The 72,089-nt window shown below is 32.4% G+C and overlaps 3 protein-coding genes across 3 annotated transcripts; all 3 read left to right on the forward strand.

Annotated features, from left to right (window-relative positions):
- Positions 1-30,282: 30,282 nt before the first annotated feature.
- LOC143083316 (ficolin-2-like) lies at positions 30,283-34,153 on the forward strand. Its single transcript, XM_076259578.1, has 4 exons — positions 30,283-30,405; positions 31,281-31,377; positions 32,474-32,638; positions 33,858-34,153. Exons 1-4 carry the CDS (start codon positions 30,379-30,381, stop codon positions 34,109-34,111), a joined length of 543 nt encoding a protein of 180 aa, XP_076115693.1. The 5' UTR covers positions 30,283-30,378; the 3' UTR covers positions 34,112-34,153.
- Positions 34,154-41,806: 7,653 nt separating this feature from the next.
- LOC143083317 (ficolin-1-like) lies at positions 41,807-52,002 on the forward strand. Its single transcript, XM_076259579.1, has 6 exons — positions 41,807-41,960; positions 42,783-42,854; positions 46,988-47,115; positions 47,720-47,816; positions 51,004-51,168; positions 51,701-52,002. The coding sequence occupies exons 1-6, from the start codon at positions 41,885-41,887 to the stop codon at positions 51,952-51,954; spliced, it is 792 nt and encodes a 263-aa protein (XP_076115694.1). The 5' UTR covers positions 41,807-41,884; the 3' UTR covers positions 51,955-52,002.
- Positions 52,003-64,822: 12,820 nt separating this feature from the next.
- LOC143083314 (fucolectin-like) lies at positions 64,823-70,070 on the forward strand. The gene is made up of 3 exons (XM_076259577.1): positions 64,823-65,065; positions 67,087-67,305; positions 69,759-70,070. Exons 1-3 carry the CDS (start codon positions 64,921-64,923, stop codon positions 69,962-69,964), a joined length of 570 nt encoding a protein of 189 aa, XP_076115692.1. The 5' UTR covers positions 64,823-64,920; the 3' UTR covers positions 69,965-70,070.
- The last annotated feature ends 2,019 nt before the right edge of the window (positions 70,071-72,089 follow it).

Genomic DNA, 72,089 nt, shown 5'->3' on the forward strand with positions numbered 1-72,089 from the left:
GAAATTAAACATTTTCGAGGCAAAGTTCACTCAATTCGTCATTTTGACATGAATTTTTACTTATTTCTCCGTTAATGTAGAACGGTTGTAGAAAATATTGCATATCACAATAGAAAATAGTTGTATATGATTGTATAAATATTCTTCGATATCATAAAAAAAATAAGAAAATAAGGAGAAACCTAGCTTTCTTCTGTATATTTATGTTCCGTCATTGTGCCGGATGTTAGATACCATCGAGTCCGAACAAATTTTGCCGGTGTGGTTTAGACACAGTGTATATACTTTATATCAGTATTTTTTAAATAGTCCATTTAAAATAAAGTGTTATTTCGTTAACAAATGTATCATAAGAATTATCTGTACAAACTCCTATTAGAATATTTTGTTCAACAAGGGCCTCGTTTTCTATTAATTAAAAGCGTTGTAAATTTCTGACTACTGTCTCTATCAATGATTTAACATTGGTAAATAGAAAAAAATAATTCTCAAGAGTTAATTTTCATCACATTAGTAACATTTTTCGTTAGACATTTATTTAAAATTGTACAAATGTAGCACTCACAGTCTTACTTTTTATCTAATCCGTAATTATTTTAATTGCCGATAGTGAATTGGTGTATTTAACGTTGTGGAGTAATCTAGGTTAATTGTGTCCACCATATTGTATATAAAACATGACAAAATGAATTTGCAGAATTTACATCACTGTTTCTATATGTGTTAGTATAGCTAGATTAAATATAAATCTACCAAGGAAAACATCACTATTGTGTATTTTGTAATATGCTCGTTAATGTTGAAATAGAATTATTAATTCGTTCAATTTTACAACGCCCTTTTCTTTACATCTTTTGACTTGTTAAGGGACGAAGTTTTCATTATGACGCAGTACGCATCCATGATGTATTGCAACTTACAACCTTAACAGACTATGCATGGCTATTTAAAGAAACCATTAAATGTGTTATAAAAGTGTTTTACTAGTTTCTTTGCAAATTTTTATCAAGAGAAGACTTTTGTAAACATAGAAAAACATGAAAAACTTTATTTTAATGAAAGAAAATTACTCCATTTTCAGTGAAATTGTATTTTCAACTTCCTAATCATTGTTTTTGATAATGACATAACCATTAATTCTACGACAAAAGTAAGTGTTTGTAAGTGAAATATAATCGTTTGTATACCATGGGCTAGTTTTCTAAAATATGGAAAATTGAATAAAAACGTGAGTTTTAAATTTTTACAAACACATTGAAACTACTTAAAATTTGTATGAAACATAGATTTAACTTCCGTATTTTTGTTCTGATATTGACATCAATCTATGTTTGTTCGACTAAATGAAGTATTTTTAATATTGTTTTATGAATATTATCGTTTAAATTTAATCGGTTGATACATACATTTGATCTATGGTATTACATGTTTTCTGATATAAGAATGCACTTGTATATGTTAACTTACCTATATTAGGAACACCTATTAAACAAGAAACATAAAACAGTCCTAGGACCAACTTCGTTTTTCAAGTTAACTAGATTATGGTCCTAGGCATGGTCAGTGCAGTCCTAAATCATGTCACATGTTAACTTGTTGTACAGGTGCGGACTGCATCCATCTGTAAGTTACATATTTGTCCTTACAAACAACGAAATAATGTTGGGTCGTCAAAGTGCCCAACGGAATTTCTTTAAATGGCTGTTTATATTATGTGACTACTAACAGGAGCTTTGGTGGGAATCATGATGCTCGGTCTAGTTTTCTATGTTATGATTTTGTATACTTTTTGTTGTTTGTCTTTTCTTTCGACTTATGAGCTCGTTAAGAAATTGATTGTTCCTATAAGAGAGAGAAGAAAATTGTTACCAGGTAGTAATATCGACATTCAATATCGTTATTTTTAAGAAAGTATAAAGGCCGACTCAGTGGGTACCAAATGTTTTTAAATTAATAAAAACAGTTTTTAAATAAAGAAAATAAGAAAAACATGTTTTTGTGAATATTTGATTTCCTGACAATTCTATTGAAAATATTTACTTCGTGGTGTATGTATATGCGTGGGTCACCTTTATCCGAGAAATGAACGAAAATTGGTATCCCACGGCTAATAATGAATCCACAGTATGCACCTTTCAATATCTTTATTTATCACGCCTTAATATTTACATTTACATACTGTGTACGTTGAAGACTCTTCCGCTTACAAATCAGTATGAGGTACTAGTACTAGTGGCAAATTGTCTGTTCGGTACATTCTATACATGCACATTTTTTCCTACCTAGTGACATGATATACAGCTAGCTCCGATAACTTTATATTTTTTTCATATTGTATTGTTCGTTCATTTTTGTCGTTTCTGTTGTGAAATAAAAATAATAAGATGTGGTTTGATTGCTAATTTGACAACTATCCATCGAATATAAAATTGAGAATGGAAATGGGGTATGTGTCAAAGAGACAACAACCAGACCATATAACAGACAACAGTATATGCATCGACGCAGATGTAAGGAATAATTGGCAACCACATGGACTTCAATAATGACATAAACGCACAGAGTATTGTCGATTTTAAAAAGCCTCAACATTAAGAATATATATATATATCAATTTGCAATTGTGAAAACTGACGGTCTAATTTATCATGTTTATAAAAACACAATTTACGAAAACAAACATTACAGACAATATCCCAATTACATGTACATCCACTGAACACGACCTGGGACAGGAACATACATATTATTGTGGAGTCGACATGTTGAAAGGCCTCATCTTTATTCTAACTAAAGACATTGGTGCAACGCCACAATGTATATTTTTTTCTGTTTGGGTTAAGAATGTCGTGGGTTTGAACCCCGCCGTGGTATAATCAAAGACTTTGAATTTAGGTGTAAGTGCAAAGACTTTCGGCTCTGGTTAGGAATAATGTGTCAAGGTAGGGTGACATGTCTATCTGTGGACTGTTACCTTGTGAAACTGAACTTTCAAAATCAGGCTGCGCGTGGCAGTCTTGTATGAAGCAGGCTAAATTTTCTCATTACATTGTCATGTTTTTATCCTGAATATACACTTAATTTGCCACTATACATCTAGCAGCCGTCAAGTACCATTAGTTGTTTTGATTTGTGTATTTTTTTTTATTGTTGTTTATAATAAAAAGTGAATTATATCTTGTTATTTTAATATTAATAAACCGGACAAAATGAGCTGCTACCCATGCAAAGCATGATACGTTGAAAGTGATATAATTGGGTTTTAATCTTTGTTTATTAGAAAACAACTATTCAAATCAAATGTGCTAAGGATGTACTTCTCTGAGAAGCCAAAAATTTCTAGAATTAAACTTTTCTCTTTACCTAATTTTTGGGTTGATATAACTGTAAATAAATAATTGATAAAGAAAAAATAATATGGTGATTCACTTGTTTATGCTACGACCCTTTGAAAATACACAATTTTGATGATTTTCCCAGTTTTCATCAATCTTTGACCTATTTTAGGGCTATTCATATCGAGAAAAATTCACGGTTCCACAATTAAACTTTTTTTTCATACTTTCAATAAAGATGAAGTGGACTAATCTGAATAAATTTAACTTAAAAAAAACTATAGGTAGGTGTTAATATAAGAAAGTTTTATCATATGTTGATGCTTTTTTGTGTCAAATTTACCATGCTGTCAATTTTGTAAATTTGTGAGTTTTCTCAGTTTTAAAACCAATATACATATTATTTCATTTTTGTTTGTATGATAAATGATTAAAAAAATACATATCTAAGAAATTTTCTCAAAATTTTGGTTAAAAAGACTGACTTGATTGGTCATAAAATTTGAAAACTGGATTACTAAAAACCTATTAATTGTTAATACACAATGTTTTCACAGATTTATGTTTGATTATAATATTTTTAAAATTCATTGATATTTTCCACTTGTATCACATTGTATCACATGTTTTGGAAATGAGATGTCAACGAGACTGAAACATCAGCAGAATACATCCTTAAGCTGAGGAACATATCATTAAATGTGTTTAAGGAAGTTCGCTTGTCATGTTTTGGGATTTTTGTCAGATTTTCGGAATCCTCTGGTTTTATCCATTTGAATGCCTTAAAAAAAATGCCCATTTAACCCAATTTTTCTTTTTATAAATCTTTTACATGTACAATTATGAGCCATCTATAAAAGACTTATAAAACTTTAATCATTTGTTAATAGTTTTTGAGAACTTAAACTTGTCAATGATAAAGCTATGAAAAGTCAAGAGAGTATATTTTCCCGTCAAAATTTCAATGGCTAATATCTTGAAAACAAGCACATTGACCTTTTTTTTCTCCTTTGATTCCTTTATTCATCCTCTATCAATATAAACTAGAGTTTTGAAAATTAGATTATTTTGAAACTGGGAAGCGAACTCCCGTAAAAGATTTTAAACGCTACAGGTCTCTTAAATAACGCACAAGGATGTTTTCTCTGTCATCTTGCTCTGATTAGCAATAAACATTTGTGATTCGTCTAAGGTAAACCAATCATACAAATGGACTTCTAGTTACCGGATCAATTACGGGAATGGTAGATAATATATTACATTTAAAAACCAAAACTAAATATGTAGTGCCAAATCCATAAGTATAGTTATGAACGAACAAGGGACGAACCTTGCATAATATTTTATTGAAGCAGTTTTCATTTGATTGTCTAGAAAAATAAAAGTCATACGACCCATGTCAGTTGACTTTAAGATATTTTTTAATTGAAATGATAGACTGCTCTACATTATAATGTTAGTCGAGCTTTTACACCTGTTTTAACTAACAAATATTATCAAAAAGTGGCGGAACCTAGTCAGCAGGGACGTTAATAGTCAATCGTTATTTCTTTTTTTGGAAGAAAGAGTAACGCCAAAATGAACATTGTCCTTGAAGTCTATATACATTGTTAATCTATATCTTTATACAAACCGGTCGAATATATTACTTAATTTACGATATGATAATATATATAGCAGTGAAAGCATCAACTTATTTATATCAGGTAATCAATTTTAAGATTTTATTTTGTTTTAGGGGAACGTCTTCGTGATTTTGACATTATGATCGGTTCATCAGATAATGAAATGCAGATATGTGCCCAGTATGTTGGACCGGCACAACTTGGCGATCATTTTCTATTTACATGTGCATGTCGAATGTGCAAGTTATGTAAAACTGAGATTGACAGGAACAGACTACTTGCATGTTGCAGAGGTCAAAGTTTAATCAGTTTATAGATTGGAAAACTAATCTATTTTAGCTTTACATTTGTTATTCAGTTCAATATTCAAGCGAGCATTGATTAGTTAAATGGTCTACAATATAAACCAGTTAAATTAATTTACAATTTGGTTTTTGGACATTTTCCTAGAAAATTTATTTGCGAAGTAGATATTTTATATATCTTACGTGTTAGAATGAAGCTTATTGTGTCTCTTTCTGATATAGTTTGTCGATAGGGTGTTAAGAATTATTCATTTAAGTTTCAATATAGCAAAATATGCTTAATACATTGCTTTTGAAATAAGTACACTTTTATTTCCTTATTAAAGTAAGTGATTATCCATTTATAACTGCAGAGTGCATGATTTTGAATGTTTGTTTCATTTTGACAACACATTGTTAAGATAATTAAAAGGGTTTTCACCCCACCACACTTTTGTCAGTACAAACTTCAACTTTTTATTATTTGCAAAACTATGTATTATTCTTGATAATAACATGAATACTGATGTTTTGTCCCAGGCGGATAACCCTGGCCTCACAACTTTTTGGAACTTTTGATCCCCGGCGATCTTCAACTTTGTAGTTGTTATGGCTTTTAAACTTTTTGCATCTGAGCATAGTTTTGTGTGAACGTAGCGCGCGTCTAACGTATACAAATATTTTTTAAACTGCTACCTTTTGATGGCTATTATTCGTTTGTTTCTCTGTCCTATATTTTCTCCCATTTATCTGTTTATTTATTGTAACCCTGTCGTGTAATGTTGTCATCTTAATGTTATGATTAACACTGCCATTAAAGCGGGAGGTTTGGCATGCAACAAAACCAGATTCAACCCTCCATTTTTACAAAAAATGCCCTGTACCAAGTCAGGAAAATGGCCATTGTTACATTATAGTTCGTGGTGTTGTGTCTCTGTTGTGTCGTAGTTCTCTTATATTTGATACGTTTCCCTCAGTTTTAGTTTGTAACCCGGATTTGTTTTTTCTCTATAGATTTATCAATTTTAAACAGCGGTATACTACTGTTGCCTTTATTTATGTCAGTTTTTTTTTTTTTTTTTTTAAATATGCGGCATTAATAAATCATCTAGTATTAATACTGTCCATTACTTTTGGCGGTGTCTTTCATTCTTTACATTTAATAGAATATGAGAACAGGCAGACTAGAGAAGAAAAAAACTTCTATTTTTAAAATCAAATAGCATTTGCCAGAGCATAGATAGATTGTGGTTTGGTTTTTTTGGATGAAGGGAGATTCATAAGACCATGAATAAAAAAAGGCTGTATTTAGATAAAGACTAAACACAATGTATTGCAAAATGTTAAATTAGTATTTCACGACTTGCATAGAACACTGCATTTTGTATTACAGCTGGTATAACAGACAATTTGCCTGTGTGAAATTTTCGCCATGTTTATATGAATGTATTTTATCCAGAAATAAACTCCAATGCAAATTTTTAAAATGTCATTTTAATGTTTGGTACAAGAAACACAGCCACAATTTATCTGAACTGTATAGACCTTACCATACATAAAAAAGAAACGACGCAAATATTACTCTAAAACACAGTCTGCCGGATTAAACAAAGCAAAACAATGACATCTCAACTTAAAAGCCTCTGAAATAACAAATGGCAAAGAATTGAAACGAAATTAAACAACAAATACATTCTGAATTACATATTTAACCCCGTCCCCGAACTTTAATCCGATAGATTTTCAATTCGAATTCGAATAGTTTAGTCATCCAACTGTTTTGATTTGAAACGCATCTCTGGAATTAGACAACTTGAATACAGAATGAGTATTCTTATCACCACTTTGTCGGTATAACTGCTGGTTGATGTTTTGTCATCTAGAGTATATCCTACCCAAACGGCCGGTATTCATCGCTTCAGTGTTGGCATAAAATGTTGTTTATGTATAATTTTCTGTATCTGTAGTACAATTCTTTACAATTTTAATCACTAAGTTTAGATATTCAAGGGAAAGACAGCTTAAGGCAGTTCTTGAACTTATTTAGGCTTTGAAAACGTTAATCATATCACTTGAGACATTGCAACATTTATTCTTCATGAGCCCTGAGTCTCATGTTCACAAATCGAGCGTTCTGTTTTATGTATTATTAGTCTTGGATATTTTGTTTAAAAACAATCGATGGTTAAAACCGAATATATTATAACATGTATAAAGTGATGATTTTATGTTCACTTTGTAAGTCGTGAATTTTCTTTATATTTCAAAGCGTATTGCTGTCTGTGAAATCATCAAAAGAACATAACCTGGTACATATATAGTAGTAACCTATATACGTTCACGCCAAAAAGGGAGGAAATCGTATTGAACAACTGGCGAATGAAGATATGACAGTGAGAAACCACTGGGTTTGTCACATATCATGGTACAAGTCGCCAAATCATCGTTCATTTCATAAAAAGAAAATAAATTTACTCGTTTTTAATCTGAATAATTTTTTATCTTTAATTTACAATATAGAGTATTGTCTAGAACAGACATAATTAATAGTATAGCTTATCGTTTGTTTCTGTATAAAAAAAAATCATGCGACCAAATACCGTTAAATGCTCGAGGTTATGATTGAAAACATCACCAGAAACGTTACTTATGTAGCCAGTCGATTAGGTCAGTTTTTCTACAGATTGGCCTTGTGTATACATTTGTGACGAAGCCCCTTTGACACCAGACCAAGACCATGAAGATCCCACTACGATCTATAGAAACATGAGATCGCGGTAAAATCATGGTATGGTGGGATTGAATATTCAACATGTTTAATAGCTCTTAATTTCTACGTTCTTACCCCGACCTTGCTATGATCTTACTATGATTTAGCTACGATAGAAACAAGTTCTAGGAACGATCTTGTTACGCTCTTGCTATGTCTTATACGAATATATCAATATTTATATTTACGCTTCGAAGACATTCCCGATCACGTAAGGATCCCATATGAGTCTATCATGATTGAACCACGACTTCCCTACATTGTCACTGTACTCTAGAATATGACTCAATCAACTAAATTCTCAGCCCGAACGCATCATCACCAAAGATGAAGTATTTCATGCTCAGTCGTCATTAGGTATAGAATCTGACGCTGGAATCTAATAGTTTTATCTTTCAAACACTCCTTCAATTCTCCGCGTTGTAAAATAAATATGTCAATAAAGAAAAACAAAATAGTATATAGACAAAGCACATAAGCAAAAATGATTGAAATAGTTATCAAAGGTACCAGGATTACAATTTAGTACGCCAGACGCGCGTTTCGTCTACATAAGACTCATCAGTGACGCTCATATCAAAATAGTTATAAATCAAACAAATACAAAGTTGAAGAGCATTGAGGATCCAAAATTCCAAAAAGTTGTGCCAAATACGGCTAAGGTAATCTATGCCTGGGATAAGAAAATCCTTAGTTTTTCGAAAAATTCAAAGTTTTGTTAACAGGAAATTTATAAAAATGACTACATAATTGATATTCATGTCAACACCGAAGTGATGACTACTGGGCTGGTGATACCCTCGGGGACGAAACGTCCACCAGCAGAGGCATCGACCCAGTGGTGTAAATAGTTATCAAAGGTACCAGGATTACAATTTAGTACGCCAGACGCGCGTTTCGTCTACATAAGACTCATCAGTGACGCTCATATCAAAATAGTTATAAATCAAACAAATACAAAGTTGAAGAGCATTGAGGATCCAAAATTCCAAAAAGTTGTGCCAAATACGGCTAAGGTAATCTATGCCTGGGATAAGAAAATCCTTAGTTTTTCGAAAAATTCAAAGTTTTGTTAACAGGAAATTTATAAAAATGACTACATAATTGATATTCATGTCAACACCGAAGTGATGACTACTGGGCTGGTGATACCCTCGGGGACGAAACGTCCACCAGCAGAGGCATCGACCCAGTGGTGTAAATAGTTATCAAAGGTACCAGGATTACAATTTAGTACGCCAGACGCGCGTTTCGTCTACATAAGACTCATCAGTGACGCTCATATCAAAATAGTTATAAATCAAACAAATACAAAGTTGAAGAGCATTGAGGATCCAAAATTCCAAAAAGTTGTGCCAAATACGGCTAAGGTAATCTATGCCTGGGATAAGAAAATCCTTAGTTTTTCGAAAAATTCAAAGTTTTGTTAACAGGAAATTTATAAAAATGACTACATAATTGATATTCATGTCAACACCGAAGTGATGACTACTGGGCTGGTGATACCCTCGGGGACGAAACGTCCACCAGCAGAGGCATCGACCCAGTGGTGTAAATAGTTATCAAAGGTACCAGGATTACAATTTAGTACGCCAGACGCGCGTTTCGTCTACATAAGACTCATCAGTGACGCTCATATCAAAATAGTTATAAATCAAACAAATACAAAGTTGAAGAGCATTGAGGATCCAAAATTCCAAAAAGTTGTGCCAAATACGGCTAAGGTAATCTATGCCTGGGATAAGAAAATCCTTAGTTTTTCGAAAAATTCAAAGTTTTGTTAACAGGAAATTTATAAAAATGACTACATAATTGATATTCATGTCAACACCGAAGTGATGACTACTGGGCTGGTGATACCCTCGGGGACGAAACGTCCACCAGCAGAGGCATCGACCCAGTGGTGTAAATAGTTATCAAAGGTACCAGGATTACAATTTAGTACGCCAGACGCGCGTTTCGTCTACATAAGACTCATCAGTGACGCTCATATCAAAATAGTTATAAATCAAACAAATACAAAGTTGAAGAGCATTGAGGATCCAAAATTCCAAAAAGTTGTGCCAAATACGGCTAAGGTAATCTATGCCTGGGATAAGAAAATCCTTAGTTTTTCGAAAAATTCAAAGTTTTGTTAACAGGAAATTTATAAAAATGACTACATAATTGATATTCATGTCAACACCGAAGTGATGACTACTGGGCTGGTGATACCCTCGGGGACGAAACGTCCACCAGCAGAGGCATCGACCCAGTGGTGTAAATAGTTATCAAAGGTACCAGGATTACAATTTAGTACGCCAGACGCGCGTTTCGTCTACATAAGACTCATCAGTGACGCTCATATCAAAATAGTTATAAATCAAACAAATACAAAGTTGAAGAGCATTGAGGATCCAAAATTCCAAAAAGTTGTGCCAAATACGGCTAAGGTAATCTATGCCTGGGATAAGAAAATCCTTAGTTTTTCGAAAAATTCAAAGTTTTGTTAACAGGAAATTTATAAAAATGACTACATAATTGATATTCATGTCAACACCGAAGTGATGACTACTGGGCTGGTGATACCCTCGGGGACGAAACGTCCACCAGCAGAGGCATCGACCCAGTGGTGTAAATAGTTATCAAAGGTACCAGGATTACAATTTAGTACGCCAGACGCGCGTTTCGTCTACATAAGACTCATCAGTGACGCTCATATCAAAATAGTTATAAATCAAACAAATACAAAGTTGAAGAGCATTGAGGATCCAAAATTCCAAAAAGTTGTGCCAAATACGGCTAAGGTAATCTATGCCTGGGATAAGAAAATCCTTAGTTTTTCGAAAAATTCAAAGTTTTGTTAACAGGAAATTTATAAAAATGACTACATAATTGATATTCATGTCAACACCGAAGTGATGACTACTGGGCTGGTGATACCCTCGGGGACGAAACGTCCACCAGCAGAGGCATCGACCCAGTGGTGTAAATAGTTATCAAAGGTACCAGGATTACAATTTAGTACGCCAGACGCGCGTTTCGTCTACATAAGACTCATCAGTGACGCTCATATCAAAATAGTTATAAATCAAACAAATACAAAGTTGAAGAGCATTGAGGATCCAAAATTCCAAAAAGTTGTGCCAAATACGGCTAAGGTAATCTATGCCTGGGATAAGAAAATCCTTAGTTTTTCGAAAAATTCAAAGTTTTGTTAACAGGAAATTTATAAAAATGACTACATAATTGATATTCATGTCAACACCGAAGTGATGACTACTGGGCTGGTGATACCCTCGGGGACGAAACGTCCACCAGCAGAGGCATCGACCCAGTGGTGTAAATAGTTATCAAAGGTACCAGGATTACAATTTAGTACGCCAGACGCGCGTTTCGTCTACATAAGACTCATCAGTGACGCTCATATCAAAATAGTTATAAATCAAACAAATACAAAGTTGAAGAGCATTGAGGATCCAAAATTCCAAAAAGTTGTGCCAAATACGGCTAAGGTAATCTATGCCTGGGATAAGAAAATCCTTAGTTTTTCGAAAAATTCAAAGTTTTGTTAACAGGAAATTTATAAAAATGACTACATAATTGATATTCATGTCAACACCGAAGTGATGACTACTGGGCTGGTGATACCCTCGGGGACGAAACGTCCACCAGCAGAGGCATCGACCCAGTGGTGTAAATAGTTATCAAAGGTACCAGGATTACAATTTAGTACGCCAGACGCGCGTTTCGTCTACATAAGACTCATCAGTGACGCTCATATCAAAATAGTTATAAATCAAACAAATACAAAGTTGAAGAGCATTGAGGATCCAAAATTCCAAAAAGTTGTGCCAAATACGGCTAAGGTAATCTATGCCTGGGATAAGAAAATCCTTAGTTTTTCGAAAAATTCAAAGTTTTGTTAACAGGAAATTTATAAAAATGACTACATAATTGATATTCATGTCAACACCGAAGTGATGACTACTGGGCTGGTGATACCCTCGGGGACGAAACGTCCACCAGCAGAGGCATCGACCCAGTGGTGTAAATAGTTATCAAAGGTACCAGGATTACAATTTAGTACGCCAGACGCGCGTTTCGTCTACATAAGACTCATCAGTGACGCTCATATCAAAATAGTTATAAATCAAACAAATACAAAGTTGAAGAGCATTGAGGATCCAAAATTCCAAAAAGTTGTGCCAAATACGGCTAAGGTAATCTATGCCTGGGATAAGAAAATCCTTAGTTTTTCGAAAAATTCAAAGTTTTGTTAACAGGAAATTTATAAAAATGACTACATAATTGATATTCATGTCAACACCGAAGTGATGACTACTGGGCTGGTGATACCCTCGGGGACGAAACGTCCACCAGCAGAGGCATCGACCCAGTGGTGTAAATAGTTATCAAAGGTACCAGGATTACAATTTAGTACGCCAGACGCGCGTTTCGTCTACATAAGACTCATCAGTGACGCTCATATCAAAATAGTTATAAATCAAACAAATACAAAGTTGAAGAGCATTGAGGATCCAAAATTCCAAAAAGTTGTGCCAAATACGGCTAAGGTAATCTATGCCTGGGATAAGAAAATCCTTAGTTTTTCGAAAAATTCAAAGTTTTGTTAACAGGAAATTTATAAAAATGACTACATAATTGATATTCATGTCAACACCGAAGTGATGACTACTGGGCTGGTGATACCCTCGGGGACGAAACGTCCACCAGCAGAGGCATCGACCCAGTGGTGTAAATAGTTATCAAAGGTACCAGGATTACAATTTAGTACGCCAGACGCGCGTTTCGTCTACATAAGACTCATCAGTGACGCTCATATCAAAATAGTTATAAATCAAACAAATACAAAGTTGAAGAGCATTGAGGATCCAAAATTCCAAAAAGTTGTGCCAAATACGGCTAAGGTAATCTATGCCTGGGATAAGAAAATCCTTAGTTTTTCGAAAAATTCAAAGTTTTGTTAACAGGAAATTTATAAAAATGACTACATAATTGATATTCATGTCAACACCGAAGTGATGACTACTGGGCTGGTGATACCCTCGGGGACGAAACGTCCACCAGCAGAGGCATCGACCCAGTGGTGTAAATAGTTATCAAAGGTACCAGGATTACAATTTAGTACGCCAGACGCGCGTTTCGTCTACATAAGACTCATCAGTGACGCTCATATCAAAATAGTTATAAATCAAACAAATACAAAGTTGAAGAGCATTGAGGATCCAAAATTCCAAAAAGTTGTGCCAAATACGGCTAAGGTAATCTATGCCTGGGATAAGAAAATCCTTAGTTTTTCGAAAAATTCAAAGTTTTGTTAACAGGAAATTTATAAAAATGACTACATAATTGATATTCATGTCAACACCGAAGTGATGACTACTGGGCTGGTGATACCCTCGGGGACGAAACGTCCACCAGCAGAGGCATCGACCCAGTGGTGTAAATAGTTATCAAAGGTACCAGGATTACAATTTAGTACGCCAGACGCGCGTTTCGTCTACATAAGACTCATCAGTGACGCTCATATCAAAATAGTTATAAATCAAACAAATACAAAGTTGAAGAGCATTGAGGATCCAAAATTCCAAAAAGTTGTGCCAAATACGGCTAAGGTAATCTATGCCTGGGATAAGAAAATCCTTAGTTTTTCGAAAAATTCAAAGTTTTGTTAACAGGAAATTTATAAAAATGACTACATAATTGATATTCATGTCAACACCGAAGTGATGACTACTGGGCTGGTGATACCCTCGGGGACGAAACGTCCACCAGCAGAGGCATCGACCCAGTGGTGTAAATAGTTATCAAAGGTACCAGGATTACAATTTAGTACGCCAGACGCGCGTTTCGTCTACATAAGACTCATCAGTGACGCTCATATCAAAATAGTTATAAATCAAACAAATACAAAGTTGAAGAGCATTGAGGATCCAAAATTCCAAAAAGTTGTGCCAAATACGGCTAAGGTAATCTATGCCTGGGATAAGAAAATCCTTAGTTTTTCGAAAAATTCAAAGTTTTGTTAACAGGAAATTTATAAAAATGACTACATAATTGATATTCATGTCAACACCGAAGTGATGACTACTGGGCTGGTGATACCCTCGGGGACGAAACGTCCACCAGCAGAGGCATCGACCCAGTGGTGTAAATAGTTATCAAAGGTACCAGGATTACAATTTAGTACGCCAGACGCGCGTTTCGTCTACATAAGACTCATCAGTGACGCTCATATCAAAATAGTTATAAATCAAACAAATACAAAGTTGAAGAGCATTGAGGATCCAAAATTCCAAAAAGTTGTGCCAAATACGGCTAAGGTAATCTATGCCTGGGATAAGAAAATCCTTAGTTTTTCGAAAAATTCAAAGTTTTGTTAACAGGAAATTTATAAAAATGACTACATAATTGATATTCATGTCAACACCGAAGTGATGACTACTGGGCTGGTGATACCCTCGGGGACGAAACGTCCACCAGCAGAGGCATCGACCCAGTGGTGTAAATAGTTATCAAAGGTACCAGGATTACAATTTAGTACGCCAGACAATACAAAAATTTACCATAGTACAATAACACAATGACGGAATGTATAAGTACCTATCCACGCCAAAGGGATGTTACCACAAATGGACTAAACATTTAAGGGAATAATTTCAAAAGAACAATATAAAGCGCAATTAGGATGATAAACAACGTCATTACCTAGAATCTATACTTCAACACCATCAAGTAATATTTATGAAGTTGTTACAAGAAATTTATCAACAAGGTCTTGGTCTCCTCCAATATTGTGTTTAAAATGACGGGACCGTCTTTGGTATAGCCTTGTTTCATCAACTCTCTGTTCATACACTGGTGACGTTCGGGTATCCAATACATTGAAAGGTAAGTCCTAATATTTGTTGTTCAATGTAATGTTCATTTAATATATCATCCATGTCAAATGATAGGTTAACGAATGTTGAATAAGGAAATGCTCATATATATTAACAAGACACACATAGTAGTGCGATTTACATACACGATATTATATAAGCTTTGTCTGCAGGAACAACAACATATTTATCGTGAAGACATGATAGTAATTTCACAGATTCGTTGTCTGTGAAAACTGATTTTGGTCGATCATTCACACATTTGTTTCGACTTATTTCGAATTCGGAAATGTTCATGTTGAATTATGTTTAAATCGCAAGTAATAATATGACCAGAGTGGCGGTAAATATAAGACATGTGGGAACAGTCACATGTCAGAGTTTTTTTTTTTTTTTTGTATTGTTCTAAATCCAGGACCTACAATGCTTGATTATAGTTGAATTCTCTAGGTGCAATGGTTTAAGTGTAACTGTGGGATACAATAGAAACAGACTAATTTTGAAATAAAATCTTAGATGTAACCTCCTTGTTATGAATAAACTCATCATAGATGCCAGTGAAGAACGGTGTTGATGTTGATTGCATCAATTCTTTTATTAGAAAAGTGAACTGTTAATAGTTATCAAATATCCCAGGTATAATTTGCCGGTTTCGTCTACATAAGACTCACCATTGACGCTCAAATTATATATAAATATACTAAATAAATAAATGATTTGGAAAATATGTTGAAGGTATAAAAAGTCATGAGAATTCCGAACGGAATTAGGTTCTATCCGGGCACTCTGGTTCTAAACCTTGGTTCCATCTGTGTTTTTTGGTTCTGAACCTTGGTTCTATCCGGGTTGTTTGGTTCGAAACCATGGTAACTGGTTCAACATCCGGGTTGTTTGGTTAGCAACCCAACTTCTTGGTTCCATCTGGTTTCTATTCTTGATCATTCTAATGTTCCCGTTAAACTTGGAGAAGATAATCGCAAGTATCCGAATATAAAGTAGGTCAAAGACGCTAAAATTCTTTTATAACATTAAACGTTTCAGCATCGACGGTAAAGGAAGCTGCAAGGTATTTATTTTCTAATTTTAATTGTGTTGATTAGGAAACTAGATAAAAATAAAGCATCTTATAGGTTTTTAAGAATAAACCGAAATATACAGTATATCGAACATCCTTTTATTTAATTCAGTCGTTCTGTTTTCATTTATTTTCCTTTACTCATCCCTTATTTCCGTTAATATTTCTAGAAGTTTTAACACCACCCAACTACGATATGTTGTTCAATTGGCCAACGATATGTGCATCTAGCCACTTGACCAGTTGACGACTTGCATATATATATTTGATTGCACATTTATGTTCAAGTTCGACTGAATTTTATTTAATTGGCTTTGTAATAATGTTAGATTTTATAGAAATACATGTGAAGTACATGTAACAAATTGTTTTGTTCAAAACAGAATATTAAAATACAAATGCAAAAGAAACACTTTAAGTGATGATCAATTTAAGTTTGTAAGCTTTAATTAGTTGAAAAATAAGCTAAAAAATATTACAAAAATGAATATGTACAATAAATTTGTCAAATTTGATACTCCGTGTGAAGGGCATGCATATAACCATTCGGCCAAAAATAAAGAAATCAAAATTAAGAATGAATATATTTTATAATAAAATTTTTTGTGTGTTAATGACAGTGCTAGTGGGATGAGTATCACCAGCACAATAGTCAGAACTTCTGTATTGGCGCCACAGTGGAGGGGCATAAAGTGTTACCCTAGTCCGTCCTGAACGTCCCAAAAAATGGGTTCCGTTCTCCAAACTTTAGTTTGCCTCAACCAAATACTACAAAACTTATACATAATATAAAAAAGAATATGTGGCATGAGTGCCAATGCGTACTCTCCACAAGAGACCAAATGACACAGAAATTAACAACTGTAGATCAGCATACGGCCTTCAACAATGAGCAAAGTCCATACCGCAAAGTCAGCTATAAAAAGCATCAAAATGACAATGTTAAACAATTCAAACGAGAAAACTAACATTCATTTTGTAATTTATGTAGTTACAAAAAATGCACGGAAAACAAATATGTGACACAAACAAACGACAATCACTGAATTACAGGCTCCTGACTTGGGACAGGCACATACATACAGAAAAAGGCGGGGTTAAACTTGTTAGCGGAATCCCCACCTTCCACCTAATGTGGCATGAGTGCCAATAAGAACTCTCCACAAGAGACCAGACGGACCAGAAATTAACAGCTATAGGTCACAATATGGCCTTCAACAATGAGCAAAGTCCATACCGCATAGTCAGCTATAAAAGGCACCGAAATGACTATGTAAATCAATTCAAACGAGAATTAAATGGGTAATCATGTCACTTTTAAAACATAGAAAATGCTGAATTTTTCGTTTCCATTCTCTTAAAAAAGTTTGACTTAATCAAATGATATAAACCTTATATGCAATGCTTATTACCCCATAACACAGCTCTATCAAGTTCGATATTGGTTGGCGTCACCGTTCATGAGTTATTAGATGTAAGAAGATGTGGTTCGAGTACCAATCATACAAATGTCAACTCGGGGCCTTGAGATAGGAAAAATGCTAAATCTGTTGTTTCCGTTCTTTAACTTAAGTTTGCATCACCAAATGTTTTGAAAGTTATACAAAATGCTTATGGTCACAAGACGGTCAACATTACGTCAATCCTGCATCTATATGTGGAAGTTTACCATGTTTTTTCCACAAGCAGGGGCATCTGTGGCAAATAGACATATTCTACATTTATTTCAGTGAACAGCTTATTTACGTCCATTGAATTCTACTTCTAATAGAATTAACTTGCATATTTTTTTCAGGATCTCGATGCAGTTTGGCAACAGAGAGTGATGTTTCAAGTACATGTGACCAGCATAACATTTTAGTGTTTCACTAGATTGAGCTCTCTGTCTAAGTGTACTTTAAAGGTGCTTTGCACTGAGTTCAGTTTATTGATATGCGTATACCTTCGTGTGCATGTTTAAGATGTAAAAACCGACTATCTATACTTAGATGTCCATGAAATGAAGTCGAAGGTAAAATGATTGAAACATTTTGCATTATCTATCACAACAGGCAGCACATGGTATTACTGAAGCAGTAATTTTTCACGGAAATTAAAGGATTTTTGAAAGGAAGTTTCCATTTGAACAAAACATTCTTCAAAATTGAGAATGGAAATGTGGAATGTGTAAATAGTTATCAAAGGTACCAGGATTATAATTTGGTACGCCAGACGCACGTTTCGTCTATATAAGACTCATCAGTGACGCTCAAATCAAATATTTACAAAGCCAAACAAGTACAAAGTTGAAGAACATTGATGATAAAAAAATCAAAAAAGTTGTCCCAAATACGGCTAAGTTAATCTATGCCTGGGATAAGAAAATCTTAGTGTTTCGAAAATTTCAAAGTTTTGTAAACAGGAAATTTATAAAAATGACCACATTATTGATATTCATGTCAAAAAAGACAGTAACATGACAAAAGAGCAGAAAGTAGTCGAAGGCCACCAATGGGTGTTCAACAAAGCGTAGAAAATCCCTCGCCCGGAGGCGGTCTTCAGATGGCCCATTAAAAAAATGTGTACCAGTTCAAACTCCAGAACATAAAAATTAATTTACAATTAAAAACATACAAGACTAACAAAACCAGAGACTTGACGTCAAGGTAATCCTACGGAGAGACACACCCAATAGGCATAGGCCAAGAGTCAAAAAGTTATAGTGTGGTCAAGAGTTCCTTGTCAAAGAAACACAAAGCAGATTTTGAGAAAAGGGTCATCGTGGTACACAATACTAACAAATATATCTATATATCTAATATAGATATATATATATAAGAAGATGTGGTATGAGTGCCAATCAGGCAATTCTCCATTTTATTCAAACAAAATATACAAGTTGTACATTGGAGCAACGGTCAAGCTCACATGAAGTTTCTCATGCCACTAGACTCACCATCATATGACAATTCCTCTACATGCCACATATTCAGAAGCAAGGTCAATTGAAAATTATATTTAGAGGTTAAGGTAATGTACCAAGGAACACACTGTATCATGATGGCACACCTAACATGCATATGTCGAGAGTCAAATAGTCATAGTCTGGTCAAGAGTTCCAGGTTAAAAATACACACAGCAGTCCTAGCTGCACGAAAGTTCATCATGGTACACGTAACAATGTATTGTGTCATGATGCACTACACATGCCAAATACACCTAGGTCAGAGACAGAAACACAAGACATAACTAAACTCAATTGAACGGTACTTTAGTTAAAACATATTTATTTATAGTGGATTCGGAAACAAGTTTTGCAACTTATATTAATCCCTTTCCACTGAACGGTACTTGTATTGCAGGGTCACTACAATTGCCTTCAACATAGAACATAAACTCTCGCAACACTACAAAGTTAAAACCATCTTTCGATTATCTTAATGTTAATTGAGAATCGAGTCGTGCAGTTATGTCAATAAATTAAAACGGTAAGATTAGACATTAAAATACTAAAAACTAGGGTTAACAATTAATTTCTAACCTAACCATGTGATAGTTCTATGATAAACTGATAGAAACACATGATACAGTCATGAAATTGAATATTTGACATAGTACGACCAGAACAATACAAGACAGAGTTGTAAACAAAACATACGAATTTAATCACAATGTACAAATAAGGAACCGTATTTATTCATCTAAAATGTACGCTTGCGTTAAACAATGGAAATTAACACTGTATATTTATATAAACGATCAAGCTTGTAAAAAAAATTAGAAATAAAAAAAACTAGTACAAAGTTGAACAGTGAAGAATGTCCTCTTTTTGTCAAGTTTGTAACCGATCCCCATTGCTATTTTTATTGTGAAATATGAAGTGTGTCTCACTAGCGTATGTACTCTTTTCCAGTAAGACCCACTTTTGGTTCCAAACTATTAAAGTTTTACAAAATTGTTAAATTGTTAGCTATTTATTCGAAAAAAAAACTTTTGTAACATAAATATTGGCTGTTTTTATTGGAGTATCATTATATCATGCTAAATAACTGACATCTGTTCAATTTTAGCATTTGAGTTAGATTTAAGACGGTTTCCGTCTTTATGAAAATGGCCGCATTTGTGTTCATTCCTAATATTTAAATGAAAGTTGTATTTGATGATAATACATACCATATATAAAGGTTGAGAATGAACACGGATTCGTCCACTTTCATTTTGGACAAAAAACTCATCTGAAAAGTGACATGTTATGGCATATTTGATAGATTTGTCATATTCAAGCTTGCATTTGATTGATTCAAATGACTCAATCTGTTAAGGGTGTTCAACAAAACTAATTCAATCGACTGAAGAAGATACTTTAGAGTTTAAAAAATTTCCAAAATCTTTCATCAGATAAACTTAAAATTTGAAGCCAAAATAAACCACATATATTTATGCATTTCATGGGATTTCATTAATGTATCATATATGACACCATTCGAAAGTAAGATTGACTGATTTCGAAGTCATTGATAGAAATTATGAAACAAGCTTAAGTATTATAACGATATTAGATAAGTTTATGGAGGTTTCATTCTATTAAATCGATAAGAAGATATAAGTTACGCTTACTAAGGAATGTACAAACCAAATAGGAGCGTTACATAGTGTGTCAACAAAGTGAGCATCTGCTGCTATACATGCATCAACCAAATTTCACATGCAAAAAATCCGGATTGGAATTAAAACACAATAACATAAGACTATAGTCGTATCTAAAAATATGAGTCTTAAAAAAAAATGTCGTCAGATGAAACTTTCAAATTTCTGATTGTGACTGTCAAACTTCTGTATTGCCGATTGAGGTTGTTTCGTTCTTCATATCTCATTTGGAACAGCGTTTGTGTAAAGAGCCAAACCCTGTTTGTACAGCCTGTATAGTGTTGACAAGCATTAGCGTAACGACGCCATACATGTACGAAGGAACAGGGCTTAAATTACTGCTGATAAATGCGCAGTTGAAAATTGGGAATTTGAAATCATATAACAATAATTCATTTCATCTTGCACTCCTTTCTTTTCCAACATATCTTGTCATCCCCTTTTATCTTGCCTATAAGATTTTACTCATTTGTTTTTCAATTATTTACGCAGAATAATCTATCTGTTTAATCTTCCATCTTTAATATATTGTCTCGATAGCACCTTCGTCAATTTACCTACTCACATTGATGGATTTGTCAAAACCTATAAGTACAAGCAAGTTTTGAAATGAATAAAACTCAAATTGTATTCCTACAGACAAAGTTAATAACTTTTTCCTGACGACTCTTCCTCATATATGAGCAAGCACTAAGTTGAATCACCTAATTTCCATAACAAAAGAATGCAGATTTTAACAGGAATTTGATAACGAGGATGTTGATTCAATTTACTTTTTTCCGGTTATGTTATTTCAAGGCTATTCACATAAACTAGCTTCTGGTAGAAGTAGTTCCGTAAACCAATTAAGTGAGACACTGGTTTGATCCGGGGCGGATCCAGCCATTTAAAAAGGGGGGGTCCTAACCCAGGACAAAAGATGGTGTGTCCAACTATATGTCCCAATTCAAATGCATTGATCGTCCAAAAAAAGGGAGGGGGTCAACCCCCGGGACCCCCTGGATCTGCAACTGTTTGGTATTTGTATATGTTTTCCTATTGAAAACATGTACTTTTGCAAAATACATTGAAACTTGAATTTGCATTTATTTGTGATACAATTGACCTGTATATGCTATTAATTGATCAGTTTAGACCCTGGGTTTACTGTTAGTCGATATGTTTGATTTTTAAACTTTCTTAATCAAGATTATACAAGTAAAATGTATCGTTCGCAGAGTCCACATCATAATACGATTATTTAAGATAACATTTTGTATATCAAAGCAGGGGGTTATGCTAACAAAAGTTAGATAATGACAAACGGTTTCAATAATGTATTTACTTATGTATCTTTTTACCATTCTGATTATACATTATATTTACGTGTGCGGATTAAACTTTTTAACTATTTATTATTTGGCCCAGGAGCTTTCCTGTAGTTAGTTGCACATTCAATATATCTATGAACAACAATGATACCATGCTGAAGTATAAAAAGTAAATTAAATACCTATACATGATATATGTATCGAAAACTTGTACATTTTCCCTTTTATTTATCGTAATAATATGTTCAAGATCATGAACAAGACATAATACTCGAAAATGTTAGGCAATTAAAGCAATGACGTCATGTATCAGTGCAACAACGTCATGTGTTTATGTCCGTCCGCGTCAATTTGTTAATGAAATGCACGCGACTTGATTCATACAACCGAACACCTATTACAACGGTTTGTACGCTTGGAAATAGATTTATTTGATTCCATATTATCAACCAAAAACATACAGTTAAGACAAATTGAAAATAAAACTAGAATTGCCATTACGAGCAATAGCGGATGTCACCCTGGTCTGCCAATTGCCACTAAGTTGCAGCCATGTCAAAATTTTTAACACTGAATTAACTTAATTTACTTCACAATTCATTTCAATGAAGAACGTATTCATGAATCACTGTTCAAACCATTTCCACGTCGAGTAATTAATTCACATACAGGAAAAGTGATTTTGATCTATTGCCGATCATACAAGAACGAAAATATCAATATCGTATTTCTAAATTGCAGTTGAATATATTTAAATTTTTTAAATCGAGTTAATAAAAATAAACACAACATGCTGTGCAAATAAAACCTGACCAGTTTTAAAAAAACATTATTTCAAGGACATATAGATGATAAGTGATTGTAAATTTATACGTTCAATGGACAATGGACCATACCAAATACTATATCATGAAGTGATCAGATTAACATCAAAATTTGGATGCCAACGTTGAATTTTGCAGTCCAGTTTATGCCGTTTGTTATACAGGGTCATATGAATATTCATACGCAGTTTGCAACACTTGAAAGATGTGAAAATAGCTTAAAACAAATATAGAACCCACGCATGTTCAAAAGATCACAAGCGCCACACATGACGTGTTATACGTATTAACAATTGTAGAATTATTCTGCATTGTAGATATGGTGATGAAAATACTCTTAATTAGTTTTAATTTTAATCATAATGATGACATGGAATAGTTTAGTAAACCAAACGAAATTATGCAATTTAGTTACATGTAATCGTTACAACCCAATGACCCTGTGACCCAGCCATGAATGATGATTTGAAAAGCTTTGGACTTTGGTTGGGATGATCATTATTGTCACACACAACTTTCATACGTTCCATAATATTTGACTCAATCATACCAGAATTTTGAATCAGTATTTTAACAATAATAGAAGTGGTTATGTTTGCATGTTATTTATGTGAAAAACTGAATATAAATTGAGAATGAAAATGAATAATGTGTCAAAGAGACAACAACCTGACCATAGAACAGACAATAGCAGAAGGTCGCCAATAGGTCTTCAATGCAGCGAGAAATTCCTGCACACGGAAGTATGTTTTAGACAAAATATGATTTAGTGTCTACTATTGTAAGCCGTTAACTATTTATTATGTAATCAATTTTCCCTTTACATTTTCATCATCCTGATCTGTATTTAAAAGCGTCTGTCCTGCAAAATGTATTTCTTTTCCAAAAATTGAGTATTTTTAGTTATATTTTTTAATACATGCATAGCATTTGTACGTACATCAGTCTTCTGTGCAATATGTTCAACTTCCTATTGTTGTTTTTTTTTATTGATTACTCGTGTTTTTTTCTGTTTTGTGATTGAATTTTATCAGTCTTATTTTATATTTTCTTGGTTATGAGGGAACAAATAATATCATTTCAGCCATTTTATAATGTAAAAAAAAATATGTTCTAACAATAGTTTGCTGTTATATATATATATATATATATATATATATATATATATATATATATATATATATATATATATATATATATATATATATATATATATAGACGTGTTCATTCCAATCCAAGCAAATTTTACAAATGTTTCGAAAACACTCACCATTTTTCTAATTATACGTCATAAATATTGAAAATCATTTTCTATTTCGCAATTATATTTGTCAGTTGCTTTCCCTCTCAATTGTTTATGATCTCACTTAAGGTAAAAACTGTCATCCGTACAAGTACTCAAGGACGACGTTTTTAATTATGACAAAGTACGCATCCATTACGTATTTTAGCTTATAACAATTAGGTACTATGCACAGCTGTTTAATGAACCCATTAAATGATTTATATCAAACCGTTTTAAATAGTTGATATACTTCAAATATTTACTAAGTGAAGACCTTTTTTAAAACAGAAATACACATAGAAATTCATCTAGTTTTTTCCCAATGAAAGAAAAATACTCCATTCTGAGTGTTATTATATTTTCAATTCCTTTCCATTGTTCTTGTTAATGACATAGCCATGTTCTTCTCGACAACAGTAAGTTTTAGTAAGTGAATTATAATCATTTTAATACAATGGGCTAGTTTTTAAAACTAGGGAAATTATAACCAAACGTGAGCTTTAAAATTTTACAAACACATGGGAAACTACTTTAAATTTGTATGAAACCTAGGTTTCACTTCCGTTTATTTGTTATGATATTGACTTCAGCATTTCTTTGCTCTACAAAATGAAGTTTTTTTAATATTGGTTTATGAATTGTATCGTTTATATTCAATCGATTGATCAATGAATTTATGTGGTATTAAAAGTCATCTGATATAGGAATACAGTTATATATATTAACTACCCTATATTATCACCTTTGGAAATTTTATTTTTAAGTCGACAACAGTTTGTCTATCTTCGTAATAGTAATTCTGAAACATTTAATTAATATGAAATTTTTCTGTTTTCCTTATTGTGCACTGTGGTGTTTTATCATGTTTATTACAACATGTACGTTCAATGAAATTGATGAAGAAACATTTAAGACAAAGGGTAGCACTAGAATTGTTCAGACCGAAAATACTACCGATGTGTATTCTAAGTCCGTAATTGGATGTGCAGATATGTGCCTATCAGATCAACAATGCTGTTTTGCGAGTTATTCCAAAGGAACATCAACTTGTCGTATTGATACATCTGAGCGATGTTTTGTTGAAACTGAAACCTTAAACGAATGGACGCTTATTCACCATAACTCATATCGTAAGTAAAAATGACACACATTTTGTAATGAATTTTTGGTTGTATTCCCTTTTCAACCAATGATTGTTTAAACAAAAGTGAGCTCATCAGCAGTTTTAACAAAAATAACAACCAATATGTTTCAAACATGTATGTGTGATTTTCAAATCAAAAACTTAAAATTGCAAACAAGAGCTAAAACTTTATAATAGGGTTTTAAATTGTCCAATTCATTTTTGTTAAGAACCCAATTGAGTCTCAATTATCCTTTATGGGAAGGTACAACACATTTTTAATAGGTCTTGGATATTTATAACATTGTTTTTTTTTTTGTAATACTGAAACCATTTATCATAACATTGTGATCTGGCGTGTGTTGTTATCATTCAAAATACATTCATTTTCAATTAATCATTACACTATTGTGGTACTACAAAATACTACATGCATTGCTCAATGAACCACCTACAGATGGGTGCTGCCTTAACCTGTACAAAATTTGACTTGGAGCAGACTTGTTAACTGCTTTCCTTGTTAACTTGAGAAATTTTGAGCAGACAAGCCAGTTCGTTTAAGACCTATTGACAAGTTTACTTTGATCAGTCCCGAGGACAAGTCTGCTTCTAAATCGACCTGTGGACAGGTCTGCTACTTATTAGACCTGACAAGTCTATTAACTTGGCAAAAACAGGAAGAGAACAAAGATGTGAATCCATAAAATCTTCTGGACCAGATGGAATTCCTACTTGTAACAGAAAACTCAAAGGATATGCTAACACACACCAGGATTTACAGTTCTGTTTAAAAATATGTAGACACTGGGACCACAGGGCCGGATAAACTCAAACATATATTGCGTACTATATAAAAAAGGAGTTAAAGTGCAGACCAGTATCTCTAAAAGAAAAAGTTCAGTGTAAAATTAATTTTAGAACACCTTATAAGCAGGCACTTAATGAAATATCTTGAAAGGCACGGATTTTAAACATTATTAAACAATAGTTTCAAATCTGGCTTTTCATGCAAATCCCAATTACAAGTCACCCTCAACGACTTCAAGAAAAAAATATGACGAAGGTCTTCTTACTGATATTGTCTTGTCATATTTCGACGAAATAGTCCATGGCCATTACAAACTGCTATCAACAATGGGCGAATATGGATAAAGAAGATCAATTGACAACTAGCTGAATATCCTTTTGATAAATAAACAAATAAAAGAAGTAACAGAAGGAGAACAATCTGAAGTAACGACTGACGCTGTTGTCCCACAAGCGTAAGGAGGCTCGAGGGTATGAACATTTCATCAATTTATTTATTTCTGTATTAGTTGTTACTTTATCATATGGTTCAAAAATCATTGAATTAATCAATTCGTTTTGCCTCAGATGACTTTTAAATTGCATTTATCATTGAAAAAGCTCCAAATTATCTCCCTTTGTTTCAGAAACGCCCTTTGTTGGCATTAGAATTGAAATATTTTTTTAACTCATCGGTGACCTATATTTTTTTAATTTAATTTTCAAATAAGCTGTACTACACTATTGTAAAATTTTAGCAATTTCTGTAATTAGTTTGTTTTTTTTTTATTTCGATATTACTTTTTTCACCCTTTTAGTTCAACAGAAGAAAAAGTACTTTTACAAAAATGTATGCTTCTTTCGAAGGCAGATCTTGAGCGTAAATGAACGGTGACCTCATTTTGTTTTTTTATTTTTCCATTAAGTAAAAGATAGAGTTCATTTGAAGAAAAATATAGCGAAATTCTTTATCAAGAAAAAGAATCATTTAGATCCGCGAACCCCCTTAAGACACAGTCCTTTTCTTTGTCATATAAATGACACTATCAGTAAGTCATTTTAAACAATTCGTAGATGACTGTCTTCTTGACAGATCACTAAAGACACGGATAAAAAAACACTTTGATATCCATTAAGAATATTTCAATAACCTAGAAGTATGGAAAAATGACTGAGGAATAAGATTCAACAAAAATAAATACTTCATTCTTAGCATAAAAAGCAAATATAAATAATTCTACAGTTTGAACGGACATATTAAGTTATGTAAGTACGAACATAGAAAACTTAAAAGACCTGAAATAGACTATAAATATTTCCAACGTAGCGAATAAGGTTAACTCAACACTGGGCTTTCTGATAAGGAATTGGATAAGTATATTTTCAACAAGAATACAAGAAAACAGCATAGATCGCTTCTCACGTCAACAATGGAGAATAGAGCAATAGTAAGGAACCCAAACACTTCTACAAACCTCAACAAGCTTAAAGGGATAAATCGATAAGCAACGAGCTTTTTGTATAACGAAAGAAGATATTGAGTCTCAAAAATAGTCGCCAAAAAGTTAATTCACAAGAATACTGAATTCCGAGGGAAAGAAGAACTAAAAGATCTACAGACAACTTTTTCTGGAAAGGAAAACCTGATAAAGTGAAAACGGCAGTGACTATGTCCGAACACTGTGATGGTGGTCTTAATATGCCTAATATTTATTATTTTTGAAATAGTGTAAAAATGTCTTGGCTGTATAAATTATTAGATCCCCAAAATTACTCTCCTTGGAAAGTCTTGCTACTTAGTTATATACAAAAACTTGGAGGGACAAAATTTTACACTTAAGTCAAGAGGGTTTACTTTATTTAGCAGAAAAAAGTTAATCCATTTTGGCATGATATCCTGGTAAATTTTCCCAAGTTAAAAAATAAGCTGAAAGCTGACAACAATACTGAAATTTTGACCCAGTCCATATGGCTGAATTCGAACATCAAAATGGATGGCAAGATAAGATGACTTTGAGGTTCAAATATATTGAAAATAGTATATTCTTCATTAATTATCTGATGTCAGATAATAATACATTATTCTCATATGATGAATTTTAAAAAAAAGTATGATATCAATACTAATTTTGTAGAATTTTATAGTATTTTAAGTGCGATTCCAAAGAGATGGATAAGTATAATAGAAGGTAGTTCAAAACTGGAAATTATTGAAAATAAATTATTAGATAAAGTTAAAAAGGAACCAAAATCTTGTATATTTTTCTATACATTATTTTTGGAGGATAACATGGATAATAAAGTGATATCTTTATCTTCCCGTGAAAAATGGGAAAGAGATTTAAATATGCAGATTGAAGATTGGAATGCTATTTAGTCTATGCCCTTCATTATAACATGAAACTCTTTTTTGCAAAATTTTCAATTTAAGATTGTTCATAGGATTCTACCGTGTAATTCATTTTTATTGAAATATAAATTAAAAGAAACTGAACTTTGTACTTTTTGTTCAGAAATTAAAGAAAATATTTTTCACATTTTTTGGGAATGTAATGTGTCACAAAACGTCTGGCTATCCGTTATAGATTGGATTAAAAATCAGGACATTCTCCTGCCTTTCAGAACAAAAGAAGTCATTTTAGGTGTGTCTAAGGATTTTGTTAACAGTAAAACAGTTAATAATATTTTGTTGTTATTCATATATTACATATACAAATGTAGATGAAAGAACATATCCCCCACAGAATATGGTGGGGTAGAATATTCAAAATATTGGATTAATATAGAAAAATACTCTGTATGTTTCTTAACCCCTGTACAAAAAGTAAAAATGGATCAGAAATGGCATTTGTTAGAATCAGTTTTTATATAATTTATTTGATTAATTAACAAAATCATTTGTAATATTTATATCTATATCTTATTGTATCCATATGACTTAATCGATCTATCAAGTATTACTTTGTTTATAAAATGAGTATCGAATACTGTAGTATGTAATTTCACATGTTTCATCATCAAAAATAAAATAATTACAAAAAAAAAAAAGATCTACAGACAAGAAGCTCGAACAAGAATTTGTGTAAGTGATTGAGGATCTGGATTAATCCTCATGGATCCTGCTTTAAAACCAGACCTTCATTAAAAAAACAAATCCCAAAAGAACAGTTACTGCCTAGAAATTTGACTTAAACCAGACAACAAACATTGTGGAAAAACAAGGTGTTTTGAGATTCTATATAGGAATTCATCACAATATTCCAACGCATTTTTCGTGAAAATAGTGATCGAGTGGAACCACATTTAAGATACTGTACTGCGCGCACCGAACGTTGCTAGCTTAAAACCTGCTCTTCGCAACGTCAATAAATCGACACATACAGATTCACATTACATATACAAATGTAGATGAAAGAACATAACCCCCACAGAATATGGTGGGGTAGAATATTCAAAATATTGGATTAATATAGAAAAATACTCTGTATGTTTCTTAACCCCTGTGCAAAAAGTAAAAATGGATCAGAAATGGCAAATAGATAGACAGAAACTTTAAATAACAAAATAATCATCAGGTCAAGATTTTTAAAAACAATTTTGCTGATAATCTTGAAAACTTGTTAAAAGATAAAAAAAATAAAAAGTAAAAATAATCAGCAAGACAAGATCTACAAATAAGTCGGCATGACCTTAAACGTAAATCGACACCGTATTGAATTTGTTGCCATTCATTGACGATTTTCGTCGAGCCTACACAATTTGTTTTTTTTTTTAACGCGAAACAACATGAACAAAGCAACCCCAGATTCCGTCGACGAAATCATCATTTAGATTCAGTGTATGCCTTTTTTTTTTGTAGATGTCAGTGACTTTGTTGAACAAGTTTGGTGATGACCGAAAAACAGTATCAAGGGCAAACTGTTCAAAATATGCATCACCATTTCCCCTTATTCTAATGATAAATGACTTAGTTTTGTTTACATATAACAAATAGATAAAGTCTGATTTTAAAGTTTTTTTGCACATGAATTGCTTCACTGAATTTCATAGAATTTGATATTCAAAAGTTATCGAATTAAAACAAATATATAATTGTTTAAATACATAAAGATAGCAATGCAAACTTCCAGCTTCAATAATGAAATATCAGGTACACCAATCCAATCAACTTTGGAATAGTATCTCTGTTCTACTGTTTTTATGAAAACATTATAGTCCGCTCCAATGAACCTAAAATTCTGCAGCACTAGCTTTGAAAGACACTTGACGGTAAAAAAAAAAAAAACGTCTTACATATCAATCATTTTCAGTCTACAATTTACTATATCCTTTTGTTTTGTCTCATTTTAGAAGAAAGACCTATTGATTGTAATGATATTCCTAACAAATTCCAAAGTGGAGTATATAAGGTGTTTCCAAATCAAACACATGGATTTGATGTTTATTGTGAAATGCATTTAGACGAAGGACACTGGACGGTGAGTTAAATAAGGGTTAAAAATTGATAAAATAAAAAGCATTACACAACAGATCCTTTAAATGGTATAATAAAATAACTTTAGGAATTAATTTGTTAGTTTCAAATTTTAGTTTTCTCATTCCAATCATTTAAAAAATATATAGTTATCAAAGGTACTAACTAGGCTTATAATTTAATACACTAGACGCACATTTCGTCAACATAAGACTCGTCGGTGACGCTCAGATCAATAAAGTTGGAAAGCCAAACAGGTAAAAGGATGCAGAGCACTGATGAGGACCCAACATTCCAAAACGTTGTACCAAATACGGCTACGCCAGTGATAAGAAAATCCTTAGTTTTTCGAATAATTCATACTTTGAAAAATAGTTAATTTATAAAAAAAAAAATGACCATGTAAATGAGATGCATGTCAATACCAAAGATACATATATGATTTAAAGAGTTACTTCTTTGAACCGAAGTCTACCACCTCAAGTTAGACAAAACATGTATAACTATTAAACTTCCGGAAAAAAGATATGTTAACCTTGATTTGCAATAATACTACATGTATCAAAAGAATAGATTTATAAAAAAATGGACTAAGAGAACAGTAAAAAAAAAACAAAAAAAACCGAAAAAACAGACTATTCAAAAGTCGAATACAGCAATAAATAAACACTCTCAAAAATCTAGCAATATTAATATTGAAAAATTCTGTATGAGTTTTTTTGCTGTTGTTGCTTCATTTTAAAGAACAAAACGTATTGTGATATTGACAGGATAGTTTCACATGTTTTGACCTATAAATCCTCAGATTTTGATTACCAAGACTTCCCCTGAATTGTGTAATGCATCACTCATATTAGATTGACAAATTTTTTCTTACAGGTTTTTCAAAGAAGAGAAAATGGTTATGTTGACTTTTACCGCGGATGGAATGAGTACAAAACAGGATTTGGGAACCTGAATAATGAGTTTTGGCTCGGTTAGTTTTCATATGATTAAAAGCATTTCTTTATGTTGGTTCAATGATATACCTAGTCCTTTCAAACTGTAGTTAGTAATATCCTTTAAAATATATACTATTGACTTCGTTGTTTATATTATTTAACCTTCTTCGAGGAAGGGTATTCTGGTTAGGTAAAAGCAATGTAAAGAAAATAAATTGAGCTATAGTCGGTAAATTTATGGAAAAAAAAACTTCATCACATTTTTTGTCTAAACACGACAAAATCGTTAGCAGACAGGAACATTTCTCTCAAATTCAACTGATTCCATGTTAGATTTTACTATTTTGGTTGCTCTTAACTGACCGAGTATCGTAATTTTCTATCAAAGAAAGTCGAAAAATTATATAGTCTGGAGTCAAAAGTTGGTAATATGAATTGTCTTCTGAAAATGTAAATCTGCTAAAACTATTTTTTTTTTATCTCTATATCAACGGCAAAACAGACGGAAACTTATGACAAACTATCTTTTTGAAATTTGTTGCATTATTAGGACAATTTAACAACACGTGACGTCTCGATGTGCTCATCCTCGATCGTGAGGTGTGAGTTTCATTCCAGGGAAGTGGAACCAATTCCTGCAAATTTGTTATTTGCAGCTATCCCCTATGTTCGATGCATCAGAGAATTATTGTATAAAATTGGCTCCGAATCAGAAATCAGAATAGTATATGTCAATGTAGGAATGTCTTCCTGGGGATTGTAACGTTGTGAACAAACGCATTAATCATGGTCTAGTACAAAGCACACACATTTTCTGACTTAGGAATATTCATGTAATGTTGGCCACTGAAAGTTTAACACAAATCTACCCATACATTTGTAAAACGGTTGGCGCTATCCTATAGAGATTTTTCAAAACATGTAACTAGAACATTCCATGCAACCAACGGTAAAAATTTACAACAATTACGGCAAGGTTGAACTATGTACACGCACGTCAATTGCAAGGACATTGTTAGAGAGCTTTTTCGAAGAAAACATAACAAATTTGTGTCTGATCCTTTTGTTATTTTGAACAATACAATACCGATATATTCAAACTAATCATCTCATATATTTTGTTATTTTTAGGCAACGAAAATTTGCACTTTTTAACATCACAATACAACTATGAAATGAGGATCGACTTAATCGATTTCGATGGAAACAATGCATTTGCAAAATATAAAGAGTTTGCAATCGGAGATGAAAGTTCAAAGTTCAAACTAACCGCTAATGAATATTATGGTACTGCAGGTACGTAAACATTTATGTTAAGTTTTTTTTTAATGTTCAGAGTTTGTTTTTTGTTATGTGTCTTGTCAATTTGCCTTTTTATGTTTTTTTTCGTTAAATATATGACGTGCCCCTGTACTTATACATCCCGTCATTGTGTTATTAGATTATGGTAATTTGTGTAATCTTGTCCTTAAATCTTGCTAATATGATTGTCTATATGCCATTTTGTTCTTCTTTGTTTCATATTTGTATGGATGTTTTTAGATTAAGATTATAACACAATATTGGCTGCTGTATTTTTAACTTGTTTGCCCATTAGGTCTGTTTGTTTTGTTATAATGGAATTTGATGCGAATGTCTTAAAAATGAGAGGTTTAGCTAGCTATAAAACTAGGTTTAATCCAAATTTTCTACATACGAAAATGCCTGTAGCAGAACAAGAATATGACCGTTTTTATCTTTTTTTTATGTGTTTGAGCTTTTGATTTTGCCATTTCATAAGGGACTTTTCATTTATAATTTTCTGCCGAGATCAGTATTTTTGTGATTTTACTTTTTGTCTGTATGGGTACAATATAATTAAAAATTAGTACGAAACACGAATCGTATTATTGATAGATCGTTGATTTTTTTTTTAATTAAGGTTTATTAATTAAAGTAAAACAGATAGCCCAGGATAAAAAAAAAAAAGAACAACAGCCAATTATATAATGATGATACATGCATATCTTCTTTTGGGAATTTTTATCTTATATTCCTTGAAGAATATATACCTTATCTTCCTTAAGGAATTTATACCTTATCTTCCTTAAGGAATTTATACCTTATCTTCCTTAAGGAATGTATACCTTATCCTTCCTAAGGAATATATACCTTATCTTCCTTAATGAATATATACCTTATCTTCCTTGAGGAATATATACCTTATCTTCCTTGAGGAAAATATACCTTATCTCCCTTAGGAAATATATACTTTATCTTCCCTAAAAAATATATGCCTTATCTTCCTTAGGAAGTTATACCTTAACTTAGAATTATTATTATAAGAAATACTGAATGTTAATATCAAATTGAGCAAAGCGACCCCTAACAAAACGGGGATGGACTCACGCAAAGTAAACTCTAAAACCAAATATTGTACATAAATACATATCCAGCAACTTCAATGTTCTTCTATAAATAAGAGCAAAAGAAAATAAGTAGGGTTCAATTTTTGATGGAGTATTTGTAATTTCAGGTAACAGCTTGGCACATCACAACGGCCATCGTTTCTCAACAAAGGATAGCGATAACGATAACCACCCTAATCACTGTGCTACAATGTTTCCCGGAGCATGGTGGTTCAATTACTGTGTAACATCTGATCTGAATGGTCAGTATTTTCAAAAGACACCAGACTCCGCCCATCGAGGAGTTTATTGGCGTTCATGGAAAGGATCAAACTATTCTTTGAAAAGCTCATTGATGATGATGCGTAGAGTGTCGAATTAGACATTATATCATTTTTTTTTAATAAATTAGAAGTATTTGATGTAGTAGTATTCAGTTTGTAAATGCATCAGTCCAGTTAACATCGGACTAGATATTCATTCAGCAGGGAATTGACACAGATTACATGTTTACATCGATAATCTCTAGAACAAATGTGATTCATCCTATACTATCATACTTATACGACACTAAACATCTACATACTCCTATTTGATATTAAAGTACATAATATTCATGTACAACTACGCAGCTTTGTTTTGCGTTTAAAATTGACAATGTTTAAAGGTTTATAGTTTAATCACGTTCCCTGATAAAATGATAAAGATCAAACATTTAGAAGGAATGTCAAAATATTGGAATATTTTAACTTTTGCGATAAAATTATTTATAAATCTATATAATTTACGGTAAATCTTTCAAATTTTTTCCTTAATGAACCATTATAAATAGTTGTAATTACACTTTTGCCTTTTAATAATTGTGTATTTAAAAGAAAAGTAAACAACATTAACGCGCTGAAAGTAGCAAGACTATAAATTCGTGTTATATTTTTCTGTATCAAACTATATAAACATGACGTGTTTTTGGCATTAAACAAGATCGTGTACCTTTTATGTCGCTGTTGTATGTAATGTACTGTGAAGTACAACTACCAATTGGGTATCTGACGATATCATTATATGTGACCCGCCATGACATTTGCAGGCTTATGGAGGTAGAACGTCATTGTTAGAATAATTATAGACATGATAAATATCGAAATTCAATGAAATACATATTTGTGAAGAAGAGATAAACACTTTCCTCGGCTTCGTCTCTGCGGACGCCGAACTATACATCATATATAAGTTTTGAAGAAGTTTTACTTTATCGTTTGAAGAGAAAAATATTTGAATTTACATTTTGAATTGATACAAAAAAATCAAACTTCTGCTCTATAGATTTCCTTTCATAAATGAAGTCTGAAATATATTCATAATAAATGCACCGTATCAGAACACCTACTTATAAACTGTTACGCGTCGCATACTATGTATAGAGACATGCATAATAAATCTAAATAAAAAAAAAAGGAATTCTTAAAGCTTACTTTGACAAATTTTAAACTAATTTTATTTCAACAAGTTTAAATTACATGTTCTAAAATAGAGCTACAAACAAACAAATAATGCTCTGCGCTATAGATTTTCTTTCATAAATGAAGTCTGAAATATATCCATAATTAATGCACCGTATCAAATTAATATCTGAGAACACCTACCTATAAACTGTTACGCGTCGCATACTATGTTTAGAGACATGCATAATAAATCTAAATTAAAAAAAAGGAATTCTTAAAGCTTACTTTGACAAATTTTAAACTAACTTCATTTCAACATGTTTAAATTACATGTTCTAAAGTAGAGCTAAGAATTGTTTGCATTGCAGTAAATTTAAGTCTTTGAAAGTTTATTCAAATACGCTATTGAACATCACTAAAAGCCAATAAATACAATAATTTTGTATTTTATAAATTAGTGCTTTTAATAAATAAAAGTCGTCATAGAACAGTCTCATTTTCATACCGGTATTCGAAATGATTCGTTTCATTGCTATTACAACAAATATGTCATAATAACATGCCAGAGAGTTTTGTTTCGGAATATTCTAGATAAATATACAAAAATCAAATTCTAGACAATGTACCCTCCTAAGCCTGGAAATGGCTAGTCACATATAGTTAACGGCGTTTTTTTCTCATAATGACGTTCTACCTCCATAAGCCTGGATATGTCGTGGCTGGTCACATATAGCCATATTTATAATAAATGATAATGTCCGTTTAACGGAATAATGCATAGTACGTATTTTTCTTTACTTTGTACATATACATATTGATCGAATCTATGTCAATGAGTTTGAAACAAAGGAGGCAACTCGCAAAGTTAAGAACGCTTCATATCTTGACATCAATCTGGAAATTACCGACGACCAGTCAAGAAAAAATGTAGCTGCACCTGCAAAAAGATTTTACACCTATGATTTTGTACGATATTCTAGAATGTGCGTTTCTACTCATAGTTAATTGTAAATGGGTTGCTGTTTAGAAGGAAATTGTTGAATTGTTATTCCTTTATAGGATATCCTCATAACTTGGTTTATTGCTATTAATTTTAATAGCCACAATTGAATTTACACAGTGTCCGATGTCTACGGATCTTATAATGGCTGCCCTCATATTTAAAAAAAATTGTTTCACTTATTCTGATTTGTTTTGTTTTATTATTTTCCTAAGTCAAAACTATTTTGATTAAGGAAAACTTTTCAGCTAATTTGTATAGCTTTATCTGAATAAATTTAATTATTCGTTTCTTTATAAACATGATTAATGTTTTAATATAAACCTTCTAGAATCATTTAGTTACAATTGTTTGTTTTATTCTGAATACCTACATGCGAATCGTACTCTTTTATTCTGTTTTTCTTTTAATTCTGATAAAAAAAAATAAGCTTATGAATGGTTTTTTTTTTGTTGTTTTTTTTTCACGAGGTTTATGGAATTCGTTTACATTGTTTCGATTGCATGCTAATGTTTTGTGTTTTTAAGTGTTAATAATTGTAGTAAAGTTTAAGAAAATTAATTTTCGTCCACATGGAGACTTTTTTGCTCTGTCAATGCTCATAAAATGGAAGATGCTTATCACTAGAACATGTTTACCAGATAAGTATTAGATATAATACATCAATTGAACCACAACATGTAAAAAAAATTCACTCATCATATGAATATAGACATGTAGAATATAATTATAGAACCACAACTTATAATCAAAGAACCACGTCATATGACAACAGAACAATAACATAAAATAATAAAACCACGACTTATAGCTCAAACCCCAAAAGAAATGACAATATGTAGAAATTGTCTCGATATATTTGAAATGTTAGCCAATGAATAAAAACAATCTAAATAAAAACTGACTCATCACTGATGTTGCCGATGGCTAGTTAAATTAGAAAACACAAAATAATCAGTTGTCGTTTAAATAAGTTCTGGGGAATCCGTCATATAGCTTTCAGTTTAACAACATATTTCATTCAAACGACATTAAACACAACATGATTGTAGTTATACGCAAATAGGTTCGATAACAATATTGGTTTTATATTAATCTTTCTCCCTGTCAATGGGAACAAGGAAATTATTGGTATTCAAATAGTTAAAACAATATGTTACTAGGATATGTGTCTCAAGGCTTTAGCCTATCGTTTTCGAGGTAAGAAGTCATTATTGATCTAAAAAGTTGGTTGATATTCAGTGGAAACAGAAGAGTTTCGGAATAATTATGTTCCTAAAGTACTATCTATTCTGATACATTCATAAACAGATTTTAATTTCATGAGATTTGGCCACACCAATTTGATTAATAGTTCTTTGGATTTTCCCGCTCCTGTTTTTGAGAAATCAAGTTTTCAGCAAAAAGAAAAACTACCGCTTCCGTATTTTTTTGGTCTGCATGCCGCTACGAAATTAGTCTTGCCTTGAAATTTTTATTCTCACTGACGCTTTTTTTGTGCATATAATCAAATCTGGGTTCAAACGCACGTGTGATCAATCAATAAAAAGTGAAAGGAAATATAAACATCAAAATGTCAAGCCATCCGTTGTTGTGGGTTCGGCTCAATGTCGAGGACAGGCATTCATTGAACAAACGGCTATCCGTTGTTCGTCATCATTTACATTCGAAGTTATCTTTTATGAAGCTAAAAGGGTAAATAAAGTCTGTCAATATTTCGTTTGATGATATCAAACGCATACACATTCGACAACAGCCGTCGGCATCGCCTATCATAGTCCGATATTACTCTGACGTCCAACGGCTGTTTTGCCAGACAAGCTGGGGCTGGGGCTTGTCTGGCAAAACAGCCGTTGGACGTCAGAGTTATTTTGGACTACACCTATCAATGTTGAAACGGGATATTTCTGTGCTGGAGAGTTAACCTGTAAATTTGTAAATTTTGAAATAGATAGAGGAACATCCTCCGATCCAAACAATAATTTAATTGAAGTACCAACAGGTCCCCCTAAAAAATGCGTTTGCACTCTTAATGAAAAAAACAATAGAACTTCCTTAAAAACCTAAACCAAAATCGTGTGAACAGGGCAAGGAAAAACTGATAGAAACTGTTGCGTGACCTTGGCTTGAAGTACTATAGAGTGTGGGTGGTCTTCATGTACCTTAGAATCGGGGACAATTGTGCAGAATAAACTTTAAAATGCTAAGTGGTATATAGACCCCATCCATCAAAGACTGCAATTTTATACTGTTAAATATGTCAAAATCCTACTATCAAAATAAAATCTATCCGATATTAAAAAGTATTCATTCCCAGAGTGTATCTTACAATTCACAGTAGTAGTAAGTTTTGATGAGAACACATATCCTTCTGTTCGTCTTTTAGTTTGTAAGCACAGATCTTAATATAACAATAAGGAGATGTGGTTAATTGCTAATAAGACAACTATCCACCAAAGTTAAAAAGAAGTAGATGTAAGCAATTATAGGCAACCAAACATTCTTAAACCATGAGAAAATCCCATGTATGTTTAGGGCCTTTCCAGAATTAATTTTATAGGGGGGAGGAAGGCACCTGTATTCAAATTTGATGGGTGGTGGTAATTTAAGAAAGATTGCTTGAACATTTAAATGAAACATCCAATTTAAAATGTATGCAAGGTGGGGTCAATAAAAAGTACTTTCCTTCCCTCCCCCCCCCTACATTTATTTCTGGAACAGCCCTTGTTGGAATTTAATTCAACCTCAAACATTGTCAAAAAAGGCTGTTCACCAAAAAATTATAAACTGAAAGTATCAATTTAATAATTCTTTGTCATGTGTTTTACATGCTCTTTATATTTGTGAAGGTCATTGGTATTGCCATTTCTAAGTCACATTTGAGAGGTTTTTTTCAAATATTTGCTGCTGCAAGGTGAAAGAGTCTACAGTTGTTTGCTTAGAGTCAGAATAATGTATTCAAATGAGATAACAGGCCTTATGCATCAAAACATCAGTGCTTTTTCTTCTTTTTCTATTTGATAAACCTAGCATGTATCACTTTAAAAGTTATCGCTCGCTCCTCTTGCAGACCTCTCGCCTGTCGAAAACTCATTTTCAAGAATTTTTTAAAAACAAAACAATTTCGCTCGCTCGCCCCATTTTGTTTTAGAGCAAATGTCCGAAGAACTATTTATCAAATTGGTGTGGCCTAATTGCATCATATAAATGTTCATTAAAACTACTACTTTTCAATGCACAATATGTCTGGCAGGAGTTGTTTTTATTTCCTTATATATGTTACGTTTAATAACAGTTATTTTATCTTGTTATCAAAACTTGGTTTCAACCTCAATTTCACATTCGAATGTTAAAAAAAAAGAAGCTTATTATAAATTTCCCCCATTTTTTTCATTTCCCAGACCGAATATTGAACTTATCATTCCTTAATGACTATCTTTGATCAAAACACAGACAAAAGTATACAAAAAAACAAAAAAAAAAACACTGGAGAGGGTGTCTATGAAACACGGTACGCCCAGATTTGTCATCATATTGATTTTTAAGCAAAATTAACAACAGTCATTTAAGTGTAAAATATAGGTTAGAATTACCTTATTAACAGTAGTTTATATTCAATACTTCCCAAATATCAATGCCTTTCCATGTCTAGCATATGGGAATCGGACCTAACTGCAAAATTTAACCAGAGTCATTCATTCCTAAAATGTAGGTCAAAGTGACTTAATGATTTTTGAACCATGTAGTACTTCCAAAGAGCTATATACTGACCAAGTATCAATGCTACACCATGTCTGGTATTCGAGAAATGGACTTAAACTCAAAACTTAACCAGATTCATTCATGCGTAAAATGTAGGTCAAAGTGACCAAATGCTTAGTGAACCCTGTAGTACTTCCCAAGACCCATCAACTGACCAATTATCAATGCTACACCACGTCTAGTTTCTGAAAAACTGACCTTCCCGCAAAACTTAGCCAAGAACAGGATGTACGAAAAGACGTGCGTACTGACGGATGTACAAGGGTAAAATTGTATGCCCCTTTCACATACGTAATCGGGGCATAAAAAAAGTACAGCCCATTTTTTATCCTTATCATTTTAAACCATTATTTATCTGATGATTTTTTTTTACAGAATCAGATGGGATTTTTTTATGATAAAAAGGAATGACCTACATATTAACCTAATATAAGAGGTAGGGTTGTATAAGGGGAAATAGACATAATTTGGGATGTGGTCTTAATAAACGTTTATATGTACCTTAGTAAATCTATCATAAAATTATTATAAGTTTTTCCTTTTATGATGTCTTTTCAAGATGCAAGTGCAAGTCCTAAAGCAATAGATATGAGAATAAGTATTTAAGGTGTAAATGCAAAATATGATTAAAAGTTTATATAGCTTTCTATACCCATATCTTTTGCTGCATTGATAACATTTTCCCATATCCTCCTTGATTATAGTTACATTGTTTCATTAATGTTACGTATAACTCGTGGTTAGAGTGACTAATATTGACCACAATAGACACAGTTTATTGTAGATATTTTACAGTTTGTATTGTTGGTGTTATTTTCCCTGATTTAGTTCTTGTCATCAACTTTCGATTTTGTCTAACAGAATAAAACTTCAGTCACCTTTTAACTCAACTAACAGTAGATGAACGCATATTTACCCTTATTGTATAAGCAAGTGACATTGACTTATAATATTTTTTTATTGTGATGATACGGACATCGCTGTCATTTTCTTGTTTGACCCTGGTTTCTGTCTAATTTTCATTCTTGGATGGTGTATCATAATGTTTCTACTACTGGTGGGAATGGTACATTGGCTATTTGTTGAAAGCTGCGATTGTTAAGGTTCTGTTCTATAATAGGCCTGTAAAATGTCATTTAAAATTATATGTAAATTCTAAGATACTTTCTTATCATGATACCTTCCAGAAAAAATTCGTATCAATATTATCAATTGTATTTATTATTCAACGTGTCATCAGTTCGACTTAGGAATCACGCTATAGTTTACAATGTGATGGTTCATTTTGCAAGATTTCATTAGGTTTTTTACTGATTATACAATTTTAACACCATATTCGACGTAAGGATATGTCTGTACCACGTCAGGAATATGACATTTTCCTCATTTGTTTGAACTTTTGATTGCGCCATTTCATGACTTTTAGTTTTTAATTTCCCTTGGAGTTCGGTATATTCACCTTTAAGACTGAACCTAAACTTCAAGTCCTCGAAATACCATCTAAAGAAAAAAATTTACTATTAAATGGGCACACATGTCAACATTACACTTTTACACCGAGAAAAGTAATCCAAGATAAAACAGGGTTCCAAGGTACCTTTTTCTCAAATTGCATGATCTAAAACCTGACAAAGCGATTTTATATCAATCTAATTAAAATCAAATCCCCACACTCGCTCATTTTTTAATGCTTGGTCGCTGGTACCACGAAGCGACTAAGCATAAAAAATGAGCGAGTGCGGAGATTTGATTTAATTAAACTGATTTTATATATAATTAATGATTATCTTTAAATCATGTTATTTGAAAACCGGTAAATTTCCTTGTCGGAAATCTTGTTTTCCGATGATGTTGTAAACATAATCTACGCATTTCAAAATCCGCTTTTAAATACATTGGGTAACGTAAAGGCTGTCATATGAATGTACAGAGAATTTAAACTCTGTGCAAAATGGTCCAGCTAAAAACAAGATCTATATGTGTCTTTCTTGTTTCGTTATTGGTTAGTGAAACTACTCAAGAACCCGGTAAGTAATTGGTAATTAAAGGGGCTACCATTTGATTTTAATTGAGGAGGGGTCGGGAAGGCTAACCCTTACCATGTAAAAAATATGTCAAGATAAACTAAAAAAATTGCAAGACCGATTCGAATGAAAATAAAACAGCAATTCAGAGATAACAATTAAAATAAATGCAGAACAACAGTTTCTATCCTTGCTCCCCTTAAAAATAAATGGTAGCTAGCTAATATATCTAGACTTTATAAACATATCCTCGGGAAATGATGATTTCAAAATTCAGAACGAGGTTGAACTTTAAATGAAGCAACGTTGGTCCTTGACGAGAAAACAAATCCAACCGTCAAATAATGGTTGTATTGTTAGATAGAGAGACGAACTTGTTCGTTATATGTATGACCTCGTGAGACATTACTTACAACCGGTATTATGATATACTTAGTCGTACATAATTTAAATACAGATACATTGTATGTGTAATACAATCAACGGCAATCGTGCTTTAAAATCAGCTTTCATTGATGATATCGATATCAGTCACAGTTGCAAAGGCTTTATCAGACCTTTAATATTTAGTAGTATGACGTTCCGTCATCGATGTCAATTACGTGTTTGTAGACGAAACGTGTGTCTGGCGTAATACAAAATTTAAATCTGGTATCTATGATGAGTAAAATCTTCCTATTTAAAACCTTGTTTCACTCAATTCTTGCTTGAGTTTACCTATTTTTTCTCTATTCTTTGTTCTTCTAGCATAAACACTATATCTTCCTTCCTATTTTATATATAGGTAAATTCAAATATAGATGAACTTAATATTTCTATTTTCAGGGATATGTTTTTATGGAGAAGAAGCATGGACACAGGCAAAAGATTATTTTACACAGCCATCAACTTGCCATGGTAATAATATTCATTAACTATGGCTCACAAGGAGTGTTCCCCTTAAAGGTCTATTTGTATTTCTAACAGTGGGAATTTATTTTTTAAATGGTATCTTCATTTATTGATTATCTTTTAACTAATATAACAAATAAACAGTGCACCAAACAGTGCACCAATTAACGCTAGTTACATATAATGTGCAATTTGTTTTGCCTTTAAAATGGGTTAAGAATTTGATCATTCCTAACAGGGTTTGTGATATTAATGAAGAACACGTCTCGTCAAAACATAGCAATCCCGGGGGGTTACTGACTGTCCTTTCGGGTATAACTGTGCCGACAGCACATGCCAATAGTTATCAAAGGTACCAGAATTATAATTTAGAACGCCAGACGCGCGTTTTGACTACACGAGACTCATCAGTGACGCTCATATCAAAATATTTATAAAGCCAAACAAGTAGAAAGTTGAAGAGCATTAAGGATCCAAAATTCCAAAAAGTTGTGCCAAATACGGCTAAGGTAATATATGCCTGGGATCAGATACTGTGAAAGTACTTTAATTCGTGGGCATCAATTTTCGTGGTTTGAGCCATATTTACATGTTCGTGGATTTTAGTTTTCTAAAAAAAAATAATTGAAAAATTAAAGCTTTTAGAAACGAAGGTTACAAATAGTTTGGATTGAAGGAAAAAGTAAACATTGACCCGTGTAAATCGTAGTGATAACACAAATTAACTCATGATAAAGGAAGGGATCAACAGATTAAAGACCATCAAAGATATTAATTAGGCCATAAATATGTCACCTAAAGAAAACAGTAACATAAACAAATGCTACATTATAAACGTATCTTGAATATTGTCAAATAATTCTTATCAAAATCAAGCTCAGCATGAAATTATTATTTCTCATATGTACGAGAACTATGAGGATATAAAATGAACAATTTATCATACTAGCATATCAATACCGGAAATCTGACTTTCATCGATCAAAAATATTTTTTATGAGAATTAAAAGATCAAAAGTTGTACGTACAGTTTAGGTTATTAAAGATTAAATGAGTTTAATCCTGCATGCAGTTAATTGTAGTTCTGTGACTGCTATTAAAGTGTTCTCAGATTTGACGTTATTCAAAGTATTCTCTAGATCATATCAGTAGTCAAACCTACCGATGGGGATCTTTCCATGTCTTGATTTGGATAATGGTTGTTTTTATTTCGTTGGGCACTTAAATTCGTGGATAAAGTTATCCACGAAAACCTCGAAAATTGGTACCCCACGAATAAAAGTACTTTCATAGTAATCCTTAGTTTTTCGAAAAATTCAAAATTTGGTAAACCGGAAATTTATAAAAATGACCACATTATTGATATTCATGTCAACACTGGTGTGCTGACTACTGGGCTGGTGATACCCTCGGGGACGAAACGTCCACCAGCAGTGGCATCGACCCAGTGGTGTAAATACATGTAGTTATCAAAGGTACCAGGATTATAATTTAGTACGCCAGACGCGCGTTTCGTCTACATAAGACTCATCAGTGACGCTCATATCAAAATATTTATAAAGCCAAACAAGTACAAAGTTGAAGAGCATTAAGGATCCAAAATTCCAAAAAGTTGTGCCAAATACGGCTAAGGTAATATATGCCTGGGATCAGGTAATCCTTAGTTTTTCGAAAAATTCAAAATTTGGTAAACCGGAAATTTATAAAAATGACCACATTATTGATATTCATGTCAACACCGGAGTGCTGACTACTGGGCTGGTGATACCCTCGGGGACGAAACGTCAACCAGCAGTGACATCGACCCAGTGGTGTAAGAAGTTATCAAAGGTACCAAGATTATAATTTAGTACACCAGGCGCGCGATTCGTCTTCATAAGACCCATCAGTGACGCTCATATCAAAATATTTATAAAGCCAAACAAGTACAAAGTTGAAGAGCATTAAGGATCCAAAATTCCAAAAAGTTGTGCCAATTACGGCTAAGGTAATATATGCCTGGGATCAGATAATCCTTAGTTTTTCGAAAAATTCAAAATTTGGTAAACAGGAAATTTATAAAAATGACCACATTATTGATATTCATGTCAACACCGGAGTGCTGACTACTGGGCTGGTGATACCCTCGGGGACGAAACGTCCACCAGCAGTGGCATCGACCCAGTGGTGTAAATAGTTATCAAAGGTACCAAGATTATAATTTAGTACGCCAGACGCGCGTTTCGTCTACATAAGACTCATCAGTGACGCTCATATCAAAATATTTATAAAGACAAACAAGTACAAAGTTGAAGAGCATTAAGGATCCAAAATTCCAAAAAGTTGTGCCAAATACGGCTAAGGTAATCTATGCCTTGGATAAGAAAATCCTTAGTTTTTCGAAAAATTCAAAATTTGGTAAACAGGAAATTTATAAAAATGACCACATTATTGATATTCATGTCAACACCGGAGTGCTGACTACTGGGCTGGTGATACCCTCGGGGACGAAACGTCAACCAGCAGTGACATCGACCCAGTGGTGTAAATAGTTATCAAAGGTACCAAGATTATAATTTAGTACACCAGGCGCGCGATTCGTCTACATAAGACCCATCAGTGACGCTCATATCAAAATATTTATAAAGCCAAACAAGTACAAAGTTGAAGAGCATTAAGGATCCAAAATTCCAAAAAGTTGTGCCAATTACGGCAAAGGTAATCTATGCCTGGGATAAGAAAATCGTTAGTTTTTCGAAAAGTTCGAAATTTGGTAAACAGGAAATTTATAAAAATGACCACATTATTGATATTCATGTCAACACCGGAGTGCTGACTACTGGGCTGGTGATACCCTCGGGGACGAAACGTCAACCAGCAGTGACATCGACCCAGTGGTGTAAATAGTTATCAAAGGTACCAAGATTATAATTTAGTACACCAGGCGCGCGATTCGTCTACATAAGACCCATCAGTGACGCTCATATCAAAATATTTATAAAGCCAAACAAGTACAAAGTTGAAGAGCATTAAGGATCCAAAATTCCAAAAAGTTGTGCCAATTACGGCAAAGGTAATCTATGCCTGGGATAAGAAAATCGTTAGTTTTTCGAAAAGTTCGAAATTTGGTAAACAGGAAATTTATAAAAATGACCACATTATTGATATAGTAATACCCTGTTCTAACCAAAACATTAAAAAACATACCCTGTTCTAAACAAAAAAAAAATTAGAATAACATACCCTGTTCTTAACAAAAAAGAAATTAGAAAAACATACCCTGTTCTATACATGCACAGAAAATATATACCCTTTTCTAGACCATATAAAAAGGATGCAGTTTAGACCCAGGTTCTAGACTGTATCGTAAACAGTTAAATAAGCGTTCCTGTTCTAGACAAATACTTTGTTAAAAAAAGACCCTGTTCTCACCAGCAGGGCATGACATCACGACCCTGTTCTGACTAGGAGGACTTTAAAAAAGGAACCCTGTTCTAACCAGCAGGGCAAGAAAAAGTTACCCTTTTTTTGCGGCACACTCATACAACTAAAATATAGGAAGTACCCCCCCCCCCCCCCCCCCCCCCGATAGCAATATTGAAGTTTAATTGAAAATTAAAATGTTTGACACGATATATGTTATTTTTGTAACTAATATTTTTCTGAACAATGCTAGAGATGATTTCATATTAATCTAATTAAAACAAGTTGTACTGATGTACAAATGTAATGCTTAAAAATAGCACTGCAAACGTTATGCAAACCAAAAATGTAAGACAGATCAATCCCATCAACTTCTGAATACTGTGGGTTTTTGATTTATTATTATTCGTTCGATACCAACTTTCTTGTGTTCCGTGGATACAGTTGAACCATGAATTCAAATGTTTCACGAATTTCAAATTTTCTTAAGGCTTTGTATGCAGAGTGGCAAGTTTTCCCCAATCCATAAAAAATAATACCCACGAAAATAAATGAACCCACAGTAGCATATGCATTCTTCTGTTTATATAAAGAAAAACTAATAATCCGTTCAATTATTCCAGAAATCTGCATCACCATTTTTGAGAGCCACTTGATGGTACAGGACATTTTTATAATAAGATGAAGTAAAAGGTATTTCAGAATTTACTATATCATTTTTTTTTTTTGTCTCATAGAAGGAAGGCCTATTGACTGTAATGATATTCCTGACAAATGCAATAGTGGAGTTTATAAGGTGTTTCCAAATCAAACTCAAGGATTTGATGTTTATTGTAAAATGGATTTAGACGAAGGACACTGGACGGTGAGTTAGATTAACAAAATTGATAAAACAAAACTTTTAATGGTATAATAGAATATAACTTTAAAGGATTTGAAAGTTCAGAATATTTAGTTGTCTCATTCCCTTAGTTAAAGAAATGTATAGTGTTTTAAACATTAGGCCTTTAAGTTAATAGTGCATTTATCATAATGATAACCGTGGATTAATTTATATTCATGATCTCATCTGAAATCCTCACTTTCTAGTTATATCTGTTTGTCATTTGTGCTTTTCGTTTGTTAGACAACAAAAGTATCATACTTCATAAAACGATGTGCCGATCTTGATTAACCATAATTTTGCAAAAAAATAAAACCAACCAAATGAATAAAAAAAAATTAAATGAGCAGTAAAAACAAACACAAGTCGACGAAAAACAGGTAATTCAAAGGCCGAACACAACAACAAATAAACACCTTCAACATTACACTACCAATATTAATATTCAAACGGTTCGCATAAGTTTTTTGTTGTTGTTGTTTGCACGTGTTCTGACTGAAAATGATTACATTTTGATATAAACTGAACCTTTTCGGAAATTGTATACTGAAATACTAATACGAAATTGAAATATTTCTTTTGATAGGTTTTTCAAAGAAGAGAAAACGGATATGTTGATTTTTACCGCGGATGGAATGACTACAAATCAGGATTTGGGAACCCGAAGCATGAGTTTTGGCTCGGTTAGTTTGCACATGATTATAAATGTATTTTACCATTATTCATGTTATTATAACCATCGGTAAAATGTTAAATCAACTGGTTTTTTTTTCTTTCTCTAGTCAGGTTAATTTTAAGTTTATGTACATTGACTAAATAAAATATATTTTAATTTTACTAAACTACAAAAGAAATTAGAAATATTGATATTCTATAACTCGTTAAGGGCATACGATACAGTTACAGGGGAGGTAACGACGTTGCTAACGTAAAATGTTATTTTCGCGACGTCAAACTGTGACATATCGGGAAAAGATGCATTTTTCGACTGATTTTTATCATTCAAACTGATCTAATTTGAAAACGAGTGCATGGACCCCCATTTTTCAAACCGACATTTTGTTTCATTTTGCACGGAGATTATGTGGACCACATTTTATAAAACTGTAAATAGTGCAATTTTTTTAATTTTGATAAGTATACAGCAAAAAAATACATTTTTTTCTCAATTTATGACCATTTGATAAATATGAGTTATTCCAGAACAAAAAATGCATAAATTTTTAGAATACTTATAAAATACAGAAATTACAAATTATTTAACAAAAAACAATTTGTGCTTATCTTTTAAAACAAAAAAGTTATGTCTTTCTTTCGAAAAGGAAAATACGGCCACAAATCCGAATTTTGAGCAAATATACAAAATTTCGACCTCAATTAACTCAAAAAGTAGCACATGAAGGTATATTTTATATTACATATTTGACTTAATCAGGTAAAAAATAGCCTATATGCAAATTTTCATCAACTTGTAAATACGGGATCAAAACTGTATCGTATGTCCTTAAGTCTCTATATCAACGGCATAGCAGACGGAAACCAATGACATTCTTTTATTCATTAGATAGGGTTCTTGGCATTAGCGGCTTAAGTGGTTTAAAATATCTGCACCAATCAAAACAGGTTTTGAAAATGCTGTTTCTTGACGTCCCTTCATAAAAAGTAGGAAACTAAGCATTGATTAACATAGTAACAAATGTTTTAGAATATTTTCCGAATAAAATATAAGGAAAATACTGTAAGCAATATAAAATGATTAATTGAAGTGCTTAGGGACAATATTTCATCATTATTCGATTTGAATAAATTTGAAAGTTGTTGCATTATAAAAACATCATTTAAAAAACGGTACGTCTTATTTTTCTCGTACTTGTGTGCTCACCGCCAGTTCGAGAGGTGTGCGGTTTTTTTCCGACAAGGTGAAACCAAATGCTGTAACGTTGGCAGTGACCCCTTCCCCACATCTTACACAAGGGAGTGTAAGAGCAAATTTTGTATGATCGGTTAGGTTTCAGAATATAATGTGTCAATATAGGGTGTGTCGTGTCTTCACAAGGGTTGTAACTTTGTGTTAACGAGCGCATTAATTAGTGTTTCGATGTAGTACAAAGCATTACCATTATTTCTTCGTGATATTCATGTTATGTTTGCCACTGGATGTTTACACACAAATCCACTCATGAATTTGTAAAATGGTTCCTACCATCCAAAAGAAATATTTCATTACTTCAGGACATTCTATGGAACCACAGTTCAAAATCCTAATGTTTACATGTAAGATAAAAGTGGCGGAAAGCACTTCCGACAAGGTTTGAACTAGGATCATATAAAAATTATTTGTACATGTAGATACTAAAAAGCAAAAGACAAATCTGTAATTCATGAGTTGGTGTCTGACAAATGATTTTTTATGGATTTCTGATACCAAACGGAAACGAATTCTTGATCATGATTATTTTTCCATTTCTATCAGTTTTAACAAAATTGGTAATACAATATTTTATTCTGTACAATACATGATTGGTTATTGTATATCTATTAAAATGATCGTTTAAATAAAAGGTACTCATAATGTCTTTTTTGTTCGAAATAGATAAATAATACCTTCGTGTTTCACGGATTTTTAAAAGTTTTTAATATATGCGCGCGAGTACCTTTACATTAGCACTGTTTTTATTTTTGTTAAAGGAGTAGGTTCAGTAAGACCCCCTTTTGGCCCCCAAATATAGCAGTTTTAAAAAACTGTTAAAATTTAAACTTTTAGTTATCTATTGGAAAGTAGAAAACTAAATATGGGCTGTTTTTGACAATACAATGCAAATATATCGGGTACTAGCATCATTAAGTAATGCTAAATTACTGAAATCTTCACATTTTTAGCATTTTAGCTAAATTTGAGACGGTTTTCGTCTTAAATGAAAGTGGCCGCATTTGTGTTCATTCTTGATATTGAAATGTAAGTTGTATTTGATGATAATACATAACATATATAAAGGTTGAGGATGAACACGGATGCGCCCACTTTCATTTTTGACAAAAACCATCTGAAAAGTGACATTTTTTGGAATATTTGATAGATTTTTCATATTTAAGCTTAAATCGGAGCGTTTTTAATGACGAAATCAGATAAAATCTTTCACATAAACAAATTAAATCAACTGGAATAGACACTTAGATGTTTAAAAAGTGTCCAAAATCTTTCGTCAGATGAACCTGAAATTTGAGGCCAAAATCGGCCCTTACCTGACCTACTCCTTTGGCTTGACTCATGCCATTCAAACAGGGTCTAGCCCTTTCCAACTAATTTAAACAGTTTGTGTTCTGACATTGTGTTCTTACACCACTGTTTCATGTTAGTGTGATGGTTGAGCGCTCGCAAACTTGTTTGACCCCGAAACAGTCTGTATATGCATATACAAAGTCGGGAGCTGTGCTTCAATGGTTGTCGTTGCTTTGCCTTCTTTTGTACTTGTACTAGTAGTTAATTGCTTTTTATAAATGAAACCGTTGGTTTTCTAGTTCGGAATGCTTTACATTGAATCTTGTCGGGCCTTGTTCCGCTTTCAATGAGAATGGTATTGCTCATTGTTTGAATATTTTTACATGTATACATACATCATTGACTTTCATTTTTTTGTGTTGGAGCGTTCCTTATAATTGTGAAGACAGAAAATTGTTTCCGACGCACCAAATTTATCAAGCGTTTGTTGTTGTTGTTTTTTTTTTTTTTTTTTTCTTAAGGCCTTGCAATTATAGCATATGATTGTTTACAAACACATTCACGTCATCAAGTGTCGTTTTGGTGGTTGTCTCATTGGCAATTATCCAACATCTTTGTATTGTATACTCAGTACTTTTTTTTATTTTTAGGCAACGATAATTTGCACTCTCTAACATTACAACACAACTATGAAATGAGGATCGATTTAACCGATTTCGACGGAAACATGGCATTTGCAAAATATAAAGTTTTTGCAATTGGAGATGAAAGTTCAAAGTTCAAACTAACTGCAAATGGATATCATGGCACTGCAGGTACATATTTAATGTTTTTTGGTATTTTATTCAATCTCCCGTGCAGAGTTATCGGTCCTTATATCTCTCTTCCATGATGAGTTATCGGTCCTTGCTCTGATTGGTATTTGGATATTCAGAACTTTTTAAGAGATTTTTGCCAAAATACAGCTAACGTAATTTATACTTGGGGTAAAGCCTACTTGGTTTTCTTATAATATAAAAAGTTTCATAGACAGCTAATTTATTATTACGACCATATCAAATTACCAATCATATTCATGTCAAAGTAGAAATACTGACTTCTAGGCTTGTGATAACTTTGTTGTTAATTGTTTTCAGTTTATGACATCTTTTATAAAACTTGTTACCGTTAGTTCCAGTACATTCATTGCCTCATTCTATGCCGGCTCGCAAATTAATATACCTACATTTTGGGGACCAGAAACTAAATTATCAGTTAATCCTGTGACAAAAAACATTATAACTTTCCCATGATTCGTGAAAATATTTATATGATTCAGGTTTTGATAGAGTATATTTGTATTTAAAGGTAACAGTTTAGAACATCACACCGGCCATGGTTTCTCAACTAAGGATAGAGATAACGATAATTACAGTGGTCAATGTGCTTTACAGTATCTCGGAGCCTGGTGGTTCAATAAATGTGTAACAGCTGATCTGAATGGGCAGTATTTCCTTAAAACGCCGGACGCGGATCATCGAGGCGTTTACTGGCGTACTTGGAAAGGATCAAACTATTCTTTGAAAGGCTCATTGATGATGATGCGTAGAGTGCCAATTTAAAATTCACACATTTTAATGTTTTTAATAAATTAAAAGTATTTTAATTGAGTGGCATTTAGTGTTAAGATTCATCGGTCCAGTCTACATCGGACTACAACTGCGACACGTTTACTTTACATACTATACTTAGACATGCAGATAGATGTAAGCAGATGTGGTATGAGTGCCAAAAGAGACAACCTCCCGTCCAAGTCACAATGTGTATAAGTAAATAATTAAATCATTTTAGATTAAACTACGGCCTTTAACACGCTCACATCGAACAGATAATACGTTACTATTAACGCAAACATTTACGTTATAACGCAAACATATTGATTTCAATTATTCATTAAGTTTATTTAAATTTGTAAATTTAACAAAAATCGTCGGTTTCTAACGCGAAATTAGTTGTATAAAGATGGTACTTAGAATAGAATCTAGTGCGGTTCCGATAGGATGATACAGGATTGGAACCACCATTAATCGAAAAGCTTATCCAATTCGGTTTTAGAAAATACAGAAAAAAGATATTTCAATATCTGCATGTCAGAGTCATTAAAAATATGCCTTTGTCATTTAGCGAATAAATAGACGATGTTTTTAAACTGCAGTTTATGTCATGTTTTGCCAAAAACCATATATTTTTTTGGTTGTTATGAAAGTTAAACTCTGACAATTGTAGTAACAGAAACTGCTATCAATTTTGTCCTAGTGTGTATAGTCTTTAAAAACTAAAATAAAAAAACACCACTGGTGCCCTATGAAAAATGCATTACTAATAATAACGCTATTGGAACTCGAAGCCAATCTTACGATTCAGTCCCCTCTTCTCCGTTTTGCCAGGTTCAGCCAACATTTGGGATAACAATGTTACGCATTATATCGGTTGATGTAATTCACGCCCATTTCGAATAAAGTATACCAATAGTAGCACTTGAACTCTCTTCAGTGTGGAGGTGTACAAATTGTAGCGTTAGAGTAAACTGGTCCATCGAAATCTCCGCAGCGATGGAACAGGTTGGAGTCATTGTCACATTGATGTTAATTGGATGAGTCTTACAAATGCAATGATTCGCTACGAAATTAACCAATAATATTGACGGGATCCTTGGGCAGAGAAGATACCCTTACCTTGGTCACTGTAAAATTGAAGTTGTCTCCCTTTCTTCACGTAGTTCAAATTTATTTTCGAATAGCGTGTTCAACGATGGAGAAAGTTTTCACTTATGTGTAGCATTTTTGGGGTTCGGATTCGTTTGCCATTAAGCATATAAGATAATATTTGTAGGATTACCAAACATGATTTTTGTGGTCTCATTAAAAACTCAATTATTGTTTTTTAAAATGAATTATCTGCGTCATATGTGTGTTATTAGAAAAGCTCTATCAAATATAGCAGTTTTCAAATTTTTCCATAGGGAAAAAAATTATAGAAATTAAGTGAAAACCAAATATGCTTTGTTAAAAATCTGTTGAATGATGCAGATTCAAGGTGTTACAAACGGAAAGACCGACGAAATTGCAGACGGATGAAATCATTGTTTTACTGATACCATTCGAAGCATCACTGTATAAAGATAATTACTCTGACAATTAGAAAGCTGTAGAGGAAAGAAAAATGGAATTACAATATTGATTTTCAAGTACCAAAAAGGTTTTGATAAATCATGATATTTGTTTTATATCAATGTTTTATTTTCTAATTGTTTTTTTAATTTTCCTTTTGATTTCGAAACAATTAATGATCATCAAAAATGTGTTACACAATAAATTCGAGTTCTGCCTGTTTATTTCAAACTTGATCTATACCCCTTCCAACATTATCAAATGATTGCTGTCCGAGGTTTATTCAAATACATATAATTGTACAAGAGGGAATATTTATGAATTTTTGGAAATCTCCGCGGGCAGATTTTTTTAATATAGTTGTTTACAAAAAAATATATAACGCCGTAAGAAATGGAGAAAATGTGGAGCATTTTTTTCCCCAGGTGTTGCCAACTGTGAAATTGATTTTATTTCAATGAAAATCAGGGGAAGAAATATGTTCATCTAACAAAAAACTTTTTTTGTTAATTGAATATGAACATGAGGATTACTCTATCAAATCCCTGATTTATGGTTTTCTAACTTCGCCGGAACTAATATATAATTGAACAATATTTAAATACTTTTGAAGATAATAAATGATAGCAACTTATCATACATCATCCTGTTACATCCTCAATGTAAATACCTACATCAAAAACGATCGAGGTGTAATATTATTTAATAACCCAGCTACATAAAAACACAAAATGAGTGCATTATTTTGTCATTAATAGAATTGTCTTAATACGATATTTTAATCTGAAACCCTCATTCACTTTCCGGTTTAAATTTCCTCGAGTTCGGTATGTTTATGATTTGTCTTTCACAGGGGCAGCTTATTAGGTTATCATTGATGTCTACAAGTAAGACCAAAAAGAAACACTTAGTTGAAGCAATGCTATATATCAACAGTATTTGTTATAATACATTCATGTCAAATGATATACAGTCATGGTTTTATTTCTTTTATGCTACAGTTTTGCGCGAACTTTTGGGTTTTGAGTTCCCCTTTAGTATCTAATATTTTTTTTTATTTGTTTAATAATAATTCAAGATGCCTATTTAATTCGGTATCAAAACAGGGTAAACAAGAAAAATAAGTAAGTATACCATAAAGGTAATTTTAACTGGTTTTCCTTCACAATAAATTATAAATTATATTGTGTGCAAAAATAGTAACTTTTACACCTTGAAATCATTTTTAACTTTTACTGCATTGTTGGCAAAAAATATAGTGTATTGCTGTATTCAATCAATGTTGTAACAATATACGAACAGTATGTCACTATAGAATTTACTTTTCGCGTGTCTTTCCGATTCAGTTTGTATGCAAGTTTCATCATTCGCATAGAACAAATTCATCTGGATATTTTTACTTTGAAGTGCAGTTGATATTTGACAAAAAAAATGTTTGTGAGAAAATCTAGTTTCAGTCATATGTTGACAATGCTTTTACCATTTTCTTCGGGGGAAGTTGTTGGCAAACAAATGTTTAACCGTTTGGAACTGAGTCTTAATAGCAACACGGAAGCATTAGAGGACAAATTGAGCAAGAATACCAAAAGCATAAACCGTTATTCTAAAATACTGGGAGATATTATACAATTTCTGAAAGGTAGGGCTTATTCTATGGAAGAACATCGTGAGGTGAAGGTAAGAATAAAAAGGAATCATATATATTAGTATCCCAGATCAATTATGAAATATATAGTGAAGATCTGCCTTAGATATTTTATATTTTTGGCTCTTAAAGTATTGTCGTGTCTGTTGTAACTCATTGCGTTTCCTCTGGAATTAACACTATACTTTAAGTTCATGGATGCCCCGTCCCCCTCTCTTAACTAAGGCATGGTATCTTCATTTAATGACATAAGACATAACTTTTATTTTGTCGCTTTGATATAATCCGATTTTTTAGTAGAATTACAAAATAAAGATGAAGTGATTTAAGACTGAGTTTTACGAACCCCCACTTTCACCAGGCAGGATATTAAGTACCCTTAAATTGGTTATCCTGCTCCTATTATATTGATGACGCTGATATTGTATTTTTGACAACAACATATATTAAACTTAATAAGTCACAGTGATAGCTTCACTACACATTTTTGTTTATCAACTACCTAGTAATGTGTCACAATAAGAGAACCTGAAAGAATAAAAGTGTTGTTTTCTGTTCATGTGAGTTCTATCTTTTATTCAGCATACTGTACATTAACTTGAGGCATATCCTTGCAACCAGTTTAATTGAGATCTGACACTTGAATGTCAGTTCCTGCGAGTAGGCCTTTATTAATTTATGTATATATGTGTTGTGTCTTCTGTACTATTATTTGTCTGTTTGTCTTTTTTTATTTTTAGCCATGGCATTTTCAGTTTATTTTCAATCTACGACTTTAACTATCCATCTTGTATCTTTTGTCCCTCTTTTTCGATCATTGTCATTGTGCTTAATTTCTTCTGTTACCTTTTCTCACATCATACTTCTTTTGAACTGATTTGACTGTAATTATTGTTGTATGTGTGTTTATCTTCATTGACTTAAGGTTTAGGAGAGGATTTATTCATTACGCCTCAATTTTGCGCCTGTCCCAAGTTAGAAATCTCTGGCCTTTGTTAGTCTTGTATGTTGGTTTATTAAATCATTTGGTTATGGACTTTCCGTTTTAAATTTTCTTCGGCGTTCAGTATTTTTGTGACTTTACCTTTTACATGTTTCAGATTTAAATCCATTTTCTCTGAACTAGTTCACATTTTTAGTTTAACGGCCAGCTCAAGCCGCTACCCGATGCGGGATTATAGTGCTGTGTTGAAGACCCGTTTGTTGGCATTTGTTTGTTTTCTGGTCTGTGGACGGTGTTGTTGTCTCTTTGACACTGTTGTAAAATTAACGCGAACCTTTTCATTTATTGGGAATTAACATAATAGTAATAAATTAAACTAGTTTTATCGGGTTCTCTTTAACAGACATGATAAATGAAATAAAGTGGGACTTATGTGTATTCTTGAAACTTACTTTAAAAGGGATGTTTATAACTAAATTGATAGTTTCATGTTCGTGTCTAAAATTCCGACAATCTACATCTTGAACTCTTGCGTTTGAGTTATCGTTCTTTGGAAAGATTAATCTCTTGGTTTTTTATTATTAAGATGTATGTGTTCAATATAAGGTTGTATATGATAATTTCTGAATTGTATAATACGGTAATATCTTATGATGAAACGTAAATAAGGTTATTATTATTTCACTTTGTCTTCACGGCTATTATTTCCGCGAAATGATTTGCATAGCGGGAAATGGGGCGTGATTACGTTGTCAATCAACGAAAGAAAATCAAAACGGTAAGAAAACTTTAGATTGCCCAGAGCTCGGACGTAAAACTTTGAGTTCCTCACCTTTTTAAGAAATTGGTTTAAATATTGGTTAAAGAATTTAAATAAGGTTAATATTTTAAGTAGATAATTATTTCCTATATTCTTATATATTTTTAAGTCATTAAGCGATGAAGTTCGCGACTTTGAAATAACGGAATCTAGGATTTTACGTTGAAAGTTATTTAGAGTCCGGGGATTTGTCCTTAGCTTAAATTGTTGTTACCGTTATTTATATGTTATTAATATTTAATACCGGGTTGGGCAAAATTCACTGACACACAGGTTAATTGTTTTATTTGTATTTTGTCAGCTGTACTGATTTATTTATTTAATATTCGTAAATATCTATGTGAATAAATTATATTGATTTTGTACTTTGATTTCGTGAATTACTTGCCATCATATTCTTTTCTTAAAGTATATTCAAACCGCTCGGAGGCAAAATTTCACGACAGACACATTCCCCGTTTCGAATTCCTTTCTCACCTTTATTTGTTGCAAACAACATCATAACAACATGTATAACTCTCTTTCTCCCTCTGTGCTAATTGTGATCCCCTTAAATATATCGCCCATTGACAAAGTTATTATTTTTTTTTTTTTAGTATTAATTATTAAACTGGACACAATCCGTATATGTAGTTATTCGAAGAATAAATCTAACATGATTTACATATCTACAAATAATTTAATGTGATTTAATTGTCTCATATTTAAACATGGTAAACATTTCGTTTTAATTGCCGCTCGCACTATGAACGTTCCCATGATTTCATGGTACCTTGCTTCGTTACTGTCATGAATTTACACTAAAATAACGTTCTTCATTTATAGATTCAAACCTGTCTTCTATAAAACCAGTAACGAAAAGACTTATTGAAGTGGCCCAAGGGAAACGAACATACCAAAGTTCATTGTATGACTCTAAGTTGCCTTCTCAATTAGCTGTCGACGGACGTCTGTATACAATTCAACACACAAAGAAGCAAAATCTTCCTTACTGGGAAGTAGATATTGGCACCATATATAACATAGTACGAGTCGAAATTTACAATGAACCAAACTGTTGTGGTACATGTAAGTCAATACTCATAAACGTTTTGAAAATAAAGAAATTGGTTTTATGATAAGAATAAGTGAATAGAGAAACAATGAATTAATTATTGCTTTGTACATTTTGTACCTTTTGTAAGTGATATTGAAATTACACTTAGACCCGACAAAAAATTATCCTCAGTATGAATATTTTGTAATGCAGGGCACTGTGACACTGTAAGAGACTATATACAATTAAGAAACACAACTAATAAATATTTACAAGAATATATTTGTTGTTACTTTCACCTATCGTTTATAATAAGAAGTAAAGTCACAAAAATACTGAACTCTAAGGAAAATTCAAAAAGGAAAGTCCCAAATCAAATGGCAAAATCAAAAGTTCAAAAACATCAAACGAATGGATAACAACTGCCATATTCCTGACTTGGTAGAGGCATTTTCTAATGTAGAAAATGGTGGATTGAACCTGGTTTTATAGCTAGCTAAACCTCTCACTTGTATGACAGTCGCATCAAATTCCATTATATTGTCACCAATGCGTGAACAAAAAAAAAGGTTAAAGGATAAAATCGTGCATTTTTGATAGCAATACATCGAATGTTCATTGTTGACAAACCATTATAATTCGTCAACCTATAAAGATTAATTTTAGTTATACATGTACGCAGGAAAAGGAGAATAGATAATTAGATAATACATTTTGTAATAAAATAATTTGCTAAATTAATATAAAAAAATGTGTTAGTTATAGAAAAAAACTTATGACCATCCTAATATATAAAAAAGAAGATGTGGTATGATTGCCAATGAGACAACTATCCACAAAAGACCAAAATGACACAGTCATTAACAACTATAGGTCGCCGTACGGCCTTCAACAATGAGCAAAGCCCATATCGCATAGTCAGCTATAAAAGGCCCCGATAAGACAATGTAAAACAATTCAAACGAGAAAACTAACGGCCTTATTTATGTAAAAAAAAAATGAACGAAAAACAAATATGTAACACATAAACAAACGAGAACCACTGAATTACAGGCGCCTGACTTGGGACAGGCACATATATAAAGACCATCATAAGACACCTCACGTGTAGTTCTAACTTTATGACCAACTTTAAGAGATGTCCTAATTAAGGACACCTTTGTGAAACCAACTTCGGACTAAAATATGTCGTTAGACAATCCTAAGACATGTCTTAGTCCTAAGACAGCTTCGTGAAACTGGCCCCTGCTATGTACGATGAGTTTATTGATATCAGCTGTTCATTGGTCGAAATTCGAATATGACGTCAAATTTTCTCGCTTTCCTCTGAATATCCTATTGTGACGTCATTAACAAATGCGCCCATGCCTTATGACGTCATAAAGAAAGAACACATTGTTGTTTTGATCATTTCAGAAGAAGGAACAATTTTGTCTATACACTACATTGAAAATAATTAGAGAATCTGATTCAACAAAAATCATGTGTTATACGATATGTATCCCCTCTCGACAGTTAAATGTTAAATATCTCAAACGTTTGGCGAGACTGTTCAGGGCTCTGTTGCTCCTTTGTTTCTCTATGATATTGATTGTTCTCCCTCAGTTTAAGTATGTAACACGGATTTATTTTCTCTTTATCTTTTGATGACTTTTGAACAGAGGTATACTTCTGTTGCCTTTATTCATATTAGAACTTTTAATGTTTTATAGGAGAACGTCTTCGTAATTTAGATATATTAATTGGAAAATCTCGAATGCTATGAAATTATGTGCACACTATGCAGGGCCAAGCCATACAGGATATCATCTTGTGTTTAAATGTGGCGGAGTCTTACCAGGGAGATATGTTAAACTTATAATGAGGACAATAGAATATCTGCATGTAGCTGAAGTGAAAGTTTTTGCTAGGATATAATGGATTGTTGTTTTAAAACATAGTATTCTGTTTATAAACGCACAAAGATGATACATGTATGACAATAATAAAAAAAGCATATCGTGTTAAAAAGTAAATCTTAGGTCATTTTGCACAAGTTAATCATTGTTGTCGTTGAGAATCAGAGTAAAACTATAGACTAACTTTGAAATAGCATCTAAATTGTTCCATTTTCCCGTCATCTCAAGACAAGAAAAGTATATAGTGTATACATTTATGTAAAACAAAAACGTATATATCAAACTGAAACTAAGGAAATAAGGAAAACACTTTAACTTGGTTTATTCATCGAATAGTAACAGAGAAAAATGTCAAGGATTAAGTCACAAGCTGGTATCCAAATGCAAGGGAAAAAACCAGCAGATTGGAGCAGGATTTTTTGCCTAATACGACGGACAGTCTCAACCTACAAATGTTGATACAGGCTTGTTTTTTTTTATAAAAACGTCCCCAATACATATATTGATTTAAGCGACAATCTATACCTATTCAGGTATGTCTAAACATAATCTGAATCAATTTATAAATGTTTCCTAGTTATCATGACATCTTATTTCAAGGTGATGTTTATCTTGTGCATATTATGAGATAAAAAATGCGGAGTTCAGTTCATGTAGACATTGCATATTATTTTCTAGCAATTGATACATCCGTGATCTTTTAAAAAAGTTACCGATACATATCCACGTATATATATACCTTTATAGACAAATAGACCCTCGTGTGTTAAACCGACAATAGAACATCTTCATGCTGTAGAGGACAGATGCGCGAATATATAAACATGTCATAATGATGAAAAGATTAATTATATGATCACAATTTCATGTGAAAAAGAAAATGTAGAAATATTTGAAATATTTGGAATATTACAGGATAATTTTGAAATCTTCATATATTTTTTTCTCTTGTGTTGTTGGATCTCATGGTCGTATACTCTGCACCTTTTGCATATCATGCATATAGATTTGTCTAACTACGCATTTTTAATCACGAGTACATGTACCAATGATGTTACAAAAATTGAAAAAAGAATATGTGATATGAGTGCCAATGAGACAACTCTCCATTCAAGACACAATTTGTAAAAGTGAACCATTACAGGTCAAAGTACGGTCTTCAACACGGAGCCTTGGCTCACACCAAACTGCTAGCTATAACGGGTCCCAAAAATGACAAGTGTAAAATTCTTTACACTGGGAAACCATTGGTCTAATCTTTATAAAAATCGAGAAAAAAAAAAAACATTTATGAACCACGTCACCAAACGACAACTACTGAACATCAGGTTTCTGACAAGGGACAGACGAAAACAAATGCAGCGCGTTTAAACGTTTTAATAGGTACCAAGCCTTCATTTAGCAATATATCAACAATATGTGTTCCCAATTACGATATGTTAGGTAAATGCATGCAATCCATACTTCTTTAAATAATTGTCTGAAGAAAACGTTTTCTACATTTGTGAAAAAACCCAGAGATGAGGCTTTGCTTTTCAAATTTAATGATCTCTTATTTTCTTGAGACCATTTAATAGATGAAATGATACTAGTATTTCTTTCTATTAACCATTCAGTCCTGGGTAGTCGAAGAATTGAAATGAATTGATTTGTGAAGTGCTGTCAAATCTTATTTGAAAAAAAATATTGATGTTTTTGCCATACACTAAATTAAAGCGAGAGTAGGAATCCAAATCTTATAAATCGATGTAAAATACAGATATGTGCGAATTGCATTATCAAAAAGATTTCACAAACATGGTTACATCTATTTAAAAGACAAAAATGTACGTCTTTTTATAGTAAGATAGTTACAACGAAGTTTTCAAAGGGTGATATAATGTTAGACTGGATTTCTTAATTTAACTTGAAGATACCTATTATGTTTACTTCTGTTATAAGTTATGAGTAAGTAATTCCATCTGAAAACACTGCTAGTTACACACAATTGTTCATAGTATTCAATTAGTTTGTTTAAAGACGGACACTATTTATTTTATAAAAGAAACACTATCATAAGAGATATTATGCTATTAATGTTTTACTCTAACGCCAAGTTATAAACTTAATTGCCTCAAATGATATTGTTTCTGCAAAATAAAAAAAAAAAGGTTAACTGAAATCATTTCGTCCGTCAGAAAGTTTTGCTGTCAACTGACCCCTAGTGTCGAATCTGGATGTAAGTCGAGAAATGATGAAGACTTTACTGTTTGTTTTGTGTCTTTTATCTCCATTATCTCTCTATATAGTGAAATCCGCAGCTTATCGATGATGCTTGCTTATTCTTCATTTTCCTCAGAAGCTCCAGTAAGAAGTTTGCATCGTACGTTCGATTATGACAAAGTGTAGGGATGGTTGAGAGCTCACAGACTTGTTTTACCATGATATATGATTTATATGACTTTCAAGAACTTGAAGCGTGTATTGCAGCGTAATTTTCCTTTATTGTAATTAGTATTAACCAGTCCTTTCGTTGTCTGTTTAAATTGCTTCACGTTTCTTCATGTCGTTCCCTTTCATACATTATGTAAAGTATGGATTTGTTCATTGAGGAAGGCCATACGGAGACCTAAAGATCACTAAATCCTCGTCATTTGGTCTCTGGTGGATAGTTGTCTCTTTCAGTCATATCACATCTCCTTGTTTGTGTATTCGTCTGTACAAGATAACAAGCTATATATTCTCTATAGCGGCCGTGACTTCAGGATAAACTTATATAAGCATAATTATTTTGCTTCTGAAAATGATAAAAAAAACAAAAACAGAATTATAAGACACATTCAAAAATATGTAAACTGTATTGTTAAATGAACATGTAAATAAAATGTGTCCACTTTAGAGCAGGAATAACACTGAGATATCGAAATTGACATACTTGACCTAAACTGGCCGTTTATACTTACACTGTACTTTATTGACAAAATAGATATAAAGTATGTCCTATTCAAAAAGATATCTTACTTAAATTAACATATTTGTAGAATATTTGTTCCTAGTTAAAAAGGACCAACAAAAAATAATATCTTTTTCGGATTTTTTTTTTATATGGAATAAAAATTTAGAAACGTACATATATCATCCCAATCATATAGCAATAGATTAAGAAGTGTATTGAGTTCATTTAATCGACATTAAATCATCAATTCAAAAGCGGAAGATCAATATTCTCAACATTTTACTTATACTTTATGATATGGATCAAAATCTATCACTGGTGATTTGTGACCACCCTGAAGATCGTTATTGAAAAGGAATTAATATAGAAATAAAACATCATTTGAGTTCCTGTTCTCGAAAAGGTTTCAAAAATAACGTTATTTACTAAAAAAAAAAACAAATTCTTAAGACTTTCAAATTGTATTACTTTTGGAAAGTTTAAACTGTGAAAAGAGGCAAGCAATCATAAAATATATTCACAATTGATAAAAAATATCGATAAATTAAGAATTTTCTAGGTTTTTGTTACTTATATTTTCTCTTTCTCAAAGTAGGTTTTCCTTATTTTGAATACATAAGTATCCCAATGATAGTATCTTTAATTTAATTTATGGTTTTGTTAAGGACATCCTTCTTATATGTCTTATAAAGGTTTATAACTTTTATGCCAAACATAATATTAACACACAATCCTTTAAGAATAACTGAAAATATATTACTAGTTGTATATATTTCATCACATAAATACAAAAAAGTATAGGACTACAAAAAATAGTGTATTTTAATGAATATTCTTCAAAAGAGAAGCCTTAGCGTTCTATATAACATGTGTGTGGGAATTTAAGGATAATATATCAAACATATAAATTTCAAAAAGGAAAGTCCCAAATCAAATGGCAAAATCAAAATTAAGTTCAAATGCATCAAACGAATGGATAACAACTGTCATATTCCTGACTGAGTACAGGCATTTTAATTATAGAATTAATAGATTAAGCCGAATATTATACTTTCCTATATCAACACAAATATGTTCACGACAGTTGAGCTAGCTACCGTTTACATCTGATTAATTTATGATCTATTCATACGCAGAAGTATTTGAGCTGCACTTCATAACAAGTTTTGATTACATATTCCCATATGATTTTATATATTTTATAAGTGTCATTAATCATTAAATGTCGCGTTGTATTGATTTACGTGAAGCATTATGAGTAGTGAAAGTTTTTCAGCTAAAAACTGAAAATAAAAATGTCTATTTCATCTTGTATTACGACCATCTTGGAAGTGTGATCAACCAACTATGTTCCTCTATGTTAATTATGCTGTCTACTTATTTTGGAGTAAAACAAGCAAACCACTACACAATGTTTCTCAAGAATGTGTTTGAGATTTTAAACTTCAGTAAAACTTATATTAGCCGATAGGGTGGTATAATGATAACTAGTATAAACCGTTAGATAACTTGGTGATAATTATCTTGGTAATAAAGATTCCAAGGTACTTCCAAAAGTTCTAGATACAAATGCTGATAGCCATTTAGGACCTCACAAAATATATCATTTGAATTATTGATCACTATCAGAATTTATAATATTGACTTCATTTCTCTTATGGAATCAGGGTTATATTGATAAGGCACCCTACTCAAGCACTGAAATATTTTCCAGTGATTCTGTTTGTTTATATGATTAGTAAAACAATTAGAGGAAAAGATATCCTTTAATTTGGCTTCTCTGAGGCAAACGGACCATCTGGTAAGATTGCCGGTATAAAAAATGAACGTTGGCAAAATTTGTTGGAGGAAATAAATGTCAAAATCTTTTATAAGTGTAAATTATACTCTATACGATTTGTTATCCCATGTAAGTCAAACAATTGACATTCAAGATATGCCATATATCAATATTATATCTATGTTTATTGCCACTTTTTGAAAATATATATCATGTTGTATTTCAATTGAAGTAATCATTCATTGTACGTAAATCCGACCTGGCGTATTTATACATGTTGATTTTATAAAACATTTGATAAGAGATCGCAGAAAATAAGATAGACAGCCGTTATCAGTGCAAGGACTGAACGCAATAGAAAATGTTTACGACAAAATGGATTGTTTTCTTCGCGCTTTTTACTACTGGAACAGTTTCTGCTCAGATTAATATATCAGAGTGGTTAGAATCTAAACTTGATAACAACACGGCAATGTTGAAGGAAATACTAACAATTCTTCGAAAAGGTAATTTTGATTTTAAGGTCATTTCAAGCTATTGTCAGACTTTTATTATTACCGACTTTTGAATCATTATATTAGTTTTCGACAGGTTACCTACATATGGTAGGACATCATGGTACTTAGTCAAATAAGAGCTACCAAAAGTAGTAAAATAAAACATATAATTGGTGCAATTTGGGGGTAAAGTATACAGTTTTCTGATGTTTATCAATTATTTTGTCGTGTAAAGAAAACATTAAACAGTTCATTTTCCCCAAAATTATACCGATTGAAAGCTGGATTTTACTTATTTCTTACTTAACCGAGTACCATAATGTCCTAACCAGAGTAGGCAACCTGTCGAAAAAATATGAATTCCGGAATCAAACGTTGGTAATATGAACATAGTCTTACATCTAATAAATGCATTACTCAATGTGCGTAAAGTCCGTGTTTTCCGAAATAGTGCGTTGCGAGCTGATATGGAAAAAAACATGAACTATTTCCAGTTTAAATCGCATGACATTATGTCGTTAATCGGTTTATTCTGGAAAATATATATTTCGGGTACGTTATCAATGGAAAAAAGTAACAAAGTATGATAAAAGACAAATATAAGAAACAGTATGTTTATAAATAAAATGCGAAAGCAAACAATACGGGAAGGCAAAAAACTTTGGTATGCTCTGTTATAGTGCTGCAAAGTAAAATAAAACTATTTGATGAATTAGGTATGTCTGAAATGTGAAATAGTTTGGGTAAAGTCAAAGACCACAGTGTGTTTTTTTAAGAAAGTATAAGTACGTTTGATCATTTAAGAGTTAAACATTTCTTTGAAAATAATTTAATATTCAGCTTTCTATTGTCTTAGAGTACATATTACATAGTTCAGACTTATATAGCTCTGGATAAAAGATTCATATACAAAAATATTATTCAGAGTTGAAGTATATGATAAAATGAACAGAAAATGACATTTTGCATATCAGATGAATCATTAGTCGTCGAGCCTTCGGCTCCAGGGCTGACATATTGACCCTGGGCGGATGATATATATGATGTGAAAATTTTCATGTAAATAATATTTAGCATCACATGTTGTAAGGCATCCATATAAACAAATAATGACACAGGCTTGGGAGTGAGCATGCTTTTTTAAAATTAAGAAAAAGTTTGATTGAGAACAAAAAATCAAAAGTTAAGGCATTGTAAGGGAACTTGTCTTGTTTTTATTGAATATTCGTTACAAAAATCAATTAAAACATCTTTGTCAAATAAAATGCAGGACCAGTTTCACAAAGCTGTATAAGAAGACTGAAACAATTATAGGTGCTAGTAGTCGGACTATCATTCGATGTATTGATATTCTATAACCTTATAATAACCGAAACCGTGAAATACTGAATTCAACTTTCTTGTACAAAACAAAAAAAAAACCATCATTTTATTCGTTTGTTTCCCTCAATTTTATATTCAAAGTTTCATATGTATATTGGTGTAATATTAATAGATTATTTATATAAATAACACTTTTTTTACATCTTTTGCAAATTATCAAAAGACATACTACATTTAAATGATTTTTTAAATAAATTCATGTAAATATTTGAAAATTTAAAAAACTTCCGACAGGCTTCAGACACATTTGCTAAGATCATCCTAAGACAGCTTCGAGGCGAGGTCTGGTATATGTCCTAAGATAGTCAATTAGAGTATCATAAGACCTTTCCTAAGATATATCTTATGACAGTTCTTAGGACATATCTTATGACAGGTCTTATGTGAAACCGACCTCCGGTTTCTGTGTAGTATTCAATTAAAAATAGTTGTTTTTCATTAAAGTTGAACAATCATTTGACTTTTCCCTCGACAAACATAATAAGTCTAAGTGATATAAAGTTTCATATATTTATGATCATCTACGTTTTCAATATATTTAGGATATTGTAGATATATCAATATTTTTGAACTATTCTTGTATGCAATTGTCTGGGTATCTGTAATAAATATTATAAACTTTTTCATAAAACTATATTTTTTTGCAGAGAACACAACTCATTTGAAAGAAGTTGCCTATGGAAAGAAAAGTTACCAAAGTTCAACTTACAACCATGGTAATCCATATTCATCACATCTTGCTGTTGATGGGAACATACACACGATGATACACACATATACGGAAAATTCACCGTACTGGGAGGTAGACCTCGGAAGGATATATCGTATCAAACGAGTGGAAATATATAACAGAAGAGATTGTTGTGGTAAGATACAATCATTTAGGCATTACTTATGCATTTTATTCTTGCCCATAATGTGTACCCTAGTATGGTATGGCTCAAACACTGAGAACGTTGATTAATCTGACTACAGGATGGACTTAAACATGTCAATATTTATTTAATAGTTTTTAAATTAAAAATAGAATGGAAATGGGGAAAAGTGTCAACGAGGCAACAACCTTACAAAACAGAAGAAAACGGCACAAGGCCACCAATTAGTCAGGACAATCCCGCACCCAGAAGCAAATCCTAAACAAACATTTTCACTATTTCTTCTATATATTCATCTAAGTCCATAATTTATCTTTGCTTGCTTCTCCATCAAAATTGGTACAAATAATCCTTGTATATCACTAAGGCAAATATTAATTTAAATAAATAGTTACTAGTCATATCTCACAAAACATGTTAAACCCCACCGCAGTTTGGCGCCTCTCCGAAGTCAGGAGCCTCTGGCCTTTGTTAATCTTGATTGTTTAATTCATTTATATGATTTGGAGCTTAGTGTGTCGTCAACTTTCATTGAAATAGCGATCATTTTTGTTTATGGCCAGCTTCCTGGTGCGGGATTTTCTTGCTGTGTTAAAGACCCATCGTTGGCCTTGGGCTATATTGAAACTGGATAATTTGTCATGACTTAGTCAAAGTCGCATTGAAAGATTGATCTATTGATTTTTGCGTGAATGCCCAGTGACAAATATGTTTATATGGTTAATGTAAGCTTTTGTGCATTACTGTATCTCTTTCAAATTAAGAAATAACAGTACTGTAGTCTAGCGATTTTACGGTTAAAAAAATGTTCCGAAATAGCACCAGCCAGAGTCTTAAAGTCCTTGTCGACCAAATTTAACTAATATATATAACAACATATCATGTTTGAGCTCTTACCAATTCAATGCTGTCATTTTTTTCGAGTTAAATCAAGATTATTTAATCCATCCTCCAAATAAAAAACTAATAGCTCTTCTGCTGGAAAATGCCATGAATATCTATATATGACACAAAACATATTCAGTACGATTTAGTTGTTAGTGTTTGACAATGCAATGGGCATGGTCATAGTCTTGTCGCATGCCAGACTCAAATATGTCTACGCCTTTGCATTGTGAATTGTAAGTGGCTTACAACTTCTAGTTTCTGTTGTAAATATAGCCTGTATAGGAGACAATGAAGGAATCCGGGACGACACAATGTGAATTAAACCAAAGGACAATAGCAACGCCCTGATTTATGGAAAAACTAAAATAAACAAAATACAAATATGGCAGACAGCAAGTAAGGACGATTGCTGGATTATCGTTTTCTTGCTTGGGAAAGCCTTGAGATATATCCTACTTTTTGGTCGCGTTGTTGTCTATTTGACACATTCCCATTTTCATTCCTAAGTTAGCAAAAAGAATGTGACAGAATTACACATGCAAGTGAAAACTCAATTATCTCATAACAGAGAAGCGAAAGATTAACCAAAGGGACATTCAAACTCATAAGACGAAAATTAACCGAAAACGCCACTGCTAAAAAATAAAAATGTCAAACAGACAAATAACAGTACACAAAACACAACATAGAAAACTAAAGACTTAGCAATAGTACCAAATATGGGAGTGATCTCCTTTTTGTTCTCCGGAGAATTAATGAGATCCTGCTCGACATGGATTATCACTCAATATTAGACAAACCCGGTGATAAGTCTAATTTGGTAGATAGCACTCGGGTAAAAGAGGACGGGATTTTAGTTACGACAATTGCAGTATAACCGTTTATATCGGTGAAACAAATATTCCGTATCAGTCAACCAACTCCGTAAAAAATGGATGATTTCAAATTCACCACTAAGACCTCTTGGTAAGGCAACCCTCTATCATCAAAATCATGATAGCAAGTATAAGCCCTGGAATGTTGTATCAACTAGGGGATTTGTACTCCGTTTGCAGGTGCTGATACAAAAGTGTAATAGAACAGCAGTGGAATAAACTGTTAAACTTGTTTGAAAAGAGACTAAACTCACCAAATCGGTATTTATCACTTACATAGAAAAAGGGAAGCAAAATGACGAAAGATACACAGTACCAGCTCTTACTCGCTATCACTAAAAGCTATGTAGATCCCTCAAAAATATCCCTTATAAATATACCATGTTAGGACAATACAAGTTACAATATAGGGAAACGTGACAATGCTAAAATATAAGTAGCGGCAAGAAACAAGACTGTAAGTTAAAATTGGATAGCAGTATATTGTTATTATCATGTATTTTACTATGAGTTCAAATTTCCAAACGTTACAACTGATAAAGGCAGTAACCCAATATATAATTAATGTTGTAAAATTGATAACTGTGATTAAATCTAACATAGAAATTCCTTAAAGCCAAATTCCACGCCCTAAGCCCAAAGTATAAAAATATTTTGTTTAATCAATAAATTATACTATAGGTGAACGACTTCATGATCTAGATATTACTGTTGGACCATCACATAACACGATGTCTTTGTGTAAACATTATACAGGACCAGGAATAAACGGAGCTCATCTAATATTTGATTGCCATAGAACTGAATCTGGTCGATACGTAAATCTTATGATTAAAGGAAGAGAAGCATTAAATCTAATTGAAGTCAAGGTGTATGCTATCGAATGAAGAACGAACATTGATATCAATACAAGTAACACATAATGTGATGATATGATAATGAAATTTATATTTCGGCAAGTCAAAATTAGATAAATAAATGTTCATAATGTTATTACTTTTATTGGGCATATTTTTTTCGAGCCTGCGAAATTTATTTTACGATAGCGAGTCATAGCGATACTAGATTTGGTCGTCGATGTCGGCATCTGCGTCGTTAATATTTAGATTCAGTCTGTGGTTAAAGGTTTGTTTTAGACATGAATAACTTTGTCGAACCTACATTGAGTTTTATGAAATTTTGCCAGAGGCTTTTTAATGACGAAACGAAAGCACTCAGATCGAAATTTTAAAATGACTTATTTTCATTTTTTATACTTTACTGATATATGGACTTAGTTTTTTACAGTTGACATTCAGCCAAGAAAATAATTGTCAAACCTTCATGGAATTTTATGAATATAATATATAAAGTTTGTTTCGTATCAAATCATTGTCAAACCAATATGCAGTTATATAAAATGTTGGCAGAAGCTTATTAATGGTCTGTAGCAAACCTTTGAAAATATGGGGTTTTTTTTCATCATGTTTAGTTTTTTTGATAGATGAACAATGGGACTTAGATTTTTATGGTTACTATTAACAGACAATCTGTGATTAAATGTTGTTCACATGATAAATTTGTAAACCTTCATAAAGTTTTCAGTAACTTGGTCAGAAGCTTATTTTCAAAACAAAGAAAGAGCACATAAAGAAAAGTTTGATTTTTTAAAATTCTGCATTTAACTGATAAATGAACTCAATGTTTTTCATTAACATACACTGCTACACTTACAGCAGCAATTGCAGGCAAGACACAGGGTTCTATGGGTTGCCTAAACCCTCTGATCTTGAAGTTTTTGATGAAAGCAGTTCCTAAAATACGTATAGTGTGCAAATTGAAATTTATATAGCACATTTATCTAAGCCAATTTATACATGCATTTGTATAGGTTTCATAAATCTATTGGAATGTTCTAACAAACTTACCATCACCCTCTATAAAACAAAAAAAATAGAAGCTCTTTAGTTATATACAGTACATTACGATTTGACGGGTTTTGCCTCTTTAGGTCATGTTTTGTTTTGTTGTTTTTTTTTGTGAGACCAACCGTTCACTACCTACAAGCCAGCCAGTTAGGCAGGCATGTAAATGAGGATTCATACGAGAAAGAACATAAAAACAAACCATTGGAATTGTATCATCTTAATAAGGTAACAAATGACACCATTGACACTCCTTCAAAAATGAACGAGCTCTTACACACATATATAATACAATATATGTACACTGTCGGAATATGTAAAAACTCATTATACCAGATTTAGAAAGCGAGGTTCGATGAGCTTTTCTCCTATTTCGTAGCAAGAAGAATTAAACTTATAGTTCCATATATGTACATATATTGTTTTCCCTATAGTTGTCAGCCGGCACTTTAAGGTTTAGGTGTCTAAATCCTAATAGTTATTTCTGTTTTTTCCAAGAACTCGACATAAGTTTTAAAACGGACCGCAGAAAGGACCCCTAAATAGACTGTCACGCAAAAAGCGGGCGCATGACATTTAAGCAAAAATATTTGAGCTACCAAGGAACATTTTAGCGCAGACCATATAGCTCATTTTAGCGTAGATTTTAATCCGCTCACCAGTTTTTTCGATAGCCCATTTTAACACAAACTTACCTGGTTAAATAAGGCTCATCATAATAAAATTATTGTAATTTATGCTGGCTTAATATCTAAATTGTTTGGATTACAGTTTGGTTAATCATGGACATAACGTTATAAGTTTTTTCTAGAAACTCTCATCAAATTATAAACAACAACATTTATTGAAATAAGAACTGTATATGAATGTCAACCTCAATCTAGACAAAAATTAAGAAAAAAAAGTCCCCTACTCCAATTTTATTAACAGTATTGCACAAGGGGTGTATCAAGAGCCTTTAACGTATTTTCGCTATGATATAAATTACAGACTAGAACGGACTTGTAATATTTGAGTTATTACCTTTTGAACAGAAAGTCCCTAATGAAATGTAAAAATCAAGAGTTTCAAACACATCAAACGAATTGATAACAAATGTCATATTCCT

This window comes from Mytilus galloprovincialis, chromosome 7 (assembly GCF_965363235.1).
Source record: "Mytilus galloprovincialis chromosome 7, xbMytGall1.hap1.1, whole genome shotgun sequence".
NCBI classification, from domain to species: Eukaryota; Metazoa; Mollusca; class Bivalvia; order Mytilida; family Mytilidae; genus Mytilus; species Mytilus galloprovincialis.

Bases quoted from the DNA above. Each gene is read 5' to 3' on its own strand.
- LOC143083316 (XM_076259578.1), top strand. From the start codon at position 30,379: ATGCATTTAGACGAAGGACACTGGACG. The intron at 30,406-31,280 runs GTGAGTTAAATA...TTTTTCTTACAG, and splicing joins TAGACGAAGGACACTGGACG to GTTTTTCAAAGAAGAGAAAA. The intron at 32,639-33,857 runs GTACGTAAACAT...TTGTAATTTCAG, and splicing joins TGAATATTATGGTACTGCAG to GTAACAGCTTGGCACATCAC.
- LOC143083317 (XM_076259579.1), top strand. From the start codon at position 41,885: ATGGTCCAGCTAAAAACAAGATCTATATGTGTCTTTCTTGTTTCGTTA. The intron at 41,961-42,782 runs GTAAGTAATTGG...TTCTATTTTCAG, and splicing joins TGAAACTACTCAAGAACCCG to GGATATGTTTTTATGGAGAA. The intron at 47,116-47,719 runs GTGAGTTAGATT...TTCTTTTGATAG, and splicing joins TAGACGAAGGACACTGGACG to GTTTTTCAAAGAAGAGAAAA.
- LOC143083314 (XM_076259577.1), top strand. From the start codon at position 64,921: ATGTTTACGACAAAATGGATTGTTTTCTTCGCGCTTTTTACTACTGGA. The intron at 65,066-67,086 runs GTAATTTTGATT...ATTTTTTTGCAG, and splicing joins ACTAACAATTCTTCGAAAAG to AGAACACAACTCATTTGAAA. The intron at 67,306-69,758 runs GTAAGATACAAT...ATTATACTATAG, and splicing joins TAACAGAAGAGATTGTTGTG to GTGAACGACTTCATGATCTA.